This window comes from Cyprinus carpio, chromosome A12, assembly GCF_018340385.1.
Source record: "Cyprinus carpio isolate SPL01 chromosome A12, ASM1834038v1, whole genome shotgun sequence".
Lineage (NCBI taxonomy): Eukaryota > Metazoa > Chordata > Actinopteri > Cypriniformes > Cyprinidae > Cyprinus > Cyprinus carpio.
In genome coordinates this window covers 19,302,168-19,374,256 of record NC_056583.1, presented here as the reverse complement: position 1 = coordinate 19,374,256, position 72,089 = coordinate 19,302,168, and the positions used below count along the sequence as shown (strand labels likewise).

General features: G+C 36.4%; 1 protein-coding gene across 1 annotated transcript; it reads left to right on the top strand.

Moving 5' to 3' along the window:
* Positions 1-20,252: 20,252 nt before the first annotated feature.
* On the top strand, positions 20,253-54,629 carry LOC109067211 (heparan sulfate glucosamine 3-O-sulfotransferase 3A1-like). The gene is made up of 2 exons (XM_042768014.1): positions 20,253-21,234; positions 52,641-54,629. Exons 1-2 carry the CDS (start codon positions 20,651-20,653, stop codon positions 53,260-53,262), a joined length of 1,206 nt encoding a protein of 401 aa, XP_042623948.1. The 5' UTR covers positions 20,253-20,650; the 3' UTR covers positions 53,263-54,629.
* Positions 54,630-72,089: the final 17,460 nt, after the last annotated feature.

The window sequence follows — 72,089 nt, the reverse complement described above, 5'->3', positions numbered from 1 at the left end:
TCCTAATCAGCTAGAGCATATTAATTAAAGCAAACGCATCAATCTTCATTCGCTGCCTTTTGAGGAGCACAATACCAAAGGCGATAAAGAGAGAATGGGAGTGGCACAAAGAGAAATTCAGAGAGGAAGGAAGAATCATGTTGTTTTTGTGTTTTTGAAGATGCATCCTTTGAAAGATGCGTTAAAGAGGTTGGCGTGGTCAAGGAGGATAGATCTGTTTTTTTGCACCAGAGGGGGGTTTAAAATGTCCCCAATGGGTGTTTGCATTTACTTCCGGGAAGAGCAGCTGACTATAGTGCTGGACAGTGTTAATGCCTGTCACTAACACACACTTACTACATTTTTAGAGTGTACTCATTTTTAGAGTGTACTCATTTTTAGAGTGTACAATGTAAGATAGGTTACAGTAAGATTTGTGACTGTTCTTTCCTACGGTTAAACAAATTCACTCTCCCTTTCTCATATGCATAAAGCAAAAGCTTTAGTTTATACCACAAGGGACTGCTTCCATACCATCATTTAAATGTTGAAAAACGCTTTTGGTTATTATAAACAGAGACTTGAGTATAGTATTTAAAGTGTGGTCACCGTAAAATGAGTCTCTGTTTACACCAAAACATAGGAAAAAAGCACATTGTCACCAGACAGTTTTGTAATTTTTGTATCTGACCTCTCTGTTGTGTTTCAGACTGGCATCTGTGGTAAAGTTCAGAGAGAAGGAATTCTGTTTTGACCAAACAGAAATGGCACTGCCTAAAAATAAAGCACATAGACCTTTTACTGGTGTTTTGTTTAATTTTCTCATGTTGCCGTGGGTATACTGTCACAATAGGAGTTCATTAAGTTTGAGGTGGCTGGAATTTGCTGTTTCATCAAAAAAAAAAAAAAAAAAAAAAAAAATGCCATAAAACCAAATGAGCCAAGAGCGCACAGTACGTAATTCTTAGTCCAGGGCAGATATTTCATGCACAATTTATATTTTTGGCTTTTTATGAACATTGAAAAGGCTTCTCAAACTTATTATCCAGAAGCATGCCTAGATAGATGTGCCACAGCTATGCTAAAAAGTCTGCAGTTTAAACCAAAATGCTTGTTTAATCCTCAGAGGGGAATAAGAGATAGACATCTGGCTTATTAGAGGCCAATTACTCCTTGACCCCAGATTTGCATTATTGACGAGTGCATAAACACTTTTGTTCTGTATTGCTGTAAACACAAAGCCCTGCCATAGAGGATGCCTGCTAACAGATGGCATCCCTATTCTACACAATAAAGGTTGACACTTTCTCTCTCCTATTAGCCTCTCCTATTAGAATGTGGTTATATACCCTAAAATTCAAGGTATGAGGGAAATAAATGCCCTTGTATGGATTTTTGTTTTATATTTATATCATATAAAATATTACTATATATATATATATATATATATATATATATATATATATATATATATATATATATATATATATATATATATATAAGAAACTGCCTGCTGCCATTCCTGAGCAAGCAGCGTCTGCTAAATGATTAAATGTAAATGTAAATATATATATATATATATATATATATATATATATATATATATATATATATATATATATATATATATATATATATATATATATACTGTATACTGTATATATATTACTGAATGAATACATATTTTTCAAGCAATCAAGTAAGCCAAATATTCAGTGAATCATTCATGAAAACAGTCATTTGCACTGCTTCTGAATGAATCGGATGTTTGAACAAATCAGTTGAATGAATGACTGAATGACTCACTCACTCACTCATTAAGTCAGTGACTTGCTGCCACCTACTGGTGAGAACATTTTCATGTTTCATCATTTTATTTTATTATGTCTAATAAATGGTTTTCTCATTTAACACAATAATGACTTTAAATAAACGGTTTTAATGCATATGTGCCAGCCCAGTTATTGTAAAATAACCTTCTCAGATTTCTCAATATCTGGAAAACACTTTATAACTTAGCATTCTTGCCCACATCAAACTACCAGCATTACTGCCTTGACTGCCTCTATGCTTTGCCTCACATCACCACACCATAAAACTCCCTAGCAAGGCATGGTCATTAAAGCCTATAACGACAGGCGAATGTAATGTGCTGTGCCCAGCGTCTCCTCCCACTGAGGGCAGTAGCTATGTTTAATATCCCATAATGCCAACAACAGAGGAAAAGCACCCACTAATGACTCATCGCCCCGACACAATTTACTAAAGAGCCTTGCCATCCAGCAGGTAAGGGGCCACAGCTGAGGAACGTATCATGATGTCCCAAGAGGCCTCACTGACTAGAGGCATATGTGTTGAATGAGAGAGCCTGCAGAAAGCTCCGGTGATTTATGTTCCTGCATTATCAGGGTTGTTCCTGTTGAGTTCAGGGCTGACCTCTCCTCCTCTGCCGCTTATTTTTTACCACTCTGAGATCAGAAAAATGTTACTTGATTGCTTTTGCAGAGGAGATGTGCCTCTGAATCGCTGAACACTTGTTGATGCTCATTTTTAGCTGTGAACGATCCCTTCGAATCACTTTTATTCTCTCTCTCTCTTTTCGATTCAATTCTTTAGATGTGAAAGTTTTTAATGAGAAAACAAAATACTCCTTTTAAACAGTATATGAGTACAAACATTGGCATTTGACAACAACAGCTTTTTGCATTGCAACCAGGAATCAAATATAGTAGAGAATTGACCAGCTGTCAAAGGCTCTGAACTCAGACTGAACATCTACCCACAATCTCACAGGTGCAAGTTCACTGCGGTGCAGTGTGCCTGCCATCTAAAACTCTCCGCCGAAACCACAGCTGCATCAACATGTCACAAGTACGCAGCACTCAGGTGTAGAGATCTTTCTGCTGCAGAGCTATGGACAGAGAGGAGCGCTTCAGAGCTCCAGATGGAGGAATGTGGAGTCATATTCAAACCAAGAGGTCATGGAGACAGACTGCTTTAAATTCAACTTCAGCCCTAATCACACTCGTCATTATTTGTCTGTGAAATCAGCTCACCTGGTGTGCCAAGTGCAAATTGTTGCTTGATTGAGGCCTAAGCCACGTTGTGCAAAATACAATGTTATTCTTCCCGTTCCCATGAGCCCTCAATCAATCGGTGTCCACTTAAGTCAGAAATAACAGTCATCAAATTTGCCGATCTCAGAGCTTTACGTGTAAGACCTGATGGTCATACTTAGCTCAAGTCTGTGAAAGACATTAAATCAAGAGTTAAATTAAGACAAGCAAATGCCAGAAATGTGGCCTAGCCAGAACGCAACTCATCTAAAAAATATTTCAAGATGAAGGTATTACACAAAAAAAAACATACTTTCCATAGTGAATGGCATCATATGTGATGTTTAGCAGCCTCCCAGTGTATAATTAGCATGTTAATTACTACTAGTCACATCATTTACTGCAAAACTAAGCAACAACATAGACCTGATTTGATATCTTAGGCCTGTGCACATCATTCACCAAGACTCAAAGCAGTTTCTTGGCATTGTGAATTGGACTGAAGTGCTGCCTTTCCTCATCACTCCATCTGTAAGGATCCTAATCACATGACAAAGACCCTGAACAAAAAGTGCTGTGAGGTTTCATTCATTGGGGTCTGAAGACAAACACTCGGGGCAGAATGACTGCATTGGCCTAATTTCTCTCAAATGTCTCTTAGAGGCAAATTGACTTTGTCATACTGTCTATCCGAGGTGTTGTTCGCATTTGTCATGAACAGCAGAATGCCAGATGTGTACTCATAATGAGTGTTGCTGCGTATAAGTATGTGTATGACAAATAAAAGATTAATGGTCACATGAAAATAAGCATATTTCAGTTGAATGTGCTGTCTTTTTGTTTAAAAGACAGTGTGCCAAACAGACTTCAAGCTATTCAAATTCAACCCTGTGTTTCTGTCTAAGCAATTAAGTGCATGCCAGGATGAGATTTTCATTTCAAATGCTTTAATGCACATCACGCCTCTTCTTAAATTTAAATGAGGCTTATTCTGGCTTTTATAAACGAAAAAGAGAATTTATATCATGCAGTCAGTCAGTGTGCTAGGTGTCACAGAGTTATTGATATGCCATTAGAGGAAATTTCTGACTAATAGCTGTGAGCCCGCATTGACCTGTTGTCGCGCTAATGAAAAATGACAATCGCCTGTATTGCGTTTGATTTATTACAGCAGGCAATTACTGTCTTAGCAACGGATGTTGTGTAAAAAACAACTGCCACACAGTGAGATGGTTTAATCTACCAGAGGATGTGTGCTGGAGGAAACGGTACATCAGTAAGCCACATGAGTATTTCTGACTGCTGAATCCCACATGCTGAGACTAACAGAGACTCCTGTCCAGATCTTGCCCCAATAGGATTTAATTCTGTAGCCAAAAGCTTGATAAAATATTGCTCTACCAATCTCAAGTTTAACTGTAGTTGAATTACTGCTCCAAGAGAAAACTGGATAAATATTGATCTAAATGACACTACTGTTCAAAAGTTTGGGTTTGGTAGGATTTTTAAATGTTTTTTAAATAAGTCTCCAATGCTCACCATGGCTGCATTTATTTGATCAAAAATATAGTAAAAACCATAACACTGTGAAATATTACTGTGACCATTTTCTATTTCATTACATTGTAAAATATAATTTATTCATCCAATACCAAAGCTGAAACTAAGTTTTAACAGAAAGCTTAAAAAAAAACAGCATTTATTTGCAATTAAAATAACATTACTGTCATTTTTGACCAATTTAATGTCATTTAATTTCTTAAAAAAATAATAAAAAAATACTGACCCCAAACTCAGTTTATAGCTTGCAATTCTAAATTGTGAGAAAAAAAGTCAGAACTGAGATAAAAAGTTGCAATTGCTTTTGTCATTTTTTAAAATCCCGTGACAAAAGCAAGCTTCCATTCTGCAATAAATTACACTCACAACACAGTTATTTTAAATAATGAGTCAATGAGCCACTGAGTCAAATAAGTGAAAATGACTCACAAGTTATGGATTTGAATTATTCTAAAGAATCATTCCATCTGAATTCTCTACTAACTGGATGTTACCACAATGTGCAGTTCAATAGTCAATAATATCTTGTAATAAATGCAAATTTACAAAGTATATTACAAAAACACTATTCTTTCACATAGCATTAAACATATCCTTTCACGTAGGACAGAAATGAAAAGCATAATTCTTATGAAAACAGTGCAGTAAACTCATTGTAGTTCACCTGCATACTTTTTATAGTATTCAGCCAGAACATAATTATAATACAGCAATATTTAAAATGACCTCTATAACTACTGATGTTGCTTATAAAGTTTCTAGATGTAACCAAAATCCCACAGAGTCATCCAGGAATTAGTTTTGAAGACGGAAAGAGTTCTCGTCTCCATGAACGAGAGCCATGCAGCCACTTGCTAGCTATCACAGCTTTGTGATTTAGGAACCTCAAGGGTGGCATCCTTGGCTGCCCTGTAAACGCCCTCATCAGTCCTGCGTCTATTCTCAGTCTTGTTGCTTTTATAAGCTGTCCTGATATTGGTTCACAGCCTTCGGGGATACTAAATTCTGCTGAAGGTGCTAAGCGAAAGGGGTGTGGGGGGCTCTGCTGCCCCACTGATTTACAGCTTGACTTTAATTGGGTTGTAAACTCAAATCCAGTGTTGTTTCAGGAATGCCAAGATGTGATTCCTGTGCTGTTTACAGGAGTAGCCAGACAGTCAAGGACATTGGGAAAGAGAGAGGAAGAGATGAAAAGACAAAAAAAGGTAAAGAAAAGAAAATGGAAAAAGTTTTGCTGATATTAAACCACAAAATGCTCCTTCACTACTGTATCATTACCAAAATAGCCATTATTGCTTCATTTCTCAAGCCAAAATATCTTGTGCAAGACCTCATGGGCAGGGCAAAACACTTTCTGCTAACAATCGTGATCATAAAAGTTCAGTCCAACAGAATAATAATAGCCAGGGGAAATTTTTTATTATTTATTATTATTATTATTTTATTTTATCAACCAGATTCATCTAAGCAATTACCTTATTGCAGTAAACTAATTTTAAAAGCAATCTAATCTAAATGCACTTATGAAGCTCACTGCAACATTTTGCACATCCAAAGGAATCAAGTATATAACATTTGCGGTGAACTCCCGAACTCTCATTATGCCTGTAGAAAATCACAATCTCCATAAATGCTGCTCTCTCAGCAATAAATTACATCTGTGTCTGAGATACTGCAGCATTATCTCGCTCATTATTCTGGAACGGTGGGTTAGGTTGAATTATTAAAGGCAGTTTATCTAACTGGATGCTATGAGGGTAATCCCATCTATAGAGTGATATACATATACTGTAAATGTATACTGCACTCAAATGAACCTCATCTCGTTCCAGCTCTCTTTCTCCTTCGTGCTCATTGGAAAATGGAGAAGATCACCAAGAGATTGTAAGTGGAATACATTTCAGGCCTGCGCTCCTACAAATAAAGCTTCTTTAATGGCTCTTAGAAATGCCTTAGGTTCAGCAAAGAAGCCACTTCTTATTTGCCCTTATATTCTTCTATGTGCACTATAGCGTTCTCAAGTTGACTATATGAAACATTTCTTATTATCAATGTTGAAACAGGTGTGCTTTGTGCTTTTTATATTTTTCATATTTTGTAGAATCTGTAATACTTTTTTTAGGATTCTTTGATGGATAGAAAGTGAAATAAAACATTAATTTGAAATAACATTGTAACTTTGAATAAGTCTCTACTGTAAGAGAGAATTTTGCAAAATAATGGGTCTGCCAATTTAACGTGAAATTAGCATCCATATGTCTCATAATGAATTCAGTTTTAGAGTGAGCTAAATGACTGCAAGCCAATCTGTGTTAACCCATCATTAATCTATTAAATTGAAATCATAACTAGTGTGACCATTCACATCACTTATGCATTAATACGTACAGCAAAGAAGTGGCTGAACATATATGTAATGGGATCTTTTACACAACAGGTAGGCTTAATTTTGTTTACGGCTCTCTTTCCTTTTGCTATCACAACGGGGAGGATAACTCCTGCTAAGATAGATGAAGGAGCAGAGAGAAGTAAAGAAGAAGAAGAGAAAATAGATGGAGGAAAAATGAGTGCCAGTGTGGCTAATTAGCCATGCAAATCCCCAAGCTGGCGGACTGAGTTTTGAAATGAAATTGCTCCTTTGGATCTGCAGTGCGTATGTTAATCTCTATGTTTTTGCCTGGTTGAAGGCAGTTTGTCGTTCTGAACAGAGGATTCAAGAGGTTTCTTATTGCCATCTCTGTCCCTCTGACTGAGCCACTGCTGAACATTTATCCTCCACAGACAGGCCTTTCTACTTCCTCCATATTCATCAGCCATTTATAAATTATTCTCATCTCGTCTATGATGACCAGATATGGCAGTGTGTGCCAAAGATTGCTGTGCAGAATTGTATCTTGCATGATAAATAAGCTATACAGTACTTTATGGAAAGCTAAATAAGAAACTATGCTGAAAATAGTAGGGATGTACAATATGCACGATAAGTTGAATGTATTTTGGCCAATATATTTAGGATTTACAAGCTAAGTTTTGTTAACTATGTAAACTAGCAAGAATTTATTGGTCATCCAACTTCAGAAATAGCATGGTGGCTGTGATCGTTCACTGGCTAAACCAGCAAAAACCAGGCTGGAGCAGTATGGAAATTCACTATACAAATCTTTTCAGCATGTCATGTACTGTACTATGAAAAAGAAAATTACCATGTTATTTTGACACCAACATTATTCTGAAACAAAAAGTTCCAGTATAAACAAGATTGCCATGTGAATCTATACGTACCATAAAAAAAAAAAAAAAAAAACTGCTCCAACTGTTGTCCAAAAAAAAAAAAAAAAAAAAAAAAAAACCTCCAGGTCACAGTGAAATCCCTCTGGAATGTTCATGAGATCAGAAGATGAATGAATGCGGTTAGCTCCAGTTCAGTCCCTCCTTCATCCTGACGAATGTCCATTTTTTTCTCCGCCACTAATCGTTTCACTTCTCCATTTTAACTCCCTGACAGTTCTTCAGACAAACCACATACTGTAGTGGAAAGAGACCCTGAAAATGCTGAGCTCTGATTGAAAGACCATGATGCTGCCCTCTCGTAAGGGCTCCAGATGTAACCGGAGCTATTTGCATCCCGACTGGCCAGATCAAAAGGTCAGCGGCACGTGTACTAATTCAAATGTAAGGGATTAGCTGGTTTGTACATGACTTAGGAATGTAATTTACAACACAAGAATGGATCAGTGATGCAGACAGTCACCTCTGTTCTTCTTGGCCACTGTCTAGTTCAGAAGGATTTGATATAATGCACCTAAGGTCTTGGAAACATCAGCCCAAAGGCTCCACATTTCCTGGCCAAAGTTTCTTATTTCTTAAAGTAAATTCAGATGGATTGAAACTTATTAGAGCTCTAAATATATTATACTGTCTTGAACAGTGAGTATTGTATTGTACCCTGTGACTTAAGCAAATATAGAGCTGAAGTTTAGCTGGAAGCAACAATTATTTAAAAAAATATGGTTGTTATCATCCCATCAGCATTCAGCTGCTATTATAAAAATAAAAATGAATGATCGAGTGACTCACGTTTGGTGGGCCTACTTAAAAAGTGTACACTTAAGCACTTTTTGGACAAAATCTGGTGCTATGTAATGATTAAAGTATGAAATGTGCATGAATGTTATCCCATGTAAATAATAGGATAATGAGCTGATGAGCTAATGTTTATCCACTTAGAACATCGTTTAGAGTTTTATAAGTTTCCAACTAAAAAAATATAATAATTATAATAATGATTAAAAAAAGGTTTCTTACACTTCAATACCTTAGTCTCTGAAGACAGATAATGCTTCCCTATCACTGACAGTGATGGGGGAAAGCTGGACCTAACACAAAGCAGCTTTGATGGAAAAGCTTTTACGATTGTTTAGGGAGAATTGACATCTTCGGAGTATCTCTGTGCCACAAGATGTGGAGTGGTTTTGCCTGAGTGCATTGCTTTTTGTGCATAAAGATTCTGCAGGGAGACTAGAGATAAGGACGGGCACAAAAATGTACCATTTTCTTCACAGGGCTTTACTAAAGTATACATTCAAAACATACTAGTACACTGGTGAGGACTTTCCATTGACTTCTTTTGCTTCATTTGAGCTATGATTTTTTTTTTCTATCCCCTAACCTCAACAAAAAAATCCCACAGAAACCTTTCTTAATTTTAAGATTTTGATTAAGACATTATGTTTACTATGCCATTTACCTCTGAATCATCTGCTGGTCTTTGCAGTGATTGCAAGTTTTACTATCTGGCCTCCAGATTGTAGACAAAACCCGACCCACATAAGGAGAACACACCAACACGACGAGTTTGCAAGACGCCCAAATCTTAAACATACAATGTTCCAGCCCTCCTTACAAACCCTAGGATAAAAGAGAACAAACAAGCTTAGTTCAAACACAAATACATCAATCTATGACCTCATTCATTCAAGCCATATCAACAGCTACATTGCAAATGTCAACATAGGTGTGAGTGTATTAACAAAGAGAAATGTTCTTATGTACAATGCATAGCCTTGTGGAAATTACCCAAAACAGTCATTTAAGGCCACGAATATAGGCCCTTCTCTCTGCAGCCTGCTTTAAAATCGTAAGAAGCCCTCAGTAATCACATATGTCTTTAATATGCATAATGATTGTAACTTTCACAAACCCACAGAACAAAGTGTCCCTGTCACTGTTTGTGCTGTAGTTGGCATTGTTAGGCATGGGTCTCTAAATTCTTTTCACACCATGATTTATGCTCTGTTAAATTCACAATTCAGCATGGTTTTTGCTTTTCATTATTTCAAATGCCACTTTTTCACATTTGCCAAAGGTTTCTTTAAAGAGTTATAAGACCAAAAACAAGTGCTGTACTGCAGATCAGGCAAGAAACACAAGCCACTGGGGGGTTTTGCAAACCATAAAAGTTTGGCTGTGGAACAAACCAGCTTTATTAGAAAAACTAAAAAACATAATTACTGCCTTGCAACAGGGAACTAAATATCAAGCTTTTGTGAACTGTTCTTCTACTCCTTGTACTGTTTACCCAGGTCAACACAACCGGCTGCAAGTAGAGTGTCTGAAAACTGCCAAAAAAAGTGTGAAAGAGCCATTCCAACATAAAATTAACCTCATAAAAACCAAGCATATGACATGCAGCTACTCCGGCCAATCCACAATCGATTAATCACTTACTTTATGGACAAGTCAAGCACTCTGCAGGTGACAGGCCCTAAGCCACCCTCGTCCCACCCAGACCCCCAGTATAACACCTCTTCTGTTCCACAATTTCAGAGTCAGGCATTATGGCTGCCAGTATACTGTACCTCCAGACAAGGCATTAAATAAACCTCAGGGCCTGTGACAGCTGTGTGATACAGAGGCCTTTTTATAGTTTGTGTTCTGTTAGATGTCTTGTAAATGTTTTTAAAAGAAGTCTCATATGCTCATATGCCTTTATTTGACCAAAACTACAAAATAAGCCTTGGGGCATGTTATTGCTGTGTGATGCTGGGGTGTGTGAGGGGATGTTGCTGGTTTGTGATGGAGTGGTTTTGGTGAGGTTTGATATTGTTGTGTGAGGGTGTTTGTAAGCTATGTACACTACCGTTTTAGAGTTTGGGATCGGCAAGATACTTTTAAACCGTTTTATTCTGTGAGTTTGGCGATCGGCTAATGCGACCAGATGTCTTGTAAGCGCGCGGCTTTTTAAAAGAAGTCTTCATACTGTTTGCTCATGGAGGAATGCCTTGATGAGGATTTGACCAAAACTTTATTCACAGAAAATAAACATGAGGAAAAGTCTCTTTTTATCGTGAATACTTATAATTGCAATATAAAATAAACTAAATGTATTCTATTTGAATTTATTTTCAAAAATGTAATTTATGTTTCTGTGATGCTCTTTTCAACATTAATAGAATAATAATAATTAATAATAGAAATCTGATAATAATAACAATAAATGTGTTTGTTTGTAGGAACAAAGATTGTTAAAAGGATTTCAGGCCCCTAAAATACCCTTAGACTCCAGAGGGTTAAATAGAAATCTTTTGGAACAACACAAATGTCTTACTTTAAAGTAATTTATTCTTACAGGCCCAAAACTCAGTCTGTACGCAAGAGGATCACGTTAGTGATAATGACCGGAGCCACTGTGTCTTATCATCCTGTCCATCTACTTAACTTTGATTAGAACTCTTTACAGTATGGCTAGATAAAATGTACAGCTTTAGATGTTTGCTGTTTAATGAGAGAACGGGTGACTATGGTGGATAAGTCTCTAAGCTAATGAGGCTAGTTGCATTTATCCCTGGTGTCAGGGAGTTTGATGTTAATACTGCGTATTGCCAGTTTAGATCTGTACCAGTTTAGATCAATAGCCAAGATATTGTGGAGCTTAGAGAGAGAATTCAGTGTTGGATGCTGGCATGCATGTAGTGGTATGTGGTGGAAAGTTTGCTTGCATGAAGCTAATGTTGTTCTAGCCCAACTGGAGCCTTTATAGACCAGCCTGACTGCCTCCACATGGCAGGGGGTCTCTGACACTGTCATGGTAACAATTTAAGTTGACTGACACAAGGACTCTTAAACACAATTCCGTCCAATGTGCTACAACCGTTTGACATAGCTGTCAAAACAGGTGAAGAAAGTGGCCATGTCTGGTGACTCTTCAACAACAAAAAAATAGTATTAAAGCAGATTACAAATGCCTTTTGCCTTAAATTGATAACATTTGTCAATGAAAGGAATGCTCAACGTGGTCTAAAAATCAGCAGAGCCGTACTTATCAGCAGGCAGCCATACCAACCAGAACATTTAACCCTGAGTTCAGCAGGCAGGGACATTAATCAGCCCAAATAAATAGGTCATCTCCTGCTATGCCGAGGGCTTTCAGCCAGCACACCTCCATACGTCTTATCTAAACACAGTGACACAAGCTCCAGAGATTTCCAGGTGTTCATCACCCATGACATCACCATTCTCAGCATAAAGGAAACTTTGAGATTGGCTGGAGAAAAAAGAAAGAAAACAGAACCTTGTCGAAAAAGATGGCAAAGATTGAGTAACTGTAAAATACATGTACAGGCAAAAAATGAGCAAGATTCATCTAAAAAATGTTTGCTAGGGAAAGTTATTTATTTAAAACAATGTTGACAAAAATATGAAATACAACACTGCTAGATATTAACAATGCACTAACAATATTTTTTATTTTTTAAATAGAAGAAGTTTTTACATGTTAAATTTTGATACATATTTAAATCATATAATTTAATTCATATTTCCTCTATCATTCAAAAATTTGGGGTAATATTTAAAAAAAGAAATAAACACTTTTGTTCAGCAAGTTTGAATCAAATGTGACAAAAATACTTTACATCGTAACAAAAGAATACTATTTCAAATAAATGTTCTGTTGTTTTGTACTTTCCATTTATCCAAGAATCCGAAAAAATGTATCAGTTTCCACAAAAATATTAAAAGCACAACTGTTTTCAACATTGCTAAGAGTTTTTTCTTTAGCACCAAATAAGCATATAGGAGTGATTTCTGAAGGATCAATATTTCACAATATTACTGTTTTTACTGTATTTTTGATCAAATACATGCAGCATGAAACTGAAATCTTACTGTCCCAAACTTTTGAACAATAGTATATGACGTTTTAATATTTGGTTTGATTTTGGTATTATTAACTAAAATGTTATTTTCACTGACTAAAATTAGATGCCACTTTAGTCACAGTAAAATTAATGAATATAGTAAAGATGCAAACACCAGTGCTGAATCTGTCGGCTGAAGGCTTATTAAAATGTCATTGACCCTTAAACTGCATATTTATGCTGTGTTAACTGAGCTGATGCCAGAGAACTGCACACAGACTCATTGTCACAGAGCCGGGTTGAGTCAGACAGACTGTGGCAGTCAGAGATAAGCTTTATTGCACAATGTGTGCACACGGTCCATTTGATTGATGCTTCTCCATTATTATTATGCCAGTGCGAGGTAATACATTCTTGGGTGTCATATAGTCTGGGTCTAAATTAGTTGTGTCAAATTGTGGTGGCGGCCCCGTCTCCCCTATCGCGCCATCAAAATGAGGTGGCACTGACACGACAACGATGGGGGGAGCAAGGGCAGCGTCAAATGGTGCTCAAAACACAGCTCACGGGAATTTTCCAATTAAATAATAGATTTTTCCCTTTCTTTCACTCTTTGTAGAACGGTGAATGTTTGCTGCCTGTGCTGTCAAAAAAAAAAAAAAAAAAGCAAAAAGGAAAAGCAATTTGGAATAGTGGGTTCAGTGGGAAGAAAGCTCACAACTGCTAATCTCTAAAGACAACCAAGTATTCAGAAAGAGGGTCACACCGGTGCCCAAGCTATCCTCCCTTCAAATTCCCAAGCAATCAAATGTGTAAATCATCCTGGATAATTAGTGTGTTCAAAGGGAAGGAGTCCTTTCCGTGTCCCAGCTCTCCCTTTCCGTGCTCATTAGAAGAGATATGAGGATGAGCCGGCTGGAGTCCTATTTTATCACCTGCTTGTCTCAGGGGTGGTACCATGAGCGGTGAGGTTGCAGTACAGTTCTGTATAAGAGAGGGGGGATTTTTTTCAGTGGAAGCACAGGGAGGAAGGAATGCTTGCCATTTGGATGTTATGGGAGGACAGGAGGGAAATAGACGTGTGTGTATATATTTGTGTGTCGGAGTGAAAGACAGTGACAGAAATAGATATACGAAAGTGTGGGAGAGGTTTGGCTCTATGCCATACATTATCATGTTTATGTGTGTGTCTGCTTGGTAGGAATGGGTTTTGGATATAGATGGGGACTGAAAAAAGGCACCATACCTAACTGTATATCCAGATGTGCAGTTCATTTCATCCTCTGATCTTCTGATTTGGACTGCTCACATATACATTGGACAGGAAAGACTGTTAGAGAGAAGAAGAAAAATACTTTTTTGGTTTGGTTTCTATATTGGCACTCACTGAATTCAAACCATAAGTCTGCACAATAATTAAACACACGTTAAAGTTTTAACAGTCTTACCATGTATACATTGATATGATTAGGACTTCTTCAACTTAAGTTCCACACAAAAATGGCAAGCTTAGTCATGTTCTTTCCACGAGTTGTTTCCTAATGATACAAAATAGCATCACAATGTTGATTTTTTTATTACCAATTATAACCCAATGACAAAAGCAACATGTCTGAACTGTTTGTAACACAAACACTGCTTGTTGCGCAAATACCTGTTTCTATTAAAATCACTACCTGTTAATAAAGAAAATACACATAGGCACATGCGCAATTAGAGAACAAGAACAAAACTAGATCAAAAACAGAAATGTCTGTAAAAAAATAAAGCCTTTACGTGATCCCTTCTTTCTGGCTAGTGTTAAAGAAAACAAACAATTATCTCTGCATACCTGAAGCATAACTATTATGCAAATAGTTTCACCCTGTCACCTTTTTTATGCTGATAAAAAGTCCTTTAATGATGTTGAGAACATAGTGAATGAGTGACAAAATCTTTGTCTCTAATTACTATTTTTAAACACAGATATCTTATCAGTCTGACCACACTCATACAAACACACAACCTATATTTCCTTTCTTGTGTAACATGTGCCTTTTTCAACCACCTTGGACCCCACCCAGAGTCACTAGCAGAGTCACCTTTGAGTCTTTGCCAGACTGTAATTTCTTGCTTAAAAACAATGCTCAATGAGACCAACAGGTCAGCACAATTTTGCACAGTATCAATTACACCGCTGCGCTAAAGCAAACAAAACAGAAAAAAACCCTGTCTCCATCAGCACCTCCCTTAACATACCACTTTAGAGACTATTCAGGCACTTGTGAAAACCTTTAAAAATGCTGGAGGCGCCTGATGTCGCACTCAAGAGTATTCTTAAATAGAGTCGCTCCTTCTGTAGATGGGAACTTTTCTCAAATTATCCTTTTTACTTTAAGGGCTCTAATCAGGATAATTTCACTGTCTTTCCAGCATTGGACGATTAGAATAAACTAAATGAAAAAATAAAAGAAGAAAAAAAAACAGGTATGAGTTAAAGAAGACAGCTGTGGTAATATGATATATATTAATACAATAAATGATACAGACAAGTATAACCAAACATTTCAATTCAGTCCGGTTGCCCGTTTGACATAGCTGGTTGCCCCTAAACAGCAGAGTTTTTCATTGAAAGGCAAGCAAGCCAAAAGCCAAAAGAGAAGCAGCAAGCACCTTGTTGCCAACTCACTCAACCTTTCCCCAGATGCAAAATCACTAATTTGTCATCACTCTTTTATTACGCAGTGTGTCTAACAAGGTATCTTTCATGCACTGGCAAATATTAACTAGTCATGGATGGCAGAAATGCAATTATACAGTTTGGATCTTATAAAAAATGCTAACTGTTTAAATGAGAGCTCTGCTTATGTCCTGGTTGATGGCATTAGGCTGGAAGCTGACATTAACAAATAGTGTTCATTACATATTTTCCATGTGACCGGGTCAGATCTTCCTGTATGTAAATATCAGTGGGAGAGGAAGTTCATGCTTAAGGATGAAAAATGCTACAGTATCTGATTGCAAATGATAACTGATAAGAAACAATTATAGAAAAATTGTGCTCACTTTGCTCTCACTCAGGGGAAAAAAATAGTAATAAATGTATTACTTTTATTACTATTTTTATTTTATTTTTTAAAAAATAAATAAATAAATGTTCTCTTTTTTACCTCCTGTATTTTAGTTTGTTTGCTGGGAATGTGGTTTTCAGGTTTGAGCAGTCTGAGCTGCTCTGACTGTTTTTCTCTTTTTGAGTTTTCCCACGCTTCTCTTTTTTGACATTTATGACATCTATTTGAGATACTGTTACAAATAATTATATAGCAAATACAACAAATAGCACACCTTTTTTTTGCTCAGAGTCAATATGTCAAACAGAGGATCAGCGAGTCAAGATGAGTGCCAAAAAGCAGTTATTTCTACATCCAGCTGTCTTGATTGTCAAGGCTCATGCTAAAAAGTCAAAGGCAGGGTTTCCACACTCTATCAAATTAAGGAAGATGAACTGTTTTTGGAATGGATGCAGGTAATGTGTACTCAGGTGGCTGGATTGGATTCCCACATTCCCTGGAACAGTTAAAGCACTAACCCAGAGGTTTTAACATGATGGGATAACCTGGATGCAAAATCAAAACTAATTTTATCATCTATCCCTTGAGTGCCCCAGATGGAACCTTGGATAGTCATACTGTAGAAGAGAAAAATGAATAAAAACCTTTGTTACACACCGTGCTCCCCACCTCATCAATAACCTCTTGTATGCTTGGAAACAAGTTCAAATGCACATCATAACTGGTTTTACATACACAGAAGCTTTCAGTGGCTTCCTCCAGCTCTTCTCTTTGGTCATGTGGACAAGGCAAGAGTATGGATATCTCTCCAGCTTTTGTTGCAAGTTATGCTGACCCTTTGAGAAATTTCAGAGAAACTGTCAATCAGGAAACATTTGCGGTATTTTCATTTCTTTTCCAACACATTAGTAGAGAAGAGTGACATCTGGCTCAGCTCAAAATAATTTGCGAGGAATGTAGTAAATCCATGTGCTGGAATGGTTGAAATTAATCTGTTTAGTCACTCTGATATGTCAAGTGATACAGGTGATTAGCTTTTAAGAAAAAGAAAAAAAAAACACAACAAACAGTTAATACTAATAATTTCTACAGAATCAAATTGGCTGAAAATCTGGCTGCTGGATATTTTTAACTATTCTTTTTTTTATCTTTTATATATATATTTTTGTATTCTCTTAACATGTGACTCAACTTTAAATTCATGAAGAAACACTTATTTGCAAATGGAAGTTGCGAATTTGTATTGTTTTTAAATGAATGGTTACTCTCTGGCCTTTAATGAGCTGGAAGAGTTTAGGTCTCTACAATTCTGATATGCTTCTGGTCCCACATCAGAATATAATAGGGCGGTCGGGAACAAGGCTGACATTTGTTTATGTAAGAAAGCAATCCATCTAATGACTGAGTCATCTTCTCAAAGGGCCTCTGGTAAAGGAGAGCTGAGATGAGAGTCACACAGGGAGGTTGTGAGACTCGTCTCCAAAGCCAGGCCCATTAGTGTGATCAATGTGAAACAGAAAGAGAAAGAGACAGTCTGACCAGTGCATTGTATTAGAGTGATGTACACAGGAAATTTAACAAGTTTCAATATAATTTCTATCGGCTGGAATCTCTATTTTGTGAACTGGATTTGTGGAAGTCATGTATCATGTTTCCATGAGGCCAATTTGAAGTGTTTAAGTATCTCTTCCTATTTTTCAAACGATATGATTTGTGTTATACATGCAATAGTCATTCTCTGTGGATGACCCCCATCTCCTGTCTCTCTCACTCAATACTGCCCATCAAACCTTCTCCAAGTTGGGCTGAGTCTTGCTGCCTCTTAGAGGTAGGAATGTGTGACACAGTCATCACACAAATGTGACACACACACACACTCTAGTACACACACAGTTAATCACATTTGCACTTAATTAGGGATTCAAAATCTGATTATCAAACCCTGTCACACTTTTTCTTGAAATCTATTTTACACTGAGGATTTATTGTTGGCACTCATAAAAGTATCACATTTGATGTAAATAAGCCTCGGGCAGTTCTTTGCAATCAATCTTGATCTAAATATTTAAGCAGCATTTCAAATCTGACCCTTAATTTTACTAAGAGCATGATTTATTTGCATTTCCGCAGTTGTGAATGAAAATACTTCCTCTTCAGTACCGGAAAACCACTTTGCTTGCACGTCTGAACCACAGATGTATTTATGTATCTAAATACATTTCCTAACTGTTTGCTTAGAATTTGGGTGTATAAATCCTCTTAGCCAATCCTGTATTACAGGAAAAGAAAGTTGTATTCAAATATATAATATAAAGCACAGTAATATATCTAAATACCAAACTATCTATCTATCTGGACATCAAGAAATCATGTTTTACTGGACAGTTACCTCATATGCCCTTCTGTTTCCATGACTGAACTGCATTACCTGCCCTGTATTTTTTCCGACAGCAATGGCCATAAAGATGTCTCTCTCATGCAGAGATGTCCCAAATCCACACATAAAGCTGTCCAGAGAAAACTACACCAAGCTCACTGCAGCAAGTCATGGGGGACAAAGATTCACATTCTGATGTGCAAGTCATTTTCTTGTCTACTTGAGGTTATGCTTGCTGACCATAAAAACATTGAGATCCTATTAAAAACAACAAGTAATAATAACAGCTGTTCATCTCATAAAAACTGTATTGTGATTTCAAAATGAATATATCTGAACTTTCTAAACAAATGACAAATGCAGATACTTGCAATTATTTGTTGTAAATCCTTGAGCATGTTTTATAATTCAATACACTCTAAGTATCAAGAGTAAATATAACAGAGATGAAAGAGAGTTATCTATTATTTGTATAAATGCTCTTATATTTTTGATTCAAACCAAATACACTGTATAATTACGCTCTGAGATTTTCTCTTCTGTGTTACTCAAGAGAACGAAAAAAACACATACTTCTACAAAAATTGCAGTAACAAAATTACACTAAGAGAAGGGGGAAAAAATGCATAAACATTGGCACAATATTGTGCAATGAAGTTCTCTCAGCCTGCGTTTTAAATTTCAGTAGACTGGCCTGTCCACTCAGAAACAATGTTTACACACATTCCTTTATCATGAAACCAATAATGGTGGTGCAAACACATTTGACTCACGGGGCATCACAGGGGGACAGCCCAGCTATAGTTGTTGCCTCTTCTTTCTCCCAGGATTGCCGAAAAGGCCAGGGTGTGATTTGTTAAATGCGAGTCAGCCCTTGCATTGTGTCCTCATCACGGGGACATCTGGCACAAGCAAGCCAGTGTTTTGACTGAGGTCTCCATCTCCATTCTGAAGCAGTGGGCTGTACTGCATTGAAACACTCCTTTGGCTTTCTCATGGTAATGCTGAAAACTACAGGAGCAGATGTGAAACATTTGGTTTTGTTCTTGTTCACTTGTAAAGAAATAATGTGCTGCTTTTACTTTCATTTCACCATGCTGTGTTCTTCTCCTTATTAAAAAGAAACAATACGGCAACAACAGGGGGAAAAATATATGGTCGTCCTTGGTGGCCTGAAGTGCACTGAGGTCCAAAAGTAATCAGAGTTTGAAGAATGACGGATTAAGGGAAAAGCAAAAGAAGAGCCAAATGTTCTGCCAGTGATATATCTGTAAAGACATAAAAGATAAATAGTGGTGAAAACTGATGGAATGGACACCAACTCTCTCTCTCTCTCTCTCTCTCTCTCTCTCTCTCTCTCTCTCTCTCATCCATCCACACAAATGAAGTGTACACACCTTGAAGATTTGGAGATCATGTTTATAGGTTTAGTCATGCATTAATGCATGTCTGAAATAATCTTATTAAACCATTACCCTGACTGTGTAAACACACACTTGCACAAGAGATCAAACAACATATCAGTTTCATACAAATTTTTTCCTCTATCCAATGGCTTATCATATTTTTAGCATTAGTTTAAAATTCTATATATTTCCAAACAAAATGACAAAGCATTATGGCCTGATTTCTAACTAACTAGTAAGGGATTTGCTGCAAAATTATGTTTTAACATCTTAACAACAAAATTATGGCTTTGGCTGGAGAGGCATTTGAGTCTTAGCAGTCGTGTTACTTTTAAATGTATTAATTTATTTGGTGAGTATGTTGATGATGAATCTACACACCGTATGTTGATTTCTCTACAGCCACCTTGCGTAAACAACAAACCTGCATTTGGCTGGATGTGGCCACGGGAGCTGAATATGATATTTGCTTTTAACACGAGCGTGACCGTTCCTCAGCTGAATTGACAGGTGGGCGGAGTCTGCCCTACCCATCCTGCATCCTATTGGTTACAGGCATGCAAATTACATGCGCTCGGGAAAGGTTTTTGAAACCTGATTGGACCGCGACATGTCAGTCACTTCTGGCAACGCCATTCTGAAGTTAGATACAAGGCACACACGTGTGAGCTACTAGTGCAATGAAAGTTCATCAGAATTTCACAAATCTTTAGACGCAAACGCTGGATTAAAAAAAAAATAAAAATCTGGGATTTTGGCTTTTTTCTTTTTCTTTTGGCCTCAGCTATTTTTTCTGTATAAATTTGGATTAAAACAAACTATCAAAGAAATAATTCACATGAACTCTTCTAACACAGCAATTTAAAATTCGCAATAATCTGTTTCTTAGACTAGTAAGAGTTTACATAAGGACAAGGGACTTTACATATGCGCGAGGGTTTCTGGAAAGCGGCGCGTGCGACCTCTAATCCACCTTTGATGCTCTCAAGCTCCAAACTCTGCCTTATTTTTTTTTTTATGGCAAGACTGTATAATGCCAGTATAGCATGGCTGTCTCTACAACTAATGCCATCCCTGGACCGACATGGCATTTAGCCGCGTCTTTTCGGACCCTCCATCCAAGAGCATCTTTAGGACCTTCGCGGTCATGTTGCTGTCTATACTCGGGTCTGTATACTTTCTCCACTGCCTCACGGAGCGATGCGGGACCTGTATACGCACAGAGAGAAGAGAAACGGGTCCGGTGGAGGGATTTTACGCCTCGAAACTGAAAGATTTTGAGTCGCTGAGGAGAAAGAGACTTCAGAAATGGACCTCCACGAGACCTCTGGTGATGAGGCACCACAGCTTAATCCAGCGGCTCGAAAGGGTCAGTGAAGAGGATCTATCTGAGCTTGAGGCAAATAAACACATTTTTCAGTCAAACGTAAATCTGTCGAACTCTTTGGATGTAGATTTGGAGCCGGGGGGCTCGTATTTTGATACAGGTAAACTGAGCGCGTTAGGTGAGGGCAGTAAGAAGCTGCCTCAGGCGATCATCATCGGCGTGAAGAAAGGAGGAACGCGCGCGTTGCTGGAGTTTCTGCGCGTGCATCCAGATATCCGCGCTGTTGGAGCGGAGCCGCACTTCTTCGACCGTAACTATGACAACGGACTGGACTGGTACAGGTAAATTACACATGTGCCCAGCCTACACGACAGTTTGAAAAGACTATAAAAGAATTATTCATTATCTTTTACATCCAATTTAGTTAGGCTAAATGTAACAATGAATTGGATATTATTTATACAATAATAATAAATAATTTATTAGTAGTTGTATGACTATTGTTATTTAATTTAGCTGTAGCGCTGGTGTATCGTTTTGTCAGTTGTTGTGAAAGGTCAACACGTGTTTTTCAAAAAACTAAAATAAACCAGCACACACAAGCTAAATTTAAAAAAGTTACTTTGTAAATATTTAGCATTTATAATAACGTACTATATTTTGTCATATTAATAACATTTTTGTTTTAATAGACGGAAAACTATTTGTGGGGTTCAAATTCTGCTCATTTAAATAAATGGAAATTAAATAATAATAATAATAATAATAATAATAATAATAATAATAATAAAGCAAATATCTAATGATTAAATAATTCTGTATTAGCAGTATTAACCCTGTATCTTTTTCCTAACCAATTGGTAGATCAGATTAAAAGTGTAAAAACAGTCCAGATCTGATTTGCGCATTTTCTAATCCATAAAAATCTGACCCTCAGTGTCATTAGTAAACTATCTCTTGAACCTTTTTGGTATTTGGACATCAAATTAAAGTGAGAACACAAGCTAAAAAGTATCCTCACAATATTGCACAGCACTGTTTGAGGTAAATATTAGTAATTATAAGAATGACATAAAAAGTGCAGGAAGCTACTATTTCACTCACTAAGAAGATTTCTAAGAAAAGAAAAAAGATCCCTTAAAAGAAAGATATGCATTTCCATCAGAGTTTTTACTATTTTTTCTCATTGTTTCATGATTGTATCAGGAAATTGGCTTATGTTAACTTTTCAACTAAGGAATGAAGAGTCTATACGAGTCAATGGAAGTGTGAGACACTGAATGAAAGTGCATTTTGTGCTGTTGGAGATAACAGCAGCTTGTCTTTTGCTGCTCAGTGTGATGGGCCATATCAGACATCACAGCTCTGTTATTAGGAGGGATTATGGCCATAATGAAAGGTTACCTGTCTGTCTCCACAGGTATATTTCACCGACAGATTTAATCAACATACCAGGTCATGCAAAAGTGCAAAGACAAACTTGCCCTAACACTATCTTTCCCACCCCTCTCTTCTTCTCTGATGGATTTCTGGACTTCCTTCTGCTGAAAGTATAGATAAAAAGAAACAAATAAATGAAAACAGAAATCCTTAAAAGCAGTTACTCCATTAAATTAATGTGCAGTCTCTCTTTTCAGCATCACTCTTTCACACATTCTATTCATCCTTTGTACTTTGTTAAATTCCTTGAGGATCGCATCCATCCAGAAGAGCTGCCAGGAGTCTTGGGAATGCGACACAAGGCTCAAAAAACAGGCCTGGTAGTTGTAACCACCCCCTCACCCCCCATCCTTTAGAAAGGGAATTTAAAATGACACAATAAAACTCAACAACTGCAACACCAATGTTATTTGCTAGATAACAACATGTGCTAGATTACTCATCCATTTACAGTATGTCTGCATATACTGCATGTATACTTTTTTAAACACTGCAAATGCGTTTAAAAAGTGCAGCCCATCAGGTAAAATGGACAAAAGATGAATTGAATAACTAAGCTGGCAGAAAATGTTAAGAAATGTGCTTGAGCTAAAACAACTGTGAAAGGCTGTCAACTTTCTACAAGACAGGAAAAAATAAAGAAATAAACTAAGCGGCCAATGATTTTCTCTCACTCTCTTTTTTCAAATGAGCTGAAAGACATTTCCTGAATATATGCACAAGACGTGACAGTTTGATGGATCTGTGCCAGTGTCTTAAAAATAAAGAAAACAAACATAAAATTACTTTTGCGGCATAAATTCTCACCCTTTGTCAAACCCCCTGGGAATAATTGCGTTTCTCCCGACCTCTGAAGTTATGAATGGGCTCTGTTTTTTCTCTCTCTCTCTCCCTGCACTAATCACTGTGTCCAATTTGCTGGAATTATGTGACTCTTTTCAGGCTAGGCTGTGAATGTTTAAACACAGAGACTTCCATCTGCAGGGATGAAGGTCCTTTGTATGTCGTAATGGCTGATACGGAGACTGAAGGAATCACACAAATTTGCTTCTCTGTGGGAATATGAAACGTGTGTGTGTGTTTTGTCAATTATTAAGTTGCTCGTGTCCAGTTGGTCATATTGGTGGTGCAAAAAGTCTGAAGAAAAATCTCAGAATGATGCTGTGCTGAGCATTTTTGCTATACTGTTTTCAGCAGTTTGTCATAGAACAAAAGCTACATAATGTAAAAGTAATTGTAGTGTTGCCAGACTGCATGTGCTACTACAAATATCAGTGTTGTGGTTGCTTGTCAAAACATTACTCTCCAATCTGCAGTCAACATTGCAACATTGAAATCAGACATGCAGCCAGAACATCTGTGAGATGTAAAACGTTGAATATTAAATTATGATTATGAGTATTAGCAGGCTTTTTATTTGGGATTTTTAAAAATAATTTACAGTTCATCAGCTGAATGTCAGCTTAAACAAAAAGTTTCTCTGTCTTGTGCTGAGACAATGCCACTTAAACCCCAATGCTTTTGTTGTCAAAAGTTTTAGGTTGGTATGTTTTTGAAAGAAGTCTCTTATGCTCACCAGAGCTGCATTTATTTGACCAAACTTAAAAACAGTACTATTGTGAAATGTTATTAAAATTTTAATTAACCGTTTTCTATTTGAATATATTTTAAAATGTAATCTATACCTGTGATGGCAAAGCTAATTTTTCATAAGCCATTACTCCAGTCTTCAGTGTCACATGATCCTTCAGAAATCATTCTAATATGTGACCTTGGACCACAAAACCAGTCTTAAGTGTCAATTTTTTCAGATTTATACATCATCTGAAATAAACAACTGAATAAATAAGCTTTCCATCGATGTATGATTTGTAAGGATATGACAATATTTGGCCGAGATACAACTATTTGAAAATCTGGAATCTGAGGGTGCAAAAAAAATCTAAATACTGAGAAAATTGCCTTTAAAGTTGTCCAAATGAAGTTCTTAGCAATGCATATTACTAAACAAAAATTAAGTTTTAATATATTTACCGTAGGAAAATTTACAAAATATCTTCATGGAACATGATCTTCACTTAATATCCTAATGATTTTTGGCATAAAAGGAAAATCTATAATTTTGACCCATACAAAGTATTTTTGCCTATTGCTACAAATATGCCCCAGCGACTTAAGACTGCTTTTGTGGTCCAGGGTCACATATGTCGATTCCATTGTGTTGCTTCTTTTTATTTAATTTTTTCTGTAATATTCTTTGATAAATAGAAAGTGACATAACAGTAACACAACATGCAAAAGTCTTTACTGCCACTTTTGATAAATTCAGTGCATCCTTTTTAAATGAAAGTATTTACTTATTAAAAAAGTTTTGAATGGCAGTGCATATATTAAGTTTTACAATGCATTGACAACTAATGCAGGGCCAAATTAACCATATAAACAATTACACCACATGCAGAATTGTGGAACATGCACTGCAACATCACCTTTGAAATATCTTTGAAATATTATTTTGTTTTTGGCATTGCACTAATAATCATATGCACGCAATTAGTTTTGTTCATAAATTACTTGGGCCACTTTACTTGTGGTAAATTGCATACTTCCTTTTAATTATAACATTGTTTTATATGCAAGAAAATTAAGTAATTACACATCTGGAGAGCCGGTGCATATGTATGTCTTTGCACTCTAAACCCCTTGGTAGCCCCTGCAGTGAGGGCTTCTCTCAAGTGGATTCAAGGAACATATATCAAAGCATAGGCACTCAAACTACATTAAAACCTCTTTAAAATTCAGGCTAGAAAATGTGGAAAGAATCCTAGGCCACACATCTGAAGGACTTTTCATTTGTCTCCTTTAACTATCCTAAGCTAAAGTTTGCAATGTGCAAATAAACTAGTTAACAAAACCTCTGTTGACTCCAAATGTCTCTGACGTTAATAGTATTCTAAGCAACAGAGTTTGACTTGTAAAGCTGGTTTGTGATTAAGTGGGAAGCAGGCTCTAAAACACACCTCTGTTTGTAGTTGGTAGACTCATCTCTCATCACAGGTGTTGTGGAGAAGTTTTTGGAGGACCTGTGGAGAAGCTGGCTGGCCATTTGGCAGAGGGTAGTGTGAACTTCAATGAAATAAGGGGAATGTTCTTGAGCAAAGAATGGCACGGACCCCATTTTTTTGTACATGGAACATGGTGTTCGCTGCACACTGGCGGACACAGCAGTGGCAAAGGAAAATAAATTCCCTGTGTTAGTGGAAATATGGACAGATTCACATGAGTACAATAAAAACTGACAGTCAGTAACGTATACATGTGCATTTAACACACTATTTCACATTTTGTCTGATGGAATATTTCAAACAGTCTGCACCCAGTATGATTTCATTAGCATTTATAGATATCTGTATGTAAACTAATAAAAATAAATGTTCTTTAATTCTAAAATGTTTTTCACAATAAGAAAACAATGTTCTTTAAAGAACTGGTTATTCTTTGGGCAATAATCATACTAATAATAATATCGGATAAATACCAATATCCCACTAATATGTTTCTACAAATTTTTTAATAATAATAAAAAATTAAGATATATCGTTTGCAAGGAATTTAATTATCATCAAAACTCAACAAGTATGGAAACTCACCTACAACTGAAACAAAAATCAAAGTTAGGCTTTTTGTAAATGCAAAAAAAAAAAAAAGCATGAATTCTATATCTGATAAGAAAAAAAACAATGGAGCTTTATTATTAGAAGCTTTATTATTAGGAAACATATGCATGCATATTTAGGGTTGCCTCACTCACCTGCTTGAACACACACCTGCATGTGCTTTATTAGACTATTGTTTTCTATCTGAGCCTGTCCTGAGGCAAGTTGTACTGTAATGTTGTAGTGCTAGGATGACATAAGCCAGCTGGGACATGAGATCACACTGAACAAAGAGATCCCTGTGCGTGTGTGGAGGCCTTTGATCTGGTTTGGCTAGGGGCATCACTGTGACATGTTCGCTCAAGTTACTGTGAATACACTGAGAAACACTATCATCTCTCTCTGCAATTCTTACTCAGTTTAGTAGACAGTTAAACAGCATAATTACAATTTTCCAAACACTTCTAGATAATTGCAGGTATTCTGATCACATTTCGTTTAAAGCATTTATGACTTTCCCTTGATAACAACACTGTTACCAGTGTAAAATTGCATGTAATCATGCTCTTTGACTAAAATGGACTAAAAGTGGATTTTGTTTATTTTGTAGAGCAGTATGCCAATGACTATAGCTCAAGCCAAGTTAGAGCCTTGTGATTTACAACGAGACACTGAGAGTATAAATGTGCTTGTTTGCATATGTGTACGGACGTGGGTCACAGGAAGGTTCGGACCTTTTATGTAGGTCATGTTTTGAGGTGAGAGGGGTCAGTAACTGGATCTGTAAAGTGAAGGATTTCATGAGGGTGAAAATTAACATCAGGGGTGCAACTGTGTGAGGGAACTCAAGAGGTCTTTTAACTCTTGTTGATGGAATGTGTGAGCATGCAATCTGATAGACTAGACTATGTTTGGGTACGGCCAACTAGCTCATGATGCAATAGACATTTTTATATATATATATATATATATATATATATATATATGTTTATTCATATATATGACATTTATTATATATATAGATGTCACAATGAATCATAATGTCATAATTGGGTCATGATTATAACTGTGCCAAGCAGGAGAAATGCTCTCACACATTTTGCTTCACTTTTCTTCATTAATGGTTGGATAAAATAAAATAATATAAATTATTATATTAATGTACGCACTTATTGAAACATACTGATACAAGTATCTATAATATAAATGTATACTGTACATGTATCACAATGTATTATATTTACTATATAATATTTTATGCAGCCCTAATACTTGCACAGTACTGCCACATATTTTATACCCTCACGCATGCACACAAACAAGGACACATACACACTTGCAACAAGTGGCTTATGACATTCTATGCAGAACACACATTGTGTTAACCCCCTCAAACACACACATGCAAACACTCTTAAGCAGCTGATCCCCAGAGCCGTTTGGGGGGCCAGGGCACAGTGCTGGCTGTCAACAGCTGCCTGAAAGGCATTCTGGGAATCCAGCCCCCAGTGGGCACTGAAGAGAGCAAGCAGGTGTAGACTGCTCCCCAGACACCTTCACACACACACACACACACACACACACACACACACATACCCACCTGATGCCATTATCTGCTGCAATTCCCTCACAACCTGAACCCAAATCAGCAGAACACATATTTGCAACTTTCGGCACTAAGATGAGAGCAAGTGGGCTTTGATAAAAAGTGGGAAATGGGATTGACAATTTGCTGGTTACAGATCACAGAGAGCAACTCTAAAGCGTGAGAGATGTTGGCCATGAGAGTGACTGGTGTGCATACACAGATGGGAATGCAAGGGATCGGTTACTCACAAGTCGGGTGTCACCACTTGTTTATGTTGTTCGATTTGTGCAAGCTTTGATCACGAGAAGACAGTTAGGGACTATTTTCAACTACAGAGATGGTGTCTAGGCGACTTTTTATGTTGTTTGGCACAGCAAAGAAGTGTATTAAGACACTTAAACATCCAAAAGCTTCATCCACGCCACCTCTTGAGACCAGCCTGCAACAAATGATTCATCACTTAGAAGAAAACTTAGGGATAGTTCACCCAAATTAAAGACAGTCATCATTTACCCACCCTCAAGTAATTTCACCAAAAATACAGAAAAAAATAGGTCTGTGCAGCTGCCTTTAACCATAAAAATATGTGGGTCAAATTGACCCGCAAACAAAATAATTGTAATAGAAATTTTGTACACAAAACACATCAGTGTGTCAACACATTGTTTGCATTTTTATGACCTTAAATGTGGAAAAAGTCACAAAATTTTAAGGAGAACCTCATAGGCTACCCAGTATTTCAGACAACTCAAAAAATGGGTCAAACTGACCTACAACCTAATGCAAGGGTAAAAAGTGGTTCATACCACTCGTGCAGTATATTCTGCGTCTTCTGAAGTAATACATGTTTGGAACAGCATGAGGGCAAGTAAATGACAATAGAATTTTGAATGTGGGTAAATTATCTCTTCAAGTGTTTACATTTGCAGAGATTCAGCTGGTCATTTAAGGTGACATGAGCAACAGTTACTCACGTGATCCACCTTCTAAAACAACCAACCAATAGTAGCACATGGTCACATGGCAACTTCCATTAATTTAATCTCTGTCAGTGCAAATACAACCTTTACTGATTCTTCAACATGTGAATTACTGCATGGCCAGGCAAAATTTATAGGAGACAACAAGTCTTGATAGCATACATTAACAGCAGCTGTGTGTGCTCTGTCTTGTTTTGCCAATAAAGACATCTCTTGAATATCTTAATCTATAAGTGGAGGCATTTTATTGCCACAAAATTGTGAAACCTCCACAGATAAACAGAGCAATTTATTCAACAACCTCTTAAGGGCATGTCTGCGAATGCACATTTTAGTTTATTTGTTCTGGACATTGTAGAACTACACTGGTTGATGTTTTTGTATATTTTAAAGCAAACTAACCCAGAGCGGTTCTCAATGTATCAACCGAAGCAACTCAAAACTTCAGCACTCGCAGCAATTAAGTGTCATTTCACCTTCCTGTGCACAGATTCCTCGCTCTTTCCTTAGAAAAACCTTGAAAGTGGTAGCAAAGTGTTATCCTGTCATAAAGAAGCTGAAATAGTACACCAAGCACTTGGCAGTAGAAGTGCATGTGGGTTTATGTCAGTGCAGAGCCTGCAGGAACAATGCAAAAGGAGTCTGACAATATAAAGGAGCCGTTGATGTTTGTGAACTAGACCCAACAGCACTGAATAAAACTACCCACAAAAAACAACAATTACAATAGATCAATCCTGCAAAAGACTACATGCAAGCAAAGCTGCCGCTACAGTGAGCCAAAAGACAGTATTAGAACAGACACAAAGCGAGAGAGGGGTGTTGTTGGTAAATGATGCATGGCAAGAGCACATACGTGTTACGGGCCTCAATGGGGCAGAATGGTGGAATAAACACTCTCCGTAGCATGATGAATTTGACTTTCCCAGCTCACAGGCAACAGCTTTATCACAGGAAAGGGAGACAGCAAATTTTCCACCCAAAGACAGACATGAGAGAGAGACAAACCATAAAATAGAGCAGTAGTTCTTTTGCCATTCTGAAATAACTGTTGAAATGAGCAAAATCAACACTTTTCCAGCATGATTATATTAATTAGTAACATTTATTATTTATCAACTTAATCATCTGGTGAAAATGAAATTCAGACCTATTATAAGTACTTATTCCATTCATGAATCCAGCACAAAGGCCTCTTTTAAAATGCATAAGTCTTTTCTTGCATTTTTGGCATACTTTGTTCCTCAGCCACATTTGAAATATTATAGCAGCTCTTTTAAATTATAAGTTTGGACTAGTGTTGATGTGGTTCCTATTGTTAGGCGTTTAACGCTGTGGGTGTTCTGAAAGCTGCCGTGTGTAATGTGTGTGTTATCTTCCCATGTGACCAGTGCTAGCAGTACAAACCAGGCCAGTTCTGTGGTGTCCCTATGCCACTGTGAATCAGAGAGAAAACAAGACAGAGAGAGGGGGAGAGAAATGTAGAGAAATGCCAAGTGAAAAATGTAATTGTGTGTGTGTGTGTCAGCCCAGTTTAACCCTTCTTCTCTACTTGTGCACTTCTGCAAGGCCCACAAGTTCTGAAAGAAAAACAGAGAAACCAAAATAAATAAATAAATAAGCGCATCTAGAACAAATCTATTCACAGCTTCTTTAATGCATTGATGGTGCGTTCATATAATATCAGAATTACTGTAATTATGACATTCCAAAGTGTAAACATTTTTTTAATTCTTTGTTTCACAATCTCAAATTGTATTTTTCTACTTAACAGTTTATGATATAAAACAATTAAAATGGCAGCAGCTTCAAAAGATGAAGAAAAATATGTAGCAACCTACATTTATTATTATATTTTATTATAGCTGATGTTACCTAATGTGCTTTCTTAGTTCTTCAATATTTTAAAAGTGAATATATCTAATTAATGTATTTTAAAAAAAATCATTTATTTCCATTTATGCATTTAGCTGAGGCTTTTATCAAAGTGACTTACAAAAGAGAAACAAGTCGTTCATCACAGAGGCAACAATATTCACAGTATACAATGCCAGATTTATAATAAAGACAGATTAGGAAGCACTGTAATAGAGGTAAAACAAAATACAACAAATCTCTTAATTTATTGTTTATTAATTTTTATTAAAAAGCATTTAAAATATATTTTTTTACCATTACAAAAGCCACACATAGATCAGTCTTAAGTTGTGTTTAGATTGTAAGTATTGAACACACTATAAATTCAGCATTAGACAGTACTATCACTGTGTTCGTGTTCAAGGCATATGGTTTTGACTTTAGAAATGAATTTGGAAAATCTATCATGTCATTTGCCGTCTAATCCAGTGTTACAGAAACATGCAAGAAGACCCTTGTACAGCACAGCTCTAGTAACAGACACATGAGGGTTGGCAGTCTCAGCACAACTGGGCTGATCTCCTACACAAACACAAAAAACAGAGAAAAAGAGAGACGTCTGTGGTAAAGAAAGGCATCATACCTCACATATGAATGCTAGACTATTTGTATTAACCTTATTCTGTGGTAAAAACTCTCAGGTGGCCACAGCCTCTGTAAACATACAAGCACTGTTTAATACTGCACACGGTGCAATAAACCACATTTAAGGTGTTTGTCTGAAAAGCGAATAATCCTTACCACAATACCCATAGATTTATGAAACAAAATTAGCAGGTTGGGATGTTCCAACATTCTTTCCTTTGTTCTTAAGAATTCCGCATACATTTTAAAAGATGATCCCTGTTGTGATTTAAAGAGTCTCAGAATTCCCTGCACACTTTTCACTGGACATGTTTCAGGATCCAATAGATGTTCTTAGATGTGCATATAATTTACCATCTAGACATATAACATGAGCGGTCTATGTGCTTAGCATATGTTTGTTGAATTCATTCATCCTCTTTATGAATATACGTTCAGCCAGACGTAAGCTCACCCTACTAGTCAGTACGGCAAGCAGACAAATCAGTCATCAGGAGAGAGTGACCCGCTCTGGCACCGGAGCACTGATGAATTAAGCCCGCCGGCAGAGCTTAGCTATTTTACATAAAGATATAGTGTAGGCCTCTGAACGGCTTGTGATGGATACTGTAACCACAGGTCCAGTAATTTAATGAGTCCCAAACTGAACACTTCTAATTGCTAACGGAACCAGGCCTGACTTGCCATTAAACAGTCTGGAGGAACTCTGACAGAACACCGTGTCTAAGTGATGGAGGAGAAGCACTTCTTTGTGTTTTGCTTTCTTGTTCGTGAAAAAATGGAGCTTGTATGGGGCATTGATTAGGGTCAGAATAAAGTGAAAAAAAGGTGCTGTATTTGTTGAAAAACAGAGCAAGCAGGACAATACCAAAGGGAAGGCTTAAACACTAAGACTGATTTCTGCTTACTTTAGTTACTGGGTTTCCACATTTTCTGTCCAATGAATTTCCATGATTTTTCCAGTCATTTCTTAGTCATGGATTTTTAGAAATCATTTTCCAGAGATCATACTTACAAAATCTAAAACAGTTGGAAAAATGTATATTGAGTATAGACTTTTCCATGATTTTTTCCAGTAATTTGAGATGGCTAATAAAAGCTTTTTAAAATATAGATTACAGAATAATTTCTAGCCTAAGAAAAAAAAAATATATAGACTATAGAAATGGCCATGACTTTTCCATAACTTTATAAGATTTTATTAATTTCCATGACATTTCCAGTCATACTTCTGAAATTCCCTGATATTTCCTGGTTTTCCAAGTGTATAATTTCTGCACCACAAACAAAATTGCTATATTATTTACTTATTTATTCATTAATTTGAGTATCCCTACTTTTTTCATGTAACAACAACATGGGATGGGATTACCTGTTTGTTGAGCAATGGAAGACAGGGGAGTGTTTCTGCATTTTACTTTCAGTGAGGCCAGAAATATTACTTGACACTTGTAACTTGCATATTTAGCATGAGGTATACTGTACACAGCTGTTCGAAAGTTTATTTATTTGATCAGTATAATAACATCAGTAATATTGTGAAATATTATTACAATTTAATATAACAGTGTTTTTTTTATTATATTTTAAAAGTAATTTATTCTGTGATGGCAAAGCTGAATTTTCAACAGTCAATGTACACCAATCCTCATTGCCGCAAAATCCTTCAGAAATCATTCTAATATGCTGATTTAGTGCTCAAGAAACTAAAATAAATAAATCAATAAATAAATAAAAACCTCATTGGCAACCATAGTGTAGTTATAAACTACTACATCTAGACCCACACTGCATTAGATTGAAATTAATTTCAAATTTCTCATTTGTCCAGCGGAGTCAAACAAAAATCAGACAGAAGCCACTAGCTTTTATGACCTCTTCACGACCTCACCTACAAGCCTTGAACATTTAATAACACTCAGACCATGCACTAGTATAGTATATCTGTGTCATTCTTTTGAGAGTGAGTGTGACAGCATATTTAAAGAGCCTAGACAGATGAGACAGGAAGAGAGTGTTTTTAATGGCATCATCCCGAAACAAGACACCCTGAGAACTGCGATGCCTCTGAGGTTCTTTAAATCTCTCATTCCTTCATCCTCTTAAGAGACACACCCTTCAGCTACTGTCCCAAATAATGACGTTTCCACTGTATCTGGTCAATAAAAGTAGTAAGTACTTGAAAAACATCTCGCTGTTTGAATGTTGACTGCAATTAACTGTACAAATGGTCTCAAAAAGTATTTGTACATTTTAGCCACTTAAAACAAAATTCTGAGTATTATTAACAAAATATCAAAATACAACAAAATATCAAACCAAGTGGTATTTATTATACAACAATATTCACTTATACTTTCACTTCAAGAAAAATGTAATGTATTTTTAAAAATATAAAAATCTAATTAATAATTAATTTGATAATTAAAAATAGAGCTAAAAAGAACAGAATATAAAGAGAATTGAGATAAGCTTAAGATTCATGATCTTTCTGATGCCACTTTCTTTTCTATTTTGTTATCTAATGCACTGAAATACAAACATGTCAGCCACTTGCTGTAAATCATCATGCATTACTGCAGTGCTGAGAATGATCAATTCATGAGGCAATGGTCCTTTCTTATCTGAATTAGTTTATCAAATTCACATAACTCAAGTTATATTTAGCCATAGTCTACTGGAAGTATACATTACTCCTCATTTAATCTCATTTTATCCTCCTTTTGTTCAGAGCAAGAGACCATTGGGAAAACAGCTTGGAAGAGTGCTGTACAGAAATACAGAGATTTATGCCCCCATTTAAAAATCTTTCAGTCAGATCACTTCCTGTTTCCTCCAGGTGTTTACTGTACACAGGCAGACCACCACTGTGGGAAACTTATTTTCATTTGCTTATCACCTAACTGAGGTCTCCCAGAGTATCTGCAACAACTATAATTCCATTAACTATTTTGAGACATTTTATTAACACAAATGAGGCTTCATGCCCTCCAACCACACCTAATGTCACTAAGCAGTACACAAACAATCACACACATTAATGCTCTGACGTCTGGCCAGATCGGACCATGAGGGCCTCAATAACTTCCTTTGTTCAGGGGGAAAGAAAAGCAGATGCAGAAGTGCTGTCTAGTTACTGGTGCTTCCAGTCTTTACACTATCACTAGAAAACCTTTAACCTATTTCTATGGACATGAATGATACCTCAAATCATACAGCTTATTAAAATGTTTCTTTATGTTTATTGTTAAGTGATCAGATATATGATTTATACATGGTGGGTTATAAAACAGGTGAAAAAAAAATCTCATAGACTTACACTGAAGAAGTGACCTCAGCCAAATCCAGAGACTTGACGTGAGTTCTTAAAGTGACATAAAGCCAAGTATAGTGACCCATATTTAGAATTTGTGCTCTGCATTTAACCCATCCAAAGTGCAAACACACACAGCAGTGAACACACACCCGGAGCAGTGGCCCGGGGAGCAGTTGGGGGTTCGGTGCCTTGTTTAAGGGCACCTCAGTCGTGGTATTGCCGCTCTGAGACATGAACCCACAACCTTAGGGTTAGGAGTCAAACTCTCTAACCATTAGGCCACGACTTCCCTTTCTTCTGATCTATCCCAGTGAGCAACTACCCAGAATACCCTTGCAACACCCTACCATCCAGAATACCTTAGCAACCACATACATCACACTATCACTGAGGCGGCGAGTTTTGCACGGATAAGAAAATCTGTAATACAGAATCTTTCATACCTGCTTCATTTCTTTTAACATCTGGAGAAATTTAAACCTCTCATGGGTGTGTGAAGGAACAAGGCTGCTCCGAACGCACTGTTCAAAAATCTCAAAATGTGCTTAGCCTACACAACCGTGAGACATGAAATGATGCGTTGTTAATACTGCAGTGTATTCCATTAGAGAGATAAGTGAAATATGTACTGGGATGGCTGTATTTTTCTGTGCTGATCTCAGAGACGACACATTTGTTTTCATCAGAGATTCAGTTATTCTGCAATAATCATTGGAATCTTTCTAATCTAATTCTTCTCAATAATTTGGACGACATAGCTGAGCAATGAATTTAATTTACACAGGGACTGGAGAAATATAATATCACAGAGGATTAACAATGTGATTCTTTGATGGAAATGTGCCATTTGAAACTCTATATATATATTAGGGGTGTGACGAGACACTTATCCCACGAGATGAGACACGAGACCGGGTTCACAAGAATGAGACAAGACAAGATTTTTAGACGTTTTTAAAGAAATCCTCAATGATGAAATATATAGGGGAAAATAGTCTTTTATTCAACTGGAAAAACGCAAAATGCAAAAAAATGTAGGTGCATTTTGAAATCAACTTGCACTTAATGAAATTAAACATCTATTTTTATGAATTTTATGCAGTAATAACATGTAAACACTGCAAAATGTTTTGCCACAAACTCAACAAAAAAATTATAAATAGTATAAATAAAAATTAATAATAAAAAACGCAAATATCCCTTTAAAGTGGAAGTGAAGCAGTCAGTCAAGATGACATTATTTAGTAAACTGATTTCCACTTTAATATATATATATATATATATATATATATATATATATATATATATATATATATATATATATATATATATATATATATATATATATATATATATATATATATAAATATATATAGACATATAATAAACATGATTTGAATGTATCCGTTTAAAAGAATAAAGCAGTGGTTCCCAAACTGGGGTGCCTGGCAAGGCTGAGAGAGTGTACAGTCAACAGATTATTTTGCAATAATTTGGAGCATCCTGTTAACCACAGGTGAACATAAAATATCTTACATACCACTACTGGTGAACGAGCCAGTGTAATGCAAATATATCTGAAAGGTCTGACATATGCCAATAGTATGAGGATATCAAACATTTTCGAGAGACCAGTCGGATCACGAGATTTCGTCACACCCCTAATATATATATATATATATATATATATATATATATATATATATATATATATATATATATATATAGGCCACAGCTGTTAATTATATATATTATATATAATTTTTATTTTTTATTATTATAAATTATTGTTTTTATATAATGAACTATGTAAAATCAAAGCTGCCCAAACCATTTTTTTGTGATCACTGCAGTTTTTATGGATATATGCAAACCCTTTCAGCATTATGTTACAGTTCTAAATTGATAATATATTACATGTTGGGTAGGACACAGAATTTATAGTTTATAATTATATGTATTACAACTAAAACTATTAAAAATTGCTTTTGGTAACTAAAATAATTTGTACTCTTTTATTTTTACCAAACAATGAAAGTGAATAGGGACAATATCTACAAAAATGGCACCAAAAATGAAAAAAAGGATATATATACACACACACACACACACACACACACACACACTGTATATAATCTCATAAAAGTGGTCCATAAGACTGTATGCACTTTAAGCCATTTGAAACCTTAGCTTTGTCTGTGGAAATTTTAAATGTCAGCTCTCAAAATATACATAACACACTCATGGCAATTCATAACTTTTTTAGCATTTGTTGAATTGGTGGCTAAGTGAAATATGAATTTGTACCTTTTTGTATGATCTGCTTACAGTTGGGTTTGGGGTGGACCTTCATGTCCACTTGTTTCTAAAAACTGTAGCCTTCCATGCAGACTCTTACAAAATCGGCTTTCTCATGAGATCAGGTTGCATGTATTCATATATGACACTCTGCACCAGGTTGTACATAACTTATTTAAATATGTGGAAATGTGTTGATCTGGAGGATGTGTAAATGGCAGTTTTTGGGTGCTCATGTACCTGTAAAAATACTTTAACACACTGACACAAATACTGATGGAGAGCTTCTTTAAACCAAAGCACTGAGACATTTAGAGCAGGCAGAGTGTTGCTTTTTGCATAATTGCCCAAAAAAATTAAAATCATGATTTCCTCCAATACACACACACACATACAACGTTTTTAATCTACTCACTTCTGCTGCCTCAAACTGTGCATAAATATCCAACTGCCTCATCTGCAATTTTCATACATTGTACTGCTCGTGATAGCTAATGTATATGCAAATCAGGCATTATATATCAGATGTTAAATCACCGAGAAAATGAATGCAGCTAATACGCATTTTATTCTCTATATTTTGGATTGTTGTTGTTTTTTTTTTTTTCTTGAGCGATGCTCATACAGTGATCCCGTCCTCATTATAATCCATTTCAATCTCTAATCGTTCTTTTGGTATGTGTGGGGCATTTGTCTTTCAAGCATGGCCTCCTCACTCAATCTCTCTCTCGCTCTCTCTCGACTCCTCAAAATTTCACACATTATCTTCCTTCAGCACTCTCCCATTATGCTAATGCATTTTGAGGAGCGATTGCATCAGTATGAAAAAATAGAGTAAAATCTCTTTGATTGATTAGGTGAGTTATAATATCGGGACGGCCCACCTCAACACCCCCATATGCCATTATGGATGACACATAGACAACTGTTCATTTATAATCATGACCATGAAGTGTGTGTAGCTTAAAGAGTCTAATATAAGAGTTATTTTGGGAATAAGCACATTAGTTATAAGACAGATAACTCAGATTGTGTATAAATACACCACAGAAAGAAGCATGATCATTCACTTAGATGTCAGTTTGCTTTAAAATGACCAGTCTTTTGTTTAACAGCACAGGCTCCGTGACTCTTAAGCTCGCCAACATTCAAAACTTAAATTCTACCATTGTTTTTCTTATTTGCAAAAGTTGCTTATTTTCCAAACAGCCCCTCTATCAAAAACCAATCTTTCCATTTTGTTCCAAGACAAAAGCAGAGTTCTCAATAGGTCTTTTGTTAAAGTCTTACAACAGCATCCTTCTGTAATCCATTCCTCATCTTCTCCTCTTCATTTAAATAACAGTGCCATACGGAAACCTAACCATAGTTGACAGCTTTTCAAAACACCCTCCGTCACACCTCCTATCAGCAAGCGAACCGTTTCTATTCAGAGGCATGGATTCATCTTCACTATAGGAAAAAGGAAGAGGTATTTCTACATGTTTCTATTCTCCAGGGACAGATATTTCTTTTTATCGGTGTTCACCACAAATTTTTCGGTTCTGTTGAATCTGGGTTCGATCCCAGCCCAACCGCTGCTCAGTTCAGGCACCATTACAAACCACAAAGCCTTTCTTCATCGTCCTGCTCATCTCTTCCTCTCTTTTTCAATCTTCCTGCATATTAAACATACTAAAAGAACTGCTGCAGATAGCTTCGTTCTTTCATTTTATCGTCACGGTCACATGTCCCACTTGATTCAGCCCCTGTTGGATGTGAACGAGCTGCACGCAGCTCCATTTCTTCCTTGGGCTATTTACTTAATGGCTAATGGAAAAAAAGGCCTCCAAAATGTAAATGGCACATTAACCCACCCCTTTTTCCCATTTTCTAGCCCTACTGCCTTTCTTCTAACTCCTCGTTCGGATAAATTACCGCGCTAAAACATTATTACGGGGCACATTACTTGTTCTGCCCAATATGTAAGAGGAAAGCAAGATGAAATCCCATCAAAAATTTAAAGCAACAGACTTCTAATCGACCTCTTGATGGCTAACACACTGCTGGTTGTTTGTTTCTGAAAATGCTATACTGAACAAGAAATCCTTGTAGAAGGAATAGAAAGTATATGTAACTATTTGCATGCTCTGAAGAAAGAACCAGTGCTTACCAGGTGTTAATGTTTCTGGTAAGCTTAGGTTTAAATTTAATTAAATTAAATTAATTATTCAGATTAAATACATTTATTCATTTTCCGTGAGCTTTATGTGAGAATCAACATGACCTGACACCGTCTTTGCAGATGATTAAATAGATATTTGAAAGAAAAGAGTAATCCTTATTCGGTATGTAAATGCATGCAACAAAGAAGACCAACTGTGATTCAGTATGCAAATATTGCCTATGCCACAGGTTAAACATTACAACATTTGGTTACAATGTACTTGAGAACTAATGATGTTATGAACCAATCAATGTCATTGATGTCCAGCGTGTATGCTTAAATAAATGTATTGAAATAAAAATATGGATTTAAATAAATGTATTTATACAAATATTTATTATATTTATAAAAAAATATATATAAATTTAAAATAAAACCTGAAAAAGGCACATTTCAAAAGACATGAAGGCAATGACACACATTTAATTTTTAGGTGAACTATTCCTCTAGAAATGTATACAGTTTACAAGAAAACTAGACAGCTCATCGAAATATCTACAAAATACCTTTGCAGGATCTACAAAATTAAGTCTTTGTTTGGGATGCATTAATGTTCAGATGGTTTAAAACAAACCCCTATAAGCAGAATGTTTAAGGAATATCAGCCTAGCGTTACCTTGCTAGCACTGTAATGAGTTTATTTGAAGCATGGGATAAAATGGCATTTTTAAACATGCTAATCTGAGCTGAGAAGTCTGTATGATGGCAGACTCTAGCAGTGCAGAGAAGAGCTGTGAGCGGACTGCTGTGATGTCTCTCGCAGCTTGGCACCATGACAGGCAGAGCAGGATGGGAGTCTTTTGTGTTAGCAGAACTCAAATTATAAGAGTCTTACGGAAAGAGAGAGAGAACTGATGAGGAACGGAGACTAAGTGAAAAACAGACTCAAGCATAATCACAGAGCTCGGGAAGAGGAGAGAGAGAGAGAGTGACAGTGAAGTGCAAGTAAGGCTGATGAAAGAGCAGAAATTAAACGAGGAAGAAATAAAGATTATAGCTTACAGTAAGAGAAGAAAAGTTTAAGACAACCAGAGAGGGACTTAGAGAGAGAGAGCAGACTTTGTGTAATCAGCTTTGCTCCTCACTCTTCTATAAAGTGCTTGATGGTTCATCCCTAAGCTTTTTTTTTTTCTTTATCATCTTCCATTTTCCCTACTTTCATCCATTCCCAAATCGCAATACTCGGCCTCTGCTTCCTTTTAGCTCGTAGTTATTGGCCTAAATAGGTCAATAAAAGTGGTGCAGACAACAAAATGTCTGTATTCTGATTTAAAAAGGAATTAAACCTCTGGCTCCTGTAGAAATACCATGACCTGATAAAGGTTACATTGAAAAAAAAATGCTTTGAAACTATTTAAATTGTTGTTATATACACTCTCAGATAAAAAAGGTATAAAAGCTGTCACTGTGGCAGTACTTTTTCAAAAGGCACACCTTTGTACCTAAAGAGTCCATATTGGTACCTTAAAGGTGTACATACTGTAGTAGTACCTAAAAGTGTACCTTTTGATAGGGTACCGCCCCAGTGACAGCTTTTGTACCTTTTTTTTCTGAGTGTAAATTTCACAAATAATTACGACGAAACAAGCATAGCACTGAATTAAACATGAAATTTTGAAGTAGAAGCACTGAAATAATATTATCTTGACTCCAAAATACTCCAATTCACACATTGATTTTACTTTTGTTAGGCTAGACATCATAATTTGCATGCTATCTATTCAAGTTTAGAATTAGCACATGTTAAATCACAGTATGTTGTCAATCAAAAGGTGATGGGGTGGTATACTATTTTTTGGTGAATTTTTGAAGTACGTGTCCATGTATGTTTTAGAAAACATCACTATTATTATTGTTTTTCTTTTTGTTGGAATTTATTTTTATTTATTTTTTTGGTTAGGTGCCAGAATATCATAGAGCTGGAGACCCATGTCTAAATACTGTATGCCTATTTCCCTACTAATATGCAAAAGCAGTATATAAAATAATTATGACTCATAAAACAAGAGTAGAAAATACCAAAATGACTTCCACTGGGATTCTTCCGATGCTTTTACATTAATGGATGCTTTAATAGGCCATTGGAGAGGGTTAATCATATTAACAAATCTGAATATGGAAGATATGTCCAGACTGTACTCCTACTACAAACATAAATACTTGTAGAATGTACTCCAAAAGTAAGTTCTTCACCAAATGCAGAACATATCTGTAAGCACACAGAAACTGAAAAAAATAAAATAAAATAAAAACACACAAACAACACTTTAACATCATACAAGTATGTTTTGCAGAGGCAAATACCATTAGTTTTAAGACCAGCCATTGTCCCTGTCCTGATTTCAGCATAGCCAGACAGGTTTTGGTGCCTTTAGAGCAGAACAATGGCTGCCTTCATACAGCTGCTGTTTGACAGGATCTCATATTGTTGGAGGACCAGGTGCTGGGAATTGAGTTGGGATTTCCCTTCTGCACGGCATTGGTGGTGTGTGAGTGTGCACCCATGTGCTGGCCCTATTTGCATTCACTCAAGTGCAGCCCCACATTATTAGTTAAATCATACTTATATCATACTTATATCATATATAATTTTATTACATCGGTTTCTCTAAAGTAGCAAACTCCAGTGATCCGGGAGTGAACTTAGATGTAAATGGTGACATCAGTCTCTATATTTCGATGGATTAAAAAATTCACATGATGAATGAGCCCCATGCACTGATTTCACAGCCACAGGGCATTGGTCATATTAGACAAGCAATGAGAGCACAATGTCTAATTTATAGCCCTGTTACTAGAGCCACATACAAAAGAGGAGAGTTTGAGTACAGAGCAGCTTGTTCATGTCATCTTCACCGAGTTTGATTTATAATGGCTCTGATGATTTTCTCTCTTTGGGAGAACGCTGCTCCGTCTCTTCTGGTCCTCCTCTCAGAATGGGGATTAGAAATGGCAAAATAACCTTTTTGCATGTTTCGTTCTTGATGTTTGGGATACAAATGAGGCGCTCTGAAGCAGGTGCTTTTTGTTACAATGGTCTTTGTACTGACACCAATTTTCTACATGGCTGCTCTTTCCTAATTGTCAACTATAGATTAAAGGAATAGTTGAATCAAAAGTAAAAATGCTGTCATCATTTACTCACCCTAGTGTCATTCCAAACCCATTTGATTTTCTTTCTTCTATGGAAAATAAAATGACAATTTTTATTGTTAAAATTACAATTACAATGGGGTCCAAAGCTTTCAAATTTCAAAAAGAACTCTAAAGCACCATAAAACTATCATATACATTTCTTTAGAAGCCATATAATAGCTCTGGGCAAGAAAATGCCAAAATTGTAGGAAACCATGTAAATGGTCATGAGCAACTCATTCTTCTGAATCAGAATTTAGAGCTGGAACTTTGCATACTGTATCTTCAGACAAAGGGGTCAAAACCCACCGGCAATGATATAAGAGTCCTCCTGAAGAACACAGAAGGGGTAAAATACAGCGCAAAACATCACAGTAGTGCCTCGAGCACAACTTGAACTAGCAGTCAACGCAGGTTTCTCACCCACAGTGTTGCAACTAATAGGAAGAACTCTGACATGTGGAGCGAATCCTCTGAGCCTCTGTTATAATAGAGAACATATGCAGGCGTACTAGAGGTCTGAAAGTCATTGAGAAGAAGCAAGTACCTGCAGATTTCACTGTAGGAGTGCCAGACTAATGATACAGTGAGCATCACCACAGCATGGCTGCCATATGTGTTGGGTTTTGATCACCTCAGCTTTAGAAGATACAGAAGAACATAATGTGTTCCCAGCATGTGCATGTGTCTCTGGTTCAGCATGGTTTTAGTGCAAGGGTAGAATAAGAAGCAGCATGTGGACATTTGTGAATATATTTTTGCTAATTAAATCAAATTTTAGTCCTGACAGCAGCACACCATTCACAGTAAAACAGTTAATATTCTATAGTGTGCATACTGTAGTATGTATGTAACTCTGTCATTTCAAAACCTCTACATTCTCAGTCATTGTTTGGAACCAGTGCTAATACTGTTAATAAAAACTAAATTGAAGCATTTAAATATAAATAAAAGCTATGTGGAAGAATTAATTAAAATAAAATAAATTTTCATAAATCCAAAAAGTAACTAAAAATTTAAACTAGCTAAAAATGGATGTTATTTTTTGATAAAAAAAAAAAAAAAAAAAAAAAAAAAAAAAAAACTTGCCTTCATTAAATATGAAAATACCACAGGACTGTTTGGAATCAGTGGTAATATTGACAAAAACTAAACAAAAACATTAAAATACAAATAAAAAGTAATATAACAAGGGGAAAATGTAATTAAAATAAAATTATGATAAATCCAAAAATTAACTAAAAGTTAAAAGTGGCAAAAATTATTGTTAATTCTAGAGTATAAACCAAAACTACACTACACTGAAAGGGCAAACTGAAAATAAAATAAAAACTGAATTCAAATCTATAACACCCCTACTTGGAACTGCGTAAAATCACTGTTGTCTCAATTATAGTGCACAAATTTAGGTTAACAGTTATTGAGCTGCATGTACAAAACAATCACTCAATCGAAGCAGTGAACCTAAGGCCTTCTGTTTTGAGCCTGAACAGACAATTTTTATAGATTTTTCCAGAGGTCGACATATTACAGTAAATCTATTACAACATGGAACTGACCTTTCAGTCCAAGATATTCTGCTCCAGCAAAATAATCCAGGGACCTTAAATGTCGGGAACTACGAGATCAGTCTGAGTCCAAGTCACTGAGCAAAAACAAAGACATTTCCACTTTAAGATATTTGTTCTGTAATTATATTTAGATATAGCTATAACAATTAATATTTTCACACTGTATGTATATATACACACACCTGGACCTCATTAATAAAGTTAAGGAGTTAAAGATCTAAAATATATCTTTAGTAAGTACTGTGAAATTAAGCAGCCATTGCTGCTGATGGAGTAATTGTTGTTTTGCAGAGGTCAAGTTTCTTTGTTATTTTTTCCCTTATGTGGTTCTTACTGAGGGATTTTTAATAGGTCTGGAGTAACAGATGTCTAACTAGCTTCCTCCTGCGGGATCGTATCCACGCCTGGCAGAAAGAACGAACCTGCTGGCACAAAATCATTGCCTCCTAACAGAGGGCTTAAATGGAAGAGGATATACTAAAGAATAGACCGTTTAAAGCTAACTAATCTCTACACAGCTCAGCAATCGAAAACACAGCCATTTTTTTCCATAAACTTCTCAGTGCTGATTCTTAATAAACATATGGTGTCCAGCAAGTGAAACTAAAATTAAATGAAATGATTTCACTTGACCAATCACTTGACGTACCTCACAGAACCAGGTTTACTAAAACAGCTGTTCCAATCACGTTTCTACACATAGATGCTGGAAGAACCAAAGTGGTACACTTGAGTATTAAGCTGATCTTCAGGTGATGCAAAGCCTCAAAAATGAGCTTGGCGTTCAGTTTTGGTGTCTGATCACTCAAGCTCTTGCTGAAAAAGAATACAGAGAATGTGTAAGACAGGGAGAAAAAGATAAGAGAGAGAGAGAGAGAGAGAGAGAGAGAGAGAAACAGGCGTTAACATCTTTAAGAGTAATCTTGTTGCTGTACGTGGTGTCTGTGACTCACTGCAACTCAGAAATAAGTGGGTCAGAAAGACATTAAAAAGTAATGCAGATGCCACGTTGAAGTGTAGTTTTAAACTTACACTAAAGCCCTTAGAATCAGCCTACAACACACAAACACATATAGATATGTACATACCCGGTCACCACTACAGCCACACTTGGATACACGTTGTATTCAAATATTAATTTTGCATCTCATTTGGCATATTGACCAGGGGTGTAGAATTGATTGTAATACTAGGTTCACTCAAGCACATTAAAACAGCAGGCATTAGTCTTTCTACTTAAAATATTTACATAGAATTCAATGTGATGCTTGTCATTTCTTTGTAATTGTTTGTGAATTATTATTACGGAATTAAAATTGTTTCAAAGTTCATACTTATATATAGAAACACACACACACACACACACACACACACACACGTTATGTTAACATATATGTAACCCTGGACCACAAAATCAGTCATAAGGGTCCATTTTGGATGTATGGTTTGTTAAGGTAGGACAATATTTGGCCGATATACAACTATTTGAAAATCTGGAATCTGAAGGTGCAAAAAAATCAAAATACTGTGAAAATCCCCTTTAAAGTTGTCCAAATGGAGATCTTAGCAATGCATATTACTAATCAAAAATTAAGTTTTAATATATTTACAGTAGGAAATTTACAAAATATCTTTTTGGAACATGATCTTAAAAGAAAATAAAAATCAATAATTTTGACCCATACAATGTATTTTTGGCTATTGCTACAAATATACCCCAGCAACTTAAGTATGGTTTTGTGGTCAAGGGTCACATATGTGTGTGTGTAAATTTTTTTTTTCTTTTGTGATAATTGCCAAAGCTTAAGACTTTGTTAAACAATCTTTTTTTAAGGCTAAATATAATTAAAAAGAATAAAAGCAACTATAGTTTTGCCACAACATTATTATTATTATTATTGTATTAAAAATTTAAATTAAATATTGTATTAAGACATTATTATAATAATTTCATTATATATTTTGAATCTCTGATTCAATTCTGTGCAAAAATATCTTAATTCTTAATCAAAAAGAATCAAATCACAGTAATTTCTTTGATTATTTTGGAAATGGAAGTGCATTGAATTGGCATACGGTTTTCCAAACAGTGCTGTATGCTCCTCATTTTGGAAAATGTAGGGTATTCCATTCATACTGTACAGCGTATACATACTATATACTACAGCAATAATAAGAGCAGTATGTTAGAATGCTATCCCGAAAATAACCCCTCTCACACACACACACACACTTCAACAGTTCTTCAGTGGTACACACTCACACTAATGCGTGAACTGCTTCTCTAGTAACTCGTCTGTTTCTGCGATGGCAGCGGGGTGGGGGATCAAGACTATAAATCCACAAATGTCTTCAGCCACACTCAGCTCATTTCAAGCATTCACTTTTCAATCCACAGCCCAGTTTAGCTGCCAAGAGGATCAGAGAAGCAGTCAGGGTTTTCCCTCAAAGCAAATGCAACATTAAAGTTTCCCATCTCGTAACGGAAGGCTATAAAAAGGGGAAGACAAGGTTCTGCATATCTGTGTGTGTGTGTGTTTGTTTGTGTGTGTGGATTTTAACTGGTGGAATGTAAAAGCATGTTCATCCTCTGATGGCACAGAGTGTGTTTTCTCTGCCTTTCATTCCAGCCCATCTTTTTTCTACAGTTAGAGAGGGTGAATTATTCACAAGAAGGTTGCCACAGAGATACTGCTTATTTTTCCTCTCTTACACAATAAACTTGGGAGTTACTCGAGGCACAGAGAGACAGACTGAGAGAGCAACAGAGGAAGCTGTGCTGTGCTTAAAATGTTGCTGATATATTTATAAGAGCAGACTGTAAAACTAACTCTATAAAAATTGTACTAAATTGCACAAAGGCAGTTACTAAAGGAAAAAAAATAAGAAATGGAAAAAACACCTGCAACACACAATAACAGCCTACCACACTTGCTGTCGAAAGATTTATTTGTTTGAAATAAGGTTGAATAAACAACATTCAACAGTATTTTTTTGTAGATATACTAAGTGAATTTCCGGCTTCCCCATCATTCTTGTTATAGTGAAAGTGGAGTGGCTCACAGTGAAAAACTTTCTATCAGCGTACATTTTCCCCTGCACTGGCCCAGTTTGACTGTGGTTTGAATAAAGTACAGTGTGTGTGTGTGTGTGTGTGTGTGTGTGTGTGTGTGTGTGTGTGTGTGTGTGTGTGTGTGTGTGTGTGTGTGTGTGTGTGTGTGTGTCAGGTCTGGAAACTTTGCTTGAATGCCTAAATTAGATTTTACTGGATTATGGCAGGAGTTTAAATCACTGACTGAATTAATACCATAAGGTACCAGTGAAAACCTTTGTACCTTTGTGTGTGTATATTCTATTACAACTATTTGTAAAATTTAATGTATTTATTTAAAGAATATATTTATATAAACCACATTTTAAAAGTAAAACAAAATATGCTTTTTAAATTGTTTTATTAAAAAATATATAGTGTAAACATTTAATGATTATTATTATTTATTATAAAATATTTAGTTTTATTATTACTTATGCATTTTATTATTTATTTTAGTATTTTTCAATACTGATTAACTTTAATTTGTTAAATCATTTGTTAAATGATACCTAATTTTAATTTGTTAAAAAATATATTTTTATTAAAATATTTTTATTTAAATAATCATTATTTCGAAATAAATATTTTATATATATATATATATATATATATATATATATATATATATATATATATATATATATATATATATATTATATTATATTGAAAATAAATATTTTATATTATTAATATATTTTAAATAATAGTGACATGGACCCTGATGCGAAGTGGTCTTGTATCACTCTTACAATAATACAGAAACGTACATTATTTCAAATATTAGAAAACTACTTAGCAAATAGGCTGATATGAACTATTGATTTAATTACAATTATTTTAGCATGTGAAATGACTGTAGAAACTAGTATGGCTATGTAGGAGTTTATATACAATATTATATACAAATATTTCGACCAATCAGAATCAAGTATTCCAGAGACCTGTGTAATGGTAATGACACAATGACTTCTGTCACTCTAATACAATCTGTATTGCTTCAACAGTTTGTTTTCACAGCAAAATGCACATACTCTCTTTATTAGATGTCATTCTTGAGTGTAGGACAAGATATTTGTTGAAAAGTGAGGTGAGAAACACTACAATAGTTGTCTACAAAAGACAATCTATTCTGGCACTAAACTGCGCAGATGACTAATAACAAAAGCTCACACACAAACACACATCACACGCAATAACAGCTTTGCTGTGGCCTTTCTCAACAGCCAGAGCCTTCTTGATGGTTGAGTGATCTCAGAGTGGAAACAACAGCACTCACCTGCTCTGCTGTCCATCAACAGTGATTAGCTCTCACATAACCGTCAGAGGCTGCAACCTCCACACCGCTTCAGGACAGGTGAACCATCGCAGCTACGTAAAGTACCGGCTGACAGGGTCACAAAGGCAGACAGTTGTAGTTAATTCAAGTTATTTCAAAACACACAGACTGCACAGACTGTGGCGGTCGTTGTAAATCACAGACACACTCTTTTGACCTCCAGTGGAGTTCAGCTGTGAGAAAAACAGAAAGAAGGAGAGAAAGAGACTGTCTGGTCAAAGGCTAGAAATACTGAGCCAATTAGATGACAATTATCTGCTCTGGTTGCCAGCATGGAGTGGTGGGAGATATTTATGGGTGTTTTACCTCTCTACAGGGAGACATGAATCTACAGCGGTGTTGCCCCTGTACCCTTGTGCTTTTTTGTGATTACTTCCCGTTTGACTCGCCGTGCCCCCTGTCTGTCCCTCTACCACCACACGTGTGCTACAGCAGGAAGACGTAAATCTGGTCTGATATGAACAGAGATGCTTGGCAGCAGTTTATTTGCATTAAACACAAATGGAGCAGAATGCTTTAAGAAAAGGTTGAAAGAATTTGTGTAATCTGCCATAGTGACTTCTTCAAAAGATTTTTTAAGCTATTTCAGTCTACATTTTTCATGCAACCTTTAATATATGATTATGAAAATTCTGGGCATGAATTTCACATCAAGATCCAACATATACATTATTTGCTTTGCTTAAAGTTATAATTCACAAAAAAAAAAAAAATATATCTGTCATAATTTACTCACCCTCACGTTGTCCAATCTGGTATTAACTTTCTTTCTTTTTTTCTGTGGCGCACAATATTCAGTGTTATTTTGGTATCATTGTGACACTATTATAGTTTTTATTAATATTTTAAATATTTATATATATATATATATATATATATTTTTTTTTTTGTAATTTTTTGTTGTTTTTCTCTTTTTATATATATATATATATATTATTTATATTAATTGTATTTCAGTTTTAGCTATTTTAGGACATCAAGTTAAACCAAATTAAAATGAGAAGAAACTTATGCTGGTTTGAAGTAAATGATAACAGATTTTTGGGGTGAAACTGTCCCTTTATAGTACGTTGTATGAAAATGAAACAAAGCGTTTGGCTGATATTCTTCAGTTGGATCGCTATGTGTCAGACCCTTCAATGAACCGGATGTGTTTAATGGCTGAGGCTTTCTGTCTGTATTAAATGACTTAATGTATATACAGGGAGTCATATTCTTACAGCGTGAAGAAGACATCAAACACTGCTCTGAAAGGACTGTAAATCATTTGTGCTCGGAGGCAAAGCTACTTCAAGTGTTACATCATTTGCGCCACCAATAACCATCTGTTAGAGAAAGCCTCACTTTCCCTTGCCAGAGAATGGAGGAAAATATTCTTACAACAGCACCCTCCCTTTTATACTGTCCCTCGGAGAATGGTAAAGCTGTGAAAGCTGTCCGTCATATGTTCTCTTTTCTCTTTCACTCTGTCTTCCTAGATCTCCCTTTTCCCTCTCTCTCTCGCTGATTTCATTTGCACACAAGAGTTTGTTTAACTTTTTTTTTAACAGAAAGAAGATTTATCTTGACTGCTGGTCTGTTACAAACAGTCTCATCTCAAAAGAAGATTTCATACTTAAAGGGTTAGTGCACCCTAAAAGGAATATTTTGTCATCATTTATTAACCTGGAATACATGCAAGGAGAAGGTTGGCAGTCTTAGGGGCCATTCACACAGAATGCGGTTTTTATTCCAATGTGCTACTTTTCCATTGTTTTTCTACTGTATGTAAACACACACTAGACGGACATGTATGACCATTGTGCTCGCGTCTTTTGCAGCATCTCACACAAGAGCCCCTCATTTTGGAGATGCCGTGTAAAGTTAAAAGAATTTCCACTTTTACACGCAGCGACGCTCATCAATTTAAGTTCCAAAACAGTGGACCAGTCAGAAGACCCCAGAGGCAGAGTAAGCATTGCAAGCTTTTGTTAAGAGTAGCTAGTTGGCAATGCAACTGTTTTATTTGACGCCAGCATGGTGAAGGAGGCACTGTTATTTCCATTATTGCATCACATCTCAAAAGTGTGTCTTGAGACCTTTGTGTTCTGCGCTGCACTTTTTAAAAAAACATTCCTAAGCTCTGTCTTGCATTTTTTAGTTGCAAAGACGTGTTCTGTGTGAGCGGCCCCTTGTTCTTTTCTATATAACGAAAGAATGAAACAGAAACATATAGGTACTGTTGACTTAGAGACAAAAATAAAGTAAAATAAAAAGTCAGCAGTAAAGAAGTACATATATACCACATAACTTTAATAAAAAATATGCACTTCATTATACTTGTTATACTTTCATTAGTAAATACTGCAAAGTTTAAATACTAATGAAATATATAAACATCTGCGTGTAATGTTTTTGCCTGTAATTTTGCTACCTGGACTTTCCTTTGGAAAACAAAGCACAACTATTTTGCCTTAGCAACAAGAAGATGTAACTTATTAAATATGAATGCAATCTTTAGCGTAAGCTCATGTCAGTTTTATAAAAGAGGCAATGTTGTGAATTTTAACATGGACTAAGGTTGTCCCAGATTGCCCTACAACCTCACAGGTTAATTAATTGTGTTTAATTCTTTAGAACACCCCATGAATTATATATATTTGAACTTTTTTTTTATAATGTACTATAACTTCATGGCATATTTAACAACATTTAGTAGTAAATTTCTGTAGTACATTAAACATGTCAAACAGAATATGCACATGCATGCTATAATTAAAGAGATGAATAAACAAATGCACTGATTTCACATTAACATGCAAAAAATATAATGCAATTTTAATGTTTAATGTAAACTAAAATGAATTCTCAATTCTCAAAAAAAAAAAAAGAAAAGAAAAAAAAAAACAGTCTGATGGTTAAAACTCCTGGCTGATGACCTCTGCTAATTAAAAAATCAGCGTTGTTGCATGAGCAAGACACTTTACCCCAGGTTACTTTTGGGGGGTTGATCCTGTTAAAAGCATACTGAAAGTCACTTAAAACATCAGCTAAACAAGTAATTAGTATGCAAAAGTTTTGCTGTGTGTCACATCACCAGTTTAATTTGTGCTCCAGAAACTACTTCCGTCTGTTGGAGTGCTGCAAACCCGACTCAATCAGCAACCTGTGGTGTTCACTTGAGCGAAACGGCCCAGCTGCGCAGCACATAAACACTCACTGCAACATGCTGGAAAGTCGCTGGGCTCTTGTTTTTATCAGGAGGCATGAATTTGTGGTGGCATGTGACATGAAGTACAATTGGCAATGAAAAATAAGGGCCTTTTTCAGAGCGACCTGAAGGGCTTTCTACAGCCACTGACCCCCGGCCCACTAATGCCATTACGGCCCATAAACTGCCATCAGGGTTGAGGGAGGCCATTTTGTAAGGGCCTAAACCCCCCAGTGGAGTGAGATAAATAATTTAGGGCTACATTCTGCACTTGGGCTGAATTTGAAGCAAACAGGCCTTATGAGGCTCTCAATGGTGGACTGGAGAGCTGTAAATCATTAATCCACTGCTTTTATCCTCTTTGGTTCAGGTCAGTGTCCTGAAGGCACTAGAGAGCAGTGGGAAGAGAGAGTGAGAGCGGCATGGACAAACAGATTAGACTCTTTTCTTCCTCTTCTAGATACAACAGAGCTAGAATGCAAAACACATGAGAAAAAGAAAAAAAAAAAATCACATGAAAATTTTTTACAAATGCCCCACAGGCTTATAATGGAAACAAAATGATGGCTATTTTTCTTAATGGAGGACTATCTTGAAAGCCAGCATGAGTAGTAACTTATTTCTGTGTTTTTGTCAGATACACTGTCTTTTTGCAGCTTTGCTCAATAATTTGTCTTGTCAGTAACTCTGCTACAAAAGAAACCTCTATTATAGGAGAGAGGGTCTAGGGTCGTGTGATGTTGGGGTCAGAGCTTGATGGTCTAATGGAGACTCAATTGGCACTAAGAGCCTCTGAGAAAGCATTCATCCTCTCAGAAATTAACAACAATGAGGTCAACTATGAGAACAACTCTTAGTGTTGGATGCTGGTTTGGAGCGAGAGCAAAAAGCTTTAGATACAGTTTACTGACATACTGATATACTGTTTTTACTATATTATTGATCAAATAAATATAGTTTTGGTGAGCATAAAAGATTTATTTCAAATACTTTAAAAAAAAGAAGAAAGAAATCTTACTAACCCCAAACTTGTAAACAAATATATATGTACACAGTGTTTGGAATAATGTGCTCACCAAGGATGCATTTATTTGATAATAAATACAGCAGAAAAAGTTTTGTTCAGGATTATTTGATTTACATTTATGCATTTAGTTGGTGCTTTTTCCCAAGCAGCTTACAAAGAGGAACAAAAGCAATTTGTCAGAAGCCAACAATATTTGTAATATATACTGTAATGCCAGGTTTATTTGAATATTTGAAAACTACTTTAGGAATTTATTATTTCATGAAGAGAAAGTTTAAAAGAACAGCATTTATTTGAAACAGAAATCTTTTTTAACATCATAAATGTCTTCACTTCATGAACTGTAGCTCCAGCAAATGACTGCAGCTGAAATCATATCAACTCTTCTTTCTCATTCTCTCTTCATAGGGACCTGATGCCTAAGACTCTGGAGGGCCAGATCACCATGGAGAAAACACCAAGCTACTTTGTGACCCACGAGGCTCCAGCCCGGATCTACGCCACATCCCGCGACACCAAGCTGATTGTGGTGGTCCGGGACCCCGTCACAAGAGCCATCTCTGACTACACTCAGACACTGTCCAAGAAGCCTGACATTCCTACTTTTGAGAGCCTGACGTTCAAAAACAGGACTACAGAGTTGATCGACACCTCGTGGAGCGCCATTCAGATCGGCATCTACGCCAAACACCTGGACAACTGGCTGCAGTTCTTCCCCATGAGCCAGATCCTGTTCGTGAGCGGAGAGCGGCTGATCAGTGACCCGGCTGGAGAGCTGGGCCGCGTGCAGGACTTCTTGGGGCTCAAGAGGATCATCACAGACAAACACTTCTACTTCAACCAGACCAAGGGCTTCCCTTGTCTGAAAAAGGCAGAGGGCAGCAGCAAGCCCCATTGCCTGGGTAAAACCAAAGGGCGGACCCATCCAAACATTGACCCTGAGGTTGTGCAGAGACTTAGAGACTTCTACAAGCCTTTCAACATGAAGTTCTACCAGATGACAGGCAGGCAATTTGGATGGGATGACTGATAGCAGACAGTGAAATAGACCATGAATTTGGAAACAAGGGAGAAACAACTATACTGTGACCTCACCAGCAAAAAAAAAAAAAAAAAAAAACTATAATAACCCCCAAGGTGGTTCAATCTGGTTGTGGAAAATTATAGTAAAATCCACATCCAACTCAAATTAGGTACGGAACAGCTATCAAAAACAGGAGTAAATGTCCTCATATTGCTATTACTGTTCCATATTCTATTTAACTTCAGATTCAAAAATGACATTTTGACCACTTACATCAGGCAAAAAAATACAGACAAAAAAAGCTTTATACACTGCCTTTCATGAATAGTACTCTTTTTTTTACCAGTCAGACTTTAGCCATTTTTGTCATTTAAACAGCCATATACCGTACCATAAGAGGACCTAGAAGAGACACCTAAAAGCTAAAGAGATCCACTCTAGAACTATGCATTTGGACGCTGAACTGTGAATTATCCACTGTGTCTGGAGTTGGAGATCAGATTAGTTATTTTGCCATATTTAATGTAGAAAGCCTAGCTGCTTATATACCTTTATCAAATATTTTGAAGAAAATATTAAATTTATTTAAAAAATATGTACATATATACTGTACAGTTTAACTATTTTGAATAGTCTTCACTAAACACCTCCCTTCACTTTTCTGCACGTGGAAGGTTGGTGACTGCATTTGTACTTTGAATCTTTTAACATAATGCCTTTTTTTAAATGTTTCATGGGAGCTGAAATTTAAATGTGCATATTTAAATGTTTACCGTCCTGTTCACTGAGAGCAATGTTATCTCAAAAAATGCTTCTTATATTAATGGATCAATGACAATAATAGGATGGCCAAAGTAGTAAAAATGCAGAACATTGTGCAATTTTTCCCCCAGGTTTGGGTTTTTAGTTTTACAGAGCAAACAAATGAAAGGAAGCTTTTAAGAGTCCATTTAAAGTGTGTCTGTGGTGTGTGTGTGTGTGTGTGTGTGTGTGTGTGTGTGTGTGTGTGTGTGTGTGTGTGTGTGTGTGAGAGAGAGAGAGCTAGTATGAGAAATAACTGTGACAAAGCAGCAGTTCCTCTAAAAGCCATTCAATCAGTGTTTCTCCATTTAAAGGTGATTTGAGTAATTGTTCAATGTTAAAATGTTTTAAAATCCCATATTTAAATGAGCCATCAATAGATTGATTTTTGCTCATAATGTTTAAAGCGTGTGAACCTGTTTGGAAACTTAAAAGCAAGCATTATTATTTTGCATTACACACATCACCTTTAGGTTCAGAGTGAGTGAATTCATTTTTTCTTTGCAATATTATCAGTCACATTATGCTTTTATATTCTGTTTGTTTAATTTGAATAATGGATTTTATAAAGCACATTTTTAATAAAAAATGTTTTTAAAAAGAACAATTCTCAGACTGATTGTATTTGCATTTAAGTAATAGTTCACCCAAAAAAGAAAAATTGCTGAAAATGTACCCACCCAAGATATAGGTGAGTTTGTTTCTTCACAGGAGCAGATTTGGGGAAATTTAGCATTATATCCCTTGCTCACCAGTGAATCCTCTGTGAGGTGATCTTTTGAACTTTAATTCTAACGGCACCCATTCACTGCAGAGGATCCATTGGTGAGCAAATGATGTAATGCTATATTTCAAATCTGTTTGAATGAAAAAGCAAACTCATCTACATTTTGGATGGCCTGAGGGTGAGTACATTTTCAACAAATTATCATTTTTGGATTAACTATTCTTTCAATAAGAAATTACATACAGAGCGTTTTAGCCTAGAATTATCATACTCAATTCTTAGTTAATGCTACATGAATCAAATTATGAAAAATAATCAAAATGCAGAGTGATTTATGGCTGCAGAAAGGCTCAAGACCTTGGCAGCAGACAGCAGCCCTCATCCTCTGCTGGATGCAGTCCTATCTGTCCTGCTCCATCCAGCCTCATTGTCTCAGCTTATCTCTGTCTCTCGTCCACGCCAGGATGCTCCAAGGCCCCGAAAAGATGCTCCTCATTGTGGGTTTATTATTTTCTGGATTGTGTATAAGCCTGTCGGGAGTTTGCGTTTCTAATTTGGCTGGTTAACGACCGTTTGTTGAGCACCACTGGAAACAGAAACAGCAAGACATGGACAAAATGGATATTTGGATGGTCCACGTGCACTGGCAACTGCAGAAACCTCTTGAGGAGGAATTGGACTTTTTAACCCAACCTTTATCTTTCTCTCTCTCTCAATTTATCAGTTGCAAATGTCTCCCCGATTTAAAGCTCTTGACAGACACCAGCTCTCCAACGATCCCTTGTTCCTAGCTTTTGTTTGTTTTCATTTTGCCTCCGTGCTCCCTTGAGTCCCGTCAAGCCACTCTGTGTGTTTGTTTAAAAACAGACTCTGCAGTCAGGCTGGAATCTGACAGTATTCATTATGAACTTAAACAGTGTGTTAACCTGACTCGCATCAAAACTAAATTCTACAGGTTGGGTTTCTTATAGACTATTCCAGCTGTTCAGCTCAACCACATCACAATCCTAATCAAATATATAAAGCAGTTGAATTTAAGGATTGAGAACTTTCTAATGAGCCCACAAGCTCTTAAACACATGCAGTAATCCATACGTCAAAAATCATCATACATCAGTGTACAGTAAATCTACAATGCTTTGCATGATGTAAAATATTCTCAAATAACTTAATGATTTGCAAATAATATTACATTTAATTAGTGGATATTATTAGAATTAATTCAGCCTGAAGTGATTCACATTTAGACTCCAAATCTTTCCACATTTAATTGGAATATGCCACACAAATATGCCACACAACTTTAAAAATCTGAAAAGATTTTAAGATTTTAAGAAATCATATACTTGACAACTTAGTAAATGGTTACAGAGAAAAACTGGACATCATGCACTAAATGACTGAGGATTACACACTACCACACTTTCAACTCCTTCCAAACATAACAAACTCATGCAAAAATATGCGCTTCTGTTTTCTAAAACAGGCTCAAAATATTAAACATTTCTAAAATCCTCCAGCTGGATGGAATCATAGTCTGAATCTAAAAAAATCAGATTCTGATCCCATCATACAGTACGTAATTTTTGGCTGAATCTATTAACTATAAATGACAGAAATTCGCAGACTGGCTTGAAAAATGAGGCAAAAATCTGGGCAAAGGATGTTTATTCCAGCCTTTATCCTGCTATTAGTCAGACTTTAAATGCTAAACATTCTAACAACGATGTCATATTTGAACTTAATTTTGACTTTTTCCTATTTCTACTTGCATATTGTATTTTGATTAGTGTATTTTGATTATTCTCTGAAACACCTTTGGTGTATTTTGATTATTCTCTGAAACACCTTTGGAGACGGCTTATGGTAGAGAAATGAACATTCACTTCACGGGCAACAGCTCTGGTGGACATTCCTGCAGTCAGCATGCCAACTGCATGACATCTGTGGGATTGTGCTGTGTGATAAAACTGCACATTTTAGAGTGGCCTTTTATTGTGGCCAGCCTAAGGCACACCTGTGCAATAATCATGCTGTCTAATCAGCATCTTGATATGCCACACCTGTGAGGTGGATTGATTATCTCATCAAAGGAGAAGTGCTCACTAACACAGATTTAGACAGATTTGTGAACAATATTTGAGAGAAATAGGCCTTTTGTGTACATAGAAAAGGTCTTAGATCTTTGAGTTCAGCTCATGAAAAATGGGGGCAAAAACAAAAGTGTTGCGTTTATAATTTTGTGCAGTGTATGTGTTCATATCCCAAGTGTTGTAATGGGACAGTCTCCTGCTCTCAGATAGGCTATTTTGTCCATTTTCTTTATTTACAGACTTGCACTTGAAAAGAACTCATTCTGTTAACAGCATATATCCAGTCATAGTGACATCTGTTCATAAAATACCTCTTAATCAGATCTTGAAAAAAAAAAAAAAAAAAAAATGGTCTGTTTCATGACAGCGACAAATGAGTCTATTAAATGCAGATTTTGATATGTTTACTCAGGACGTTTGGCCTTGAGCTCTGCCTCATTTGAAAATCACTTGCTCTTTGTCTGGATTGTAAGTCCAAACGAAGATGAAACAAAACCGTTTAAAAACCCATCTGAGACGTGGGGCTGAAAAGCTCTTTTATTAATATAGGCTTTAGGCTGCACTTTTGAATTGTGTTTGCTCAGATGATTGTGAAGATTAAGCGTCGCTTCTGAGATCCAGCGAAAACAAAGTGCAGATCCCCTTGATGAGCAACCCCAGGGCTGACTGCTCTCTCTGTGAGTTTATGCACGATATAATGTCAGAAAAGTTGCATGTATGAGTTGTAGGGACCACCATCACTTTACAGTATCAAAGGTGACCACTGATCCCCTCCACATTCTCATTTACATGACCTTTTTAATGAACCGTGCACACAACATCTGGACTCTTTACCTGTCTCATACACCTCTTACTTATTTTAACCTAGATTTTTATTGGCCTTTTGCTACTCTATCTACCAGGTCAGCATATTTAAAACAAAAGGCATTTTTTTTTTCATAAATATTTAATTCTAGATTCATTTAGTAATGGGTTTAGCACTTCTGGAGATGCCGTAGTGACCTGTTATATATGTATTTACTGTTTTAGAAGTGAGTTGTGGAACGTTGAGCTATTTGGTGAAAATACAACTAAATCAGCTCTGAAACAAATAACAAAGAAACCACACCCAACAACAGCAAAACTTAAAACAGTAATTATAATTATTATGATTATATAATTAAATTAAATTATATGGTGACGGTAAACAGTATAGTGCTCTATAATATTATGTATATAATGTAAAATACTTAAATAGATTTTAATTCTAAGTGAATTTTCTTTTGTGGGTAGATAAAGGTGTAATTGTGTTAGAATATATTAATAATGTATTTATTATACTTGAGAAACTATTATAGGTTTTTATAATGGTTTTCATTTTAACTTTAGCAAAGGATTTTGTAATATTGTTGTGTATTTTTCACCTTTTTTGTCTATAGTTTTCATAAATCTTTTTTTCAGTTTGTTATTGTAGTACATCAAGTTAAACTAAATGAAAATGAGAGATTTAGCATTTATTTTATTTTATTTTATTTTATTTTATTTTATTTTATTTTATTTTATTTTTTATTTTATTTAAAATAACCAGTTTTAGTTAAAATAACCCTGGATTTTATATATTGCTGTGCACTATTTACATGAATTTGTTGTTGTTTTTGTTTTGGGCTTTTTTTAGGCAACAGTCTAAATTTTTCAATTTTAGAATTTATTACAATAACTACATTATTAAATGAGTGACACACTGTGATTTTTTAAAATACATTTTGAAAAATAAATAAATAAATAAATCTGTTTTTTTAAATTAAGTAAATTTTGTTACTGCTATCTGTGTCCTATTCCCTCTCTCTTTTTCTCTTTCTGTCCTATTGCAGAACACAAGGTCTTGTTGAGGCGGGTTGAGTGTGTTATCAGGGTTAACAGAAGACTGAAAGGGACTACCCATGTGTCTTCACCCTCCCAATGTTGAGTTGGCACAGACCCTACTTACAGCTGGGGACAGGTACAGTCTCTTAAGTGTGTGTGTGTGTGTGTGTGTGTGTGTGTGTGTGTGTGTGTGTGTGTGTGTGTGTGTGTGTGTGTGTGTGTGTGTCAGGTTTTGCTTTCATATTCAGAGCCTAAGTGTGCAAATCTGGCAGTACATCCAACCGGCCTCACAACTGCAGACCACGTATAACCACACCAGTCCAGGACCTCCACATCCAGCATCTTCACCTCCAAGACCGTCTGAGACCAGCCACCCGGACAGCTGCTGCAACAATAGGTTTGCATAACCAAAAATTTCTGCACAAACTGTCAGAAACCGTCTCAGGGAAGCTCATCTACATGCTCGTTGTCCTCATCGGGGTCTCGACCTGACTGCAGTTCGTCATCGTAACCGACTTGAGTGGGCAACTGCTCACATTCGATGGCGTCTGGCACTTTGGAAAGGTGTTCTCTTCACGGATGAGTCCCGGTTTTCACTGTACAGGGCGGATGGCAGACAGCATGTATGGTGTCGTGTGGGTGAGCGGTTTGCTGATGTCAATGTTGTGGATTGAGTGGCCCATGGTGGCGGTGGGGTTATGGTATGGGCAGGCATATGTTATGGACAACGAACACAGGTGCATTTTATTGATGGCATTTTGAATGCACAGAGATACCGTTATGAGATCCTGAGGCCCATTGTTGTGCCATTCATCCATGACCATCACCTCATGTTGCAGCATGATAATGCATGGCCCCATGTTGCAAGGATCTGTACACAATTCCTGGAAGCTGAAAACATCCCACTTCTTGCATGGCCAGCATACTCACCGGACATGTCACCCATTGAGCATGTTTGGGATGCTCTGGATCGGCGTATACGACAGCGTGTTCCAGTTCCTGCCAATATCCAACAACTCTGCACAGCCATTGAAGAGGACTGGACCAACATTCCACAGGCCACAATCAACAACCTGATCAACTCGATGTGAAGGAGATGTGTTGCACTGCGTGAGGCAAATGGTAGTCACACAAGATACAGACTGGTTTTCGGATCCCCCCCAAGACCCCCCCAATACAGTAAAACTGCACATTTTAGAGTGGCCTTTTATTGTGGCCAGCCTAAGGCACACCTGTGCAATAATCATGCTGTCTAATCAGCATCTTGATATGCCACACCTGTGAGGTGGATGGATTATCTCAGCAAAGAAGAAGTGCACACTAACACAGATTTAGACAGATTTGTGAACAATATTTGAGAGAAATAGGCCTTTTGTGTATGTAGAAAAAGTCTATTTTTGTTCAGTGTATGTTACGAAGGAAAACAGCAGCAGGAGCACTTCTTAAAAAAAAAATTATTATTGTTCTTAACTCTCAAAGAAAGTTGCAGCTTTTTTTTTTTTTTTTTTTTTTTTTTTTGGAAATCTTAATAAAGATTTCGACTCAAAGCCCAGAAAAACAAGATAACAGCAGTCCATAATCAGGTATTATTTATGAGTGAAACTATTTAGATACTCCATCAAATATACATGCTGATAAATGGCTTGTCCTTGTGATAGGGACAGTAAGAAAGCACAGACGCGTTAGACGAGTGGGACCATCTTGTTTCTTGGTTGCCCACAACAAACAGCTCTGAATAAGTAATAAACGAGTTTGTCCATTCAGTGAGTTTATAAATTAATGAAAAGCTCAGTGTTTACCCTGTCCTCATTATAAAAGGCAGAACCTGAAAAAAACTCCAACACAGAGCACATCATATTCACACACACACACAGATGAAACCACACACACACTTAAAAATGCAGACTCACACACACTTGAACAACACAGCTCAGTCAAGCAAAGCAAGTGATGATGAAGATTATAAATAATTAACGCCGTCCAAGTGTCAAAGTGCCATGCTTAGAGATGACATGCAAACAGACGTGGGGCAAAGTCAGCGACTTCAGCAGGAATTATTCATGACCCCGGCACACCACGCAGGTGGCTGGATCAAGAAGCACTGGGAGTGATGGACAGGGTGCCACCAAAATAGTGTGTTTGTTTGCCATCCCAGTCAACATCACAAAGGACCACACTCACTGAAGAGCTGAAGAACAGTCTGGAAATGCAGTCTGGTCTGGATTTATTGGGTTCTGTGTGCTGGTGTGCCGACACTTTCTGCCAGGGTGCTGCAGAATAAATCAAGTTGCGCTCTGGAAGCCTGTATGTGGTTAAGATGGAAATTGTGGAGGGTACATAAATCCTGCTCGGGCAAGAAAAGGCCAAAGGGCAGCATTTAACCTCCTTGGGGAAGGTGAAACAGACCACTGGAAAATTTCTCAGAGTGTCAATGTGAATGAAATACAGAAAGAAAGAAAGAAAACAATGCCTGAACGGCTCATAAGGAATCAGGATGTCCAACAATCTATATTTACTTTCCAGCCTACTCTTATCACAGCATGAGTTTCCTACTCCTATTTCATCCCATAGGAAAGAAAAAGCACAAATGAGATCTTTTAAGTGGCTCGCCGCAACCCAAAAAACAAAAATACCTCATTTTAACAATAGGGAGAGACATTAGTCGCCAACCACCAAGTTACCTTAGTGTGATTTATAGAAGGGTTTAATATTCAAAGTAAATATATACAGTTGTGGTCAAAAGGCTACATACACTTTGCAATATCTGTAAAATGTTAATTATTTTACCAAAAGTAAGAGGGATCATGCACAATGCATGTTATTTTTTTATGTAGTACTAACCTGAACTAGATTTTCACATTAAAGATGTTTACATATAGTCCACAAGAGAGTCTACAAGAGAAAATAATACCCTGTTCAAAAGTCCTTTCCTGGATGATCCACAGCTGTTTTTTTGCTTTTGTTTTTGTTGTTGTTGTTGTTGTTTGTTTGTTTGTTTTGTTTGTCTGTTTGTGATAGTTGTTCATGAGTCCCTTGTTGTCCTGAATAGTTAAATTGCACCGCTGTTCTTCAGAAAATTCCTTCAGGTCCCACAAATTCTTTGTTTTTTCAGTATTTTGTGTGTTTGAACCCTTTCCAACAATGACTGTATGATTTTGAGATCCATCTTCAGGACAAACAGGGGACTTCTGAACAACTATCACAAAACAAAACACCGCTGTGGATCATTCAGGTAACAACACAGTATTAAGAATCAAGCGTATGTAAACTTTTGAACAGGGTCATGTTTATAAATTCAACTATTATTTTCTCTTGTGGACTATATTCATTTCAATTCAAGTTTATTTATATAGTGCTTTTTATGATACAAATCGTTGCAAATCGACAGAAAAACTTAAAATTATTTTTCTACAATATTTAGTAGTAGCTTATCAGTGGTGACTGTCAGTTTATGTACATATCATGTAAACATTTTTTATGTGAAATATCTTATCCAGGTCAGTACTAAATAAATAAAAAAAGAACATGCATTTTGTATGATCCATCATATTTTGGTAAAAACAATTAACTTTTTGCAGATCATGCAAGGTGTATGTAAACTTTTGACCTCAACAATAGAAAACAGTTTTGTTTTTGTTTTTTTATATTGTAATATTTTACATTTTAACTGTCTTTACTGTAAAATAAATGCAGCCTTGACAAGCATAAGTGAACTAAAAAAAACTGTTTAAAAATTCTTTTAAAATTATTTTCAACAGCCATTACTCCAGTCTTCAGTTTTGCAGGAACCTTCAGAAAACATTCATTTTTAATGAGTACACTAAGTATTAATAATTGAATGCTGTTCACATTCATTTTGTGTATTTTTGCTCTTATTGTCATCTTATTTGTTTCTATATTTACATTTCTACATTTATTCGTAAGGAGAAACATCTGAGAAAAACGTGATACTTTAATGAAAAAAAAACCAAATGAAGAAAATTTCACTTTCTCATCTCATCTCCATAATGTGTTATGCAATTCCTCGTTTAGCCATGACAAATGTTCTGCTATGAGTCTATAAGACCCAGTTACAGCCTTATAAATATGCAGTTTGTTATTTTTCACAGTAGTGGGTTTACTCAATGCCTCGCTATATGATTAATGCATCTTAAACCTGTGTAAACCTGAGTGTAATCAGGTTATATTACATCTGAGCCAATGCTGAGCCAGACAAGTTCACACAGACATTCCATGTTTGGCTTTAGTATGACATGAAATGTGCCATTGTTTTGTGTTAAACACCTTTTCCTGAGACATATACGTTACATGTTACTCTGCTTATTTATGGAATTTGTTATGGAATAAGGCCTACAATTACAGACAAACTGGCTGGCAATTTGAAAAATTAAAGAAAGACATCAATTACACAGCAGTATTTGCTCAGGTGACTGACCTCTTTGTAAACAAAGTCTATGTTGTAGCACTTAACCAATGTGCTGCATATAAAAGAGCATGTTGAGCTAATTTTTACAGGTCTCCTTCATCTGAGAACACAGCTCATAGCATTGCATGATTAATTATGTGCAAATTAAATCAAACAAAACAAACATTTGCTCTAGCCGGTGTTTGGTTGAGGGTGATATAGGGAATATGATCCAGGTAAGTGTGGAGGCATCTATGTGTGGTCAGATAACATAGTCCAGGTGGCAAACCAGGAACACCCTGAGGACATGCTTGAGAGCTTTGTTATGCATTTCTGATCCCTCGTTCCCTTTCTCTCTTGTTGGTGTCACCTGATCCAAGGTGAGGTGAAAAGGAGGACCGGATCAACACAATGAAGCCCTTTTAATTAGCAGCAACGCTGGGATTCACTCCAGAGGAGCCGGTGAAAGACGAGCATCACCAGCACAGGCTGTACAGTAATTGCTCTGTGCTTGACGTTTTATCGGCTGATATCATTGGAGAATTTGGATTCAAGCCACCAGTATCAGTTTCGACAGTCAACATGAAATCAAAACGGACCTTATTTATTTAATGAACATTCCTGTCCTTGCTGTGTGCAGTTCACCTGTGCACATTATTTACATTTAATAATAATAATAATAATAGGCATATTTTCTCTCAGTTCACCCCAGCACTGAAATACCTTTACTTTTCACCTGATATCACAAATCCCCCATTTTTAGCCCCTCCCCTCAAAATAAAAAAATAAATACAAAAATGCTTTCCATTTATGAATTTAAATAAAATTGTATGGGTCAGATTTACTAACAGCTTGCGCCAGCGCAAACCATCTTTTGTCATTAAAATAGTACTGTCATGATTTACTAAAGATAGAATTGGTGCTTATTTTTGCGCCTGACCTTACTGAATATGCATTTGTAGGAGTTTGCGCTCGTCAAATTACTGGTATTTGTGCCATTATTTAACGCTCCAAAAAAAGCATGTCTTAAAGCAGACGCTAATTTGCGCTGCTCTTGGTAGATTGTGTTGGTCATTATGGAGATGATCTGGCTGTGTTCTTTAATTTGCGCATTGTCAGTAAATCACCCACAGAAATTTCCTCTCACAATAGCGTGTTTTTTTTTGTTGTTGTTGTTTGTTTGTGTTTTTTTTTTTTTTTTTTTTTGCGCTCTCACGCTAATTTGCCCTGTTTAGTAACTGCACAGATAGTAATAAAGAAAAAAAAAATCTAAAACTAAACAGTTAAAAAGGGAAAACATAGTTTGGTAAAATAAAATAATATTATAATTATTTAAGCAGTAATATTAAGATTTAAAATAAAAAAAAATTTAGAGTAACCAAGAAAACTTTAGAATATTCATTCTATTTCATAAAATAAAATAAAACTTGATATGAAAAATACTGTATTGTTTTAATACAGGTAAAGGCGGTCAGCAATGTTGGCTGGGTGTGTTCTTTTTCAGAGAAGAGAAATGTTTTGAATCAATTAGTCTGACGTTTAGCATGGAGCAGGCATGCCGTCGCTTCTAACCTCCAGGTTAAAGAAAGCCTATATTTGTTTAAGCTCTCGCTCTAGCCCACATTACTGAAATATGGCTTCTCATAATGAGCAACACACCATGGCTTCTTTCAACAGCGGAAGCCTGACACACCCGCTGGGCCTTTGGCTCTCCATCTCCCCAGTTTAGCAGTCTGACCACACTTGCATCCCAAATCCAGCCCCAACTACAGTACACCACAGCACACAGGACCACCATGACAAATGAGTCACTGGAGCAGAAACAAATGCCAAAAAAGTACAAATGAGGCCTCTCTTGAGATTTAGAGGTGAGGTGAGCTCACCTATCATCACACGAATATGAATACAGTAGTCCAGAGCGACTTTCTCTTGGCATTAGGTCACCAAACAGACACACAGGTTCTCAAAGAAGAGGTTAGAGGTCAACTTTGTGTTTTGATGGAGTCCTCTATCTGGACTTTCTCAGGCTGTGGTTCAGAACAGGAGTTTGACTTCACCTCAGGGCCATCTGGGGAATGGCAAAATAGGATGACATCGATAAGAATCATGACAGAAACAGGGTTTAGTTAAGTCACTCGGCAATTGTTTTAGTAGATTTTAAAGATTAATAATGGTAAAAGAACAAGCAATACCAATGCTATCTCACTGCTAATTCGGACGTATTTTACGAGGTGGCTAATTCGTCCAATCTCAAATTTGTATGATTTCTGTGATGGTTCAGTTTAGGGTCAGGGTCAGGTGTGGTCCGTACAAACTGAATTTCCCACCTCGTAAAATGCATATGATTTTTCGCAACTCTTATGAATCTGTACAAGTGAGGTTGTACGAAATCATACGAAATAGCCACCTTGTCAAATATGTATGAATTGCTGTGAGATCGGGCTGGCAATACACCAACATATTTCTCAGTTTGTAAAAAAAAAAAAAAAAAAAAAGTTAAGCCAGCAATGTCATTAGGACATGGATGAAAAGAACTGGACCTTCCTTGGGCCTTGTGGAGCCTGTGGGACATGTGAAACGATGACTATTTCAGCTGCTTCAATCACAGTTATATCTCTTTATGCCAGAGCAGTTTATATGGCCCACATAAAAAGATCTTTATTTCCTGGTTTCAGATGGTGTCCTCTCCAGCATGCCATGGAAATTGAGTTTCAGGCCAAAAAAAAAAAAAAAAAAAAAGCAACAGCAGCAAGCCGTTAAAATCCCTACCCAGCCTCCACGGACATACAGACTTCCCTTTGAGGACTAACCAGGCAAAACGAGGAAGGATTGGCTCTTCGTAAGAGTTATGGAAACCCTGATCCCATTACTCGCCCCTTGAAGAATGTATCTGTGTAGCTTGCATGCTTTTAACCTTTCACTGCTCCTGGCTCTGGATTACCAGGGCAGTCCAGCGCCCTTTTCAAGCATTTCTTTTTGTCAACGTGATTGACCTTCCTCCTAAAGATCATCTGTATTTCAGGGGGCTTCAGTTGGGAAGTAGTATATCCTCATTTCAAGAGCACTTGCCTCTGGACATGTGGAGCAATCTTCAAGCTGAAGAGCACTGGAAATGGTATAAGTGCTGTCAATTTGAGTAAAGCAAAGTCGTCAGAAATCATATACTGTAAGATGGGGGAGGGAAATTACCGTAATAGTAAAGGAAAAACCGCAGGGTTAATCAGTCATTTACAGCGGTCTCTATTAGACAAGACAAACTGGCTTGGGGGAAAAGATGAGCTGCAATAGTCTTGAGTTACATCAAAAGGTTGCATTTGGTTTCAGTGTACAAATCATTTTTTACTTGCAAATGAGTTTGTATGCAAAACAAAGTGAGGAAAAATGGAAAGTGGACACTCCTTGGCTGGTTCATGCTAGTTAAGAAGTCTTATGGGAGCAGCATTTACAGTACAAGAACAACATATTCTGGTCTTTTCAACAGTATTACTAAAAGCAGGTGGAGAAGCCAGGTGGTTTTATCCCATTTTCCAAGATGATCAAATAGGGCTTCCACTTGTTAGGACCCATTAAAAAGTCAAAGACCTGATGTGACACACCGCTGTAAAAGTTAACGCTATTTTAGAACTTTGAACTTGAGCTCTGAACTAGCACCAAATTTGGACTTATTCTCCGTAATACATCTTCACCCTGCTTTTGATGAGACAGGTGCAAGAGTGATGTCAATGTAAAATATATTCTTAAAACCATGTGCATATGCCAAAAGTACTCGACAGATGCCAAGAAATAGATTCTTGCAGCATGTGAACAACAGATGCTGGATACGCAATGCTTCAGTAACGTGTTTGTTTTCAAAAAGCCACTAAATGATTATCAGGAGTGGATGCATTGAGGAGATGTAACAAACTGTAACAAAAAAATACAAGGGAAAATAAGTGCAGCAAAAAATGAAGACCAAAAACTTGCAAGTGTCAAGTAAAAAGTAAAGGGAGAATTTGTGAGGTGAAAAAAAAAATTAAAATAAATAAATTCCAATGAAAATGGAAGATGTGAAAGAATTCCATTGATCATATCAATGGTGACACTGCATATGGACAGTTTTGTGGACCACAGACAGCAGGTCTTTAAAGATTTTGAGAACTGGCAGGTTAGGATTGCCACACAAAATGGTTAATGCATCACAAAGTTATAGCTTTTTGGATTGAAAAACAAAAAAAAGATTAAACTGGCCAGATAGCAATAAAAAGCTGTATATCAGTCGCCAAATTAATCTTTTAAAAATATAGATCCCAACATCACTAATGACTTCCAGGAAAACAGAGGGCAAAATAAATAAATAAATTCATTTTAAAAAAAAATGGAACATTATATTCAGATGCACACATACTTGTAATGCTGTGGTAATGTACGGAAAAGTTGTAAATTTGTCTCTATAGTTCATGGTCTTGGGGTTCCAGGGCTTAGAACATTCAATACAGTTCTAGATTGTTAATTTTAATATAGGGAGGTAAAAGTCTAAGGGTAAAGTGTGGAACACTATCAAATCTTGATTAATGAAGCATTGAAATTGATTTATAAGGAGGCATTCTACTCCAAAGCCCTGGTCGTCCTGCACATGAGCTTGTTCAAAATGACTGCCAAAAGAGGAGTAAATGTACCGAAATCTGTTGAACCTACGCCAATAAAGATTGCCTGCTCCAAAAAGACATTTTCAGTTGAAGGGCTTTCCTATTACCAGTGGTTACAGAAAATCAGAAAGCCATCGTGACACTGTATTTTCATCTGAGTGCCGATGTTGTGATACATTCCAACAACTTGTTCAATCCCTGTATTCTCAGCTCGTAAATCGTAAAGTGTTGACTGCTTTAATGGTAAGGTTTCTGTGGTGACAAGTTCCTAGGTGATGGTTTGGTCTTGGGGTATACAGTGTGTTTTATGAATGACCGTGGCTGTTGAGAGTTGATCCAGTGGCTTAGAAAAAGGCCAGCTTGGGAACAGCTGTAGAAACATTTTCTCAGCCTGTTTTTTCGGCCGCCAATTCAAAGAGTTATTAGCAGTTCCACAGTGAACTTTCAACAGGCACGGTGGAATGGATTCCTCTGATGGAGACAAAAAGAAATGTTTGGAATATAATGGATAGGACTCACAGTAAGGAGCACGTACTGTATTCAGTCCACACCAGGGGTTCGGTTTGTCTTCAGATCTCCCCTCCAAAACCATTCCCCAGTCTCATCATAATGGATTTATGATCGATAATCTCATCAATCTGTTATATATCAACTGCAGTCATGTCTGTGTTCTAAATGCCTAAGATAGCGGGTCAGCTGAGAGACACTGTCAGACATACTCAGGACATACTGTTGAAAGAACGCAGATGTTAGTGGTGGGAGTAAATGAATCTTTAACATAGCCAAATGTACAACTCGCATGCACAAATTGAAAAAAAAAAACACACACAGGAGTATTTTGACTTTTAGCAGACCAATAACAAGTTATTTGCTACAAGCTTATTAGCCAATAAAACAAACAGTAAAGGAGGAGACAGGCCGTTTGCAGAAATAAAAATGAGTAGTGGTGTTGCAGCCGGTTGCAACAGTATTGTCAGACTTTTTTTATTTATAAACAAAGCCATAGCTTGTTCAGTAAACCATTGTTTAATTGAAGAAAAAAAAATGAAAACATGTTTTAACTGCTTTACTGAAAACACACAAAAGATATGACTGTAAAACGAGTTTAGTACCCAATTCTAAGAATGAGTGAAAAATAAATATATAAAAATGGTAATGCTCAATATGGCAGTCATGCAAATGAAAGCCCCTGAAAATATCTGTACTTTAAAAAAAAAAAAAAAAAAAAAAAAAAAAAAAAACAATGCAGCATCCACATGCTTTTATTCAAATTATGAAAAAAATATATATATTATAAAAACAAATATTATAGAAATTATTTTGAAACATTTATCAAAACATTTATAAAATGTATTATACTTCCTCTAAATTCATTCTACATTAATTTTTGGAATCAATGTATCGAACATTATTAATCATAATTAATGACAGAAAACTGCATGATTAATTCTATTTTAATGAATTATAATTAAATAATTTTTTGCAAGCAATATAGAAAAATACTAAAAAAAGATATTATAGCATAAATTAGAAAAATATCATAATAATTGATCAGCCTAATTCTTTTTGCAAGCAAATAAAATATATAAATATACAGCTTTACTCATTACAATTTATAGAATAATTAACCACATGCCATCCATCACAGGTAACGGTCTCAAAAATATGGTGTGCCCATGAGCAATGCTAACAGACTGGGGCACTAACAGAGCTCTCAAAGTCTCTATCCCAATCAGTTTTTTCTCTAATAGCACAAACTTACTCAAAAACATATGAAAAGGCCATGCATCCTCACACAATTTCACATGCACACTCTCTCTCTGTTTCTGGAAGCTTCGGGTGCAGCCGTGGGTTCTTTTTGGCAGCGTTCGACCCCTCAGCAGTAATGCTACAACAGATGTGCTAATGCTGATGCTCTCTCTCATTCTCAGTCATTCTTTTCTCATTCCTCTTTCTCAGTGACTGAAAGAAAACCCTCTAGAACAGTCCAAGGGTCTGTGTGCAAATATGATAAGAGCAAACAGATTGCCAAATAACAAACAAAGAAAGAGCAAAACAGAAAGAGACAGTCAGAAAGAGATTCATGGGAAAACAAAAGTGAAGAAAAGGAGTTGAATGAAAAGGCGGATTAAGAGACTAAGAATTTGAATTTATTTTATTTGATCAGGGACAATGCACAGAAAAAACATTAGTCTAAAAAAGAAGAGATGTCATGTGCCAGGTTATAGCAAAAAATGCTAATTTCCACCCGCAGTCCCTGGACAGGTAGATGTTATAGGCCCTACGTACAAAAGTTCATAAAAACATATACAGAACAATACATAAAATCATTACTTTACTCACATCATAAAAAACACACTCCACTTCAGGAATCTATCACTCACTCACTCACTTACTCACTCACTCAGAATTTACATCGTTCATATCACAGTCAATTCAGTGCGTACAGGTTTGCTTTAATAATAACCACTGTTTGGACAGGCGTGTAAATGTACTGTAGTTTGTGCATGAGATAATTTCATTTGGAAGAATATTCCAAAGGTTCGCTGCTTTATAAAAGAATGATTGTTGACCATATGTGGTTCTACGTTTTGGAACACTGCACTCTCCTCTGACTGTCGACCGTGTGGCTCTAGAAATTCTCTCCGAATTTAATGTGACAAATTTTCTCAAGGGGGGAGCAGCAATGTTGTGGATAATTTTAAATAAAGCAGAAATTTGATTATATTTAATGAGGTTTTCAAAACTCAAAATGTTATATTTACTTTGTACTTTACAGTGATGGTACTGGCGAGGCTTTTTATCATGGATTTTTATGGCCCTTTTATATAATGATTCAAGTAATTTTAACGATGTTTTTACACGCCTGAGACCAACTAGACATGCAATACAGAAGATGTGGGACAATCATAGTGTTGAGGTATATATTTGAGGCTTCCGTAGTTAATGAATTTCTAATATGTTTATAGTTCATCAAATTAAATTTCAATTTATTACTAAGATTTTTTATGTGACTTTTAAAAACCAAGGTTCGAATCGAGTATTAGACCTAAATATTTTTTTGTTTCATTTACATTTTTAATTGTTTGTCCATTTACTTGAATTTCTTGAGTTACTTGTAATTTACGTTTATTTGAAAAAAACATTGAGACCGTTTTATCAACGTTTAAGGTCAGACAAGACGTATGTAACCATTGTGCAACTTTTTGCATCTCGAATACTGCACGAATACTGCACCAGATAAAAGCGCAAGCAGCAGCAGAAGTGATGGATGAATGAGTCTGGTTGTGTGGATGAGTGGAAAGAGGTCTGGATGTGGGATGGCACATGAGTGAGTAGTGGATTTTCGAGCAGGTTGCGGGGCTGGTCCTGGCAGCTGAATATAAGTTTGTTAACGGCAAAGCATTAACGACCTCCACAGCCTGCGCCAAAAAACATGAACAAGCTTTAATCAAACCATGCCTGTGTTGGAGCTGTAGGGGCTCCACAAAAAAGGAGGAGGAAAAAGGGGCACAGGCACAGTTTCGGGCTTGGCCAGTTGTGGTTCCTAGGATGCAGAGGTGGGAAGCTGCGAAAACAATTTGGGCATCTGTGTACGGAGCACATGTGGAGGAAATGGGAGAACATGCTGATTATTTGAAGTGTGGGGAGAGATGTAGAGAGCATGAAGAACAAACACAGACCTGGAATGGATTTTTTAGCTGGTACTGAGCAGATGGTAAATATACTAGGCAGAATTTCTGAGTATCTGAACAACAGTGTAATGCCAGTAATTAGTCAACATTTACACAACATTTAAAGGTACAATATGGTGGATTTTCTCTCTCTCTCTCAGACACACAGATTAAGCCAAATGCATGAAAGAAGTGTTCGAAAAGTGTTAAGTGGTAAAAATTATTATTTAGTTTTATTTTTATTCTTTCTTTAGTTTGTTTAAGAAGGTTGGTTGCTGGACTAAGAGTAAACAACCTCTTACCTCAACCTCAGGGCGTTTTCAGATGGAAAAATTAGAAAATAGGGAAAACGGAAACAGTCAGGGGTTCAAGGTGCTGGCGAAGTGCTGGCTAGCCTCTATTTCACATTATACGGTTTCCGTTGTGGTGGCGGGACTGTCACTCTTAGTGATTGAAAGGTCTATTACCCCAATAGTAGTCCATGTTCCCATGAGCTTTAAAATAAAGAATGATTTCATTCTCTTCCTTGAATATGACGATAATATGCTGCTTTGGATAATAATCTCCAGCCTACGTTTACCCTTGACATTGTGTCACACTAATATAAACACATTTAAAGGCCATGTTCTTTGGTTGTGGTACAGTCTTTAGTAAAACAAGCCTTAA

Excerpts from the sequence above, each read along its gene's own strand:
- LOC109067211 (XM_042768014.1), top strand. The coding sequence starts at position 20,651 with ATGGCATTTAGCCGCGTCTTTTCGGACCCTCCATCCAAGAGCATCTTT. Across the intron at positions 21,235-52,640 it reads AACGGACTGGACTGGTACAG|GGACCTGATGCCTAAGACTC; the intron begins GTAAATTACACA and ends CTCTCTTCATAG.